This window comes from Helianthus annuus, chromosome 3 (assembly GCF_002127325.2).
Source record: "Helianthus annuus cultivar XRQ/B chromosome 3, HanXRQr2.0-SUNRISE, whole genome shotgun sequence".
NCBI lineage: Eukaryota > Viridiplantae > Streptophyta > Magnoliopsida > Asterales > Asteraceae > Helianthus > Helianthus annuus.
Genome location: NC_035435.2, coordinates 131,987,597 through 132,059,685, shown reverse-complemented (window position 1 = coordinate 132,059,685; position 72,089 = coordinate 131,987,597). Strand labels below are relative to the sequence as shown.

The window sequence follows — 72,089 nt, the reverse complement described above, 5'->3', positions numbered from 1 at the left end:
AGAAGATTTTATATGTGTCTTGCAGCAAAAAATGTTATGAAATATGATATTAAGAGGGGTTGCTATATAGATGAAAATGCGAATCCTCTTGATTTCGTTAAAAATTTTTGTGTAGGAACATACAAGACGGAGAAAAAGGAAATTCCAAAGATAGAAGAATCTGAGAAGCTTGTATCTTTGAATCCTGAACCAGTGTTAAATAAAGAGGTTGCGGCAGATGCACCTGTCTTTAATCACTCATCAGATGAAGAGAGTGATGATGAGAGTGTTCAAGTTGAGAAGAAGCAGGTTGAAAAAATTCCAGCTTTCAAGGTTGAAAAGAAATCTGATGATAAACAGATTCTGGAGATGGGTTCAAAATGTGATAAATCTGAAGCATAAAATGTCAAACTCTTGAAAGAAGTGGAGAGTTTGACATTGGAAAATAAGATTTTAAAAGAAAAAGATTTTGAAAATAAAATAAAAATTTTTGAAAATGAAAAATTAGAAATTGAAAAAGATTTTAAAAGTCAAATAAAGATTTTAGAAAATGAAAAATCTATTTTCAGTAAAAATAATATTAAAAAATAAATTGCAATAAATTCTCATCTTCAGAAAATCATTCGACTCGAAAATGAAGTTGAGAATGCTAAAAATAAAATTGATGAGTTAGAAAAGAAACTGAAAGGTTTTGAGACTTCTTCGGTTATCTTAGATCAAATCTGCCCAAAACCGGTCAATTCAATTCCAATAAGTGACAATGTCACAAATTATGACAAAGTCATAATTGAAGATTGTGATGATAAATCTGATGATGAAAATGAGAAAAATGAGAAAAAGAAAATATTTTTGAAATTAAAAGAAAAGTTTCAAGAAACTGTTGTGCAATCTACTGAAAAAGGTGAATGTTCAACACAGAAACCTTTAAAGAAGAATGCAGAACAAAAACAAAATGCGAAAAATTCAAAAACTTTTCAAAAAGATAATAAAGGTCATCAGTTCGATCATCCAATCATGATAAAAATCACAAAAAATTGAAAATCAAAACTTAATAAAAAAGTTGGTAATAAGTGGTGTAGGTTTGACCACAGTGCTCAAAAGACAAATCCAGCACACAAGAGGAGTGATGACTACCGCAAGGCCAAACAGTGTTATGATTTGAATGTTTAGTATGAAAGTGGTGAATGGTACGATAACAGAGTGTATTTCAAATGTGGCTTTAGAGGACACATTGTTGTTAACTGCCAAAGTCAAAGATTTGAGACAAGAAGATGCTTTGAATGTCAAATCAAATGTCACATTGCCAGAGATTGCCCAATGAGATCAAAGGGAAGATCGAGGGCTGAATCTCAGAAAAAGGCGAAGAAATCAGTCAAAGTCGAAGAAAAGCCCAAAGAACAGAAAGTGAAGCTTTCACAAGGGCAGAAAGACAAACTGAGAAAGAAAAGGAAGAAAGCGAGAGAGTATCTTGAAAGGATTGTGTCCTCGGGTATACCGGTTGGTTCAAATAAAAGTGCTAATGAATCGCTTCACTCGACAACAAAGTCAAGTAAAACGAACTCATCAGACGCAAATCTGAGTCGGGGATAATGGGTACCCCCCAGATGCTCCCTGCCACGTAATAAGCGCGGTTTTGAGACATAAAAAAGCAATGGTTTAGCATTTCTTTTTTATGTCTCAAAACCGCGCTTATTACGTGGCAGGGAGCATCTGGGGGGTACCCATTATCCCCGCTTTTGGTACCGGTACAAAAGGGAAGATAAAGAAAGAAAAATTAACTAACCAAACTGATGAAAAATCAAAGAAAGTTAATTTTTCAGATAAAATCTTTATCAAAGTTTTTGATGGCGATGAATTTGTTTCTTCAGAAACAAAGGAGCTACGTTTTGGCGATGAATCTGGCTCATCTAAGTCAGACAAGCCAAGTCCGGGCAGTGAATCTGATTCGTCAAAATCAGATAAGCCACTAGTTGAGCTAAACAAGAAAAAGTCAGTTCTGCAAAATGATGATGTCAATTTTCCATCATTACAGACTGAAATTTTAAAATAAAAAGAAAAAGTTCAGAAACCGAGTGATGACGACTCGAAATCACCCATGATTGGTCAGGCTTGGGTGAATATTTTCAAATGAAAACCCTGACTTGCCGGAGCTCCCAGGTTGGTAAGTGTGGAGCAGGAATCGGCATATTTCTTGAGAAATTCACGTTTGTGATATTTCGACTTACAGGTGGTATGTTATGTTTGTGTGTTGAATCTACAAGTGGTAGAAGAAGAGGTTTTCACCTACAAATGGTTAATCAAGGACATTAAGTTGTACTTGATTTTCCTACAAGTGGTTAAAAGAAAACAATATGATGATATCCCCTAACCTACAAATGGTTTGAGAAATTTCAACAAAACTAATTTTCCGGAAAAACCATTTTGATTAAAACAAACTTAAGTGTTTTGAAATCATAATGGGAAAATAGTTTGTTGTAAGGGGGAGTTCTGATTATTTATGCCAAGTGGATGGAGATTTGAAGTGATTCGATATCAGTTTGTCACTTTACTTGTATAGTTTGTTTTCAAAATTTCTTTAAAATGGTTTTGAATTTTAGGGGGAGTAAGAAATTTCAGAAAATCCAAAAACATTTGAAAAATTTTGAAAAATACAAAAAACATGATAAAATCTATAAAAGCCAAAAACATTTGAAAAATTCAAAAATGAGTTTTGTTGTGAAAAGAGGAAATGATAGTACATCAGTGGACTATCACAGCACGCTAAAGAATTGGAAAGTCAAAATGTGATAAACGGTCTCACTGAGGATGTGTCAGTAGGTTTTTGCACATTTAGTAGATTGTTTTCGAGATATAAACCTAAAATTTATACTTATTTCGTGGGGAACATCTCTCGGATATATGGGTAACCCCCGAAATCTTGTTTGAAAGATTTTCTATTTCTGACATACTAGGTCTTTGTGCATTGCTTAAATTTTTTAAGCTCACCCTTAGTACAAAAAATGATGAAACATTGAAAAATGCTAATCTTGTGCTGTTGAAGAAAAGATCCCCAAACGGGACACACCTTAAAGTCGAGCCATCATCTCTCTGTCTGAACGGAAGTTCTAACCTGAGCTCTCATGGTCTCGCATTACCCGTTTACAGATATTACTAGTGTACACTCACCTGTAATACTGAATATAGAAGTCTGGATACGTGAGTATATTCTGAGGTGGGAGACGCGAGTAAGTTCAAGTGCTTAAAACATTAATCTCATATCTCGAAACAGTTGAACTTTGTGTGAAAATTTAAGAGGACCAGTATACTGACAATCTAAGTGAATTGTTTAGAACTTAAAATGTTTAAAGCTTAACGGTGCTAGTGATTCGTCTCATAATCTGATATGATCCTCTTACGCAAACTCACAAAAATATTGTATGTACATATTTCTTTACTGCATTTCTTTAAAAGCAAAAATCCAAAAATATTTTCGACAACTGATGTTGAAGAGCCGATTTTCAAAATTCCAGGTGCTAATCAAAACGAACAAGGTTTAGGAGTGTGTGTTTAATTGAAAAAAAATTGTTTTGAGAAGGAAAGTTAGATTAGTTAATCAAGGTCATTAATTTGAACTTGATGTAACTATTACGATTGATGAAAAATGTGTATTTGTGAGAGTGTGTGTAGGAAATGTTGAAAGAGCTAAGTTTCGATTCCTGAAGGTTAGTTCCAGGTTTTCGATTCTAAGCTACAGATACAGAATTCCAGACTGCGATCCCAGCTGATTGAAAGGGGGAGTCTGAAGACAAAGAAGCCAGGTACATAATCCTGTTGCTACGGAAAGCCAGGAGAAGTTCCTGAAGTTGAGAAGAACGATCAAGACTGAAGATTGTCAAGACTCGTACCGAAGACTTTGTCAACATCCAAGGGGAGTCTGTTGGTGCATATGTCTGTCGACTTCTTCTTCTATCGAGTCTTGGATTAGAGTTGAAAGATCAAGGCACGAAATACGAGAAAATGAGAAAACGTGTGTGTTAAAGTCATTCCGCACGAAATGAAGAAGGTCATTTCGTACGAAATGAACATTGTTCATTTCGTACGAAATAGCACATATTCATTTCGTACGAAATCATTTGCCTATAAATAGGTGCTTGGTTATTTCATTTGTATGCTTCTTGTTTCCGACGCCGAGGTGCTGTCGAAGTGTCTCTAGCCTGCAATTGTTGTTATAATCAATAAACGAGACAGTTAATAGTGATTCTAGTGCAATACAAGCTAAACGAAGACTATATCAATGAATTCTGCCTCTAATCTAGTCTAAGAACTCTTATGAACGACTCGTTTGGTCGTGAAAACGATCCTACAACGAAAATGTTAGTTACCGAATGTTTATTTTTGTTCATTGATTACAATGTTGATAATAACTCGAATACAAGACGGCTCCAGATTTATTTTGCCCTTTCCCCAATGTTCCTATCAAAGCATTGGGCATGACTGGGCCATTAGTTCACACCCGTCCTCTCAGGTACGGAGTGAGGGTGCCAAACCTAAATAGCGCTATCAACTAATACCTCGTTACATCTCAGGTAACAAACCAGATGGGACTTAAGGGTGATAGGATGAGTGTATTATCCAACATTCCAGATTTTACCCACAAGACGTATTCCTCTCAGCAATAGCCATTTGATTTACCCAAAAACCTATCCCTCTCAGGGATACCCAATGGCTGTCCCACCCACCGGGATGCATGCTCAAGAGGAATGAACTCACCTTTGATTTGCTCGGTATGTTAAGTTACCCGTCCAAGTTGGTCAACCCAAACCCTACCGTGGTTACCAATCAACATCAGTTTCACAATCAATCAAGTTACTTATTTCAGACAGTTTGCATTTAACACAAAGACCACCGTGTATCACATAGCAAGTACTTAGTTTTCATATAAACCGACATCCCATGTGCAAGTCATATATTTAACATTTAACAACGAATTCGCTATTTACACGAGTCAAGCCAGTTCCTCATTTCTAAATGCTATTGTTAACATGCAATACACGTAGTTGTTTAAACAGAACCATTCATCATTACATGCATCAACACTGTTCAACTATTCTGTCCATTTACACATTTGCAGCATCTCCACGAAGGACCAGTTCTTCGTGGAATGCCATCCTGGCGAAAGACCCTAATGGCGAAAGACTGTTCTTCGCCGAGAATGCATGTGACGAAGGACCCTAGTGTTTCGTTGAAGTCTGGTCAACGAAGGACCATGTTCTTCATCGAGCCGTGTCCTTCGTCAAGATGTCTTTCGTCGCTGCACATAATAGTCAGTTACAATTTTTCCTTAATCTCAGCCGCAACATACGCTAACACTTTGACAGTTTCTCAATCAGATCAAATGACATTTTTACACCATGAATGTGTAATCTACTTATGAATAATCATTAGCCATCCCAACACAACAGGGCTCATCATTCAAATCATACTTAAACAATCGATAACCCTAGCCATACAATGGTCGCACCAAATCAGATTAATTAGTTTAGTATGACCTCAGTTCTACGAACACATGGTCCAATCACAACGCAAACATAACCGCATACAAATCATAACAAGGAATTTATCATGTGAATCACCATACTTATCGATCGAATCATCAGTTTGTTAATCCAAGGATTTCTAATCATTACGTCCATCATAGTTTAATATCACATTCAACCACATGTTCTAGCTTTACGTTCTAAACAATGAAACCCTAGTTTTCATAAAATCATGACGTCAAGCTTCTAGCCACAAACAATAATAGATACTAACCGTGATACCGAAGCAATTAGTTTGAACGAAAAGAAGGGCTTCAAGATCCTAAAACTTACCGTCATGCAGAGAGTAGGGAAAGAGGGCTTAGGGTTTTGTGTTCATGTCCACTGATTATGAGAGGTTAAACAAACAACAAGACTGTTGGGCCGCGAACCATTCTGGGCCGAGGCCCTTTTTGGCGAAAGACTACTTGGCGAAGAACCCTTCTTCGCCAGGAATTGGTTATGACGAAGAACTCTTCTTCGTCGACATGAGCTTGGGCGAAGAACCCCGGTTCTTCGTCGACATGGGTTTTTCGTGAATCAAGTGTTATGCCTAAACATTAAACAGTTAAACAACTCCTAACTTTCATGCAACAACCAAAACATAACTAACACTTTAACCATTCATACACAAGGCACATGATACAATGCAAAACGATTCGCGAAAAGAAGATCGTGAAACAAGATTACAAAATAAGTGATGCGTAGCGGGAAGGCCTTGAAATCTCGGGTTGTCATAGAACTGTTACCAGGAACGCCAAAAGTCGGTACTGAATTGGTACTTAAGATCGTTCGGTTCGGCAAATTTGGTACCAGTACCCAGAACAATTTGCTCATCTCTGACCACGGGTTTCATACTAACAACATCGTTACCATACAACTTTTTTTGTTGATTTTCTTTTGGTTATCTTTTAGTGTTTTTTTCTACATTTTCTTTTTATTCTTGTCGGCAGTTCCGTTCGCAACACGCTCGTAGTGATTTCAAAACACATATAAACACAAGACTAAATAACAAAAGAAATTCACCGCAACGCCGCGAACTTCTTTAAACCTAGTTTAATTTAATTATAGTCATTCTATTGTGTAATATAGTTTCCTTTAAATAAATAAAATTAATTATACAATTAGATTATATTATATATTATTACAGAAATATAAGCTACAGACAACCAATTTTTAACCAAAATTATCTACTTGCCTTACTACAATTTTTGATACATTTTTTTATATAAGCACTCATATTTTAATACAAAGTAACTTTTATAAACCAACCATTGTCTATTTGTACATTTATAACTTTTAAACTTAACTTTAAATTTACCAAAACAATATAACTCTATTATAGATAACACATCTAATATGTCATAGTGGAGGATTCAAATAAGAAGAATTTTTTGTAAGAATAAAAAGAAAGAAATTTCAATCAATAAAAATGTTTCATTTTACTTTATTTAATTTCTGTATCTAATATTAGTGTAAGGGTATATTGAAAAACTTAAATAGATCACTAATTAGTTGTCTTCCTTATTAATAGTAAATTACATTAAATTTGTAACTTATTTTCAAAAAGTGTATTTTTTCAAGTAAGAAAAAATAAATAATCTAAAGTGTGGGATAAATTACGATGTGTGTAGGATGAATTACGAGCTGTGTATGATAAATTGTAGTATGTGTAGGGTAAATTTCAAAACGTGTAGGATAAATTTTGATGTGTGCAGACAAAAATTTTTGTGTGGTGGATGATGATCTTTATGACTAATTAATTAGTTAAATATAATAATAAATGAGATGAGAGAAAACCATTTAATGTTTTATAATTATACCCTTTATTCCTTTCTTTTCAATTTAATTATATTCTAAAATGAACCTCCCACATATGTCATAATGTTTGTATGATTATAGTTAAGTTGTTAATAAAAAATGACTATAACTAACATTCTCGAGCTCGGGAAGCAATCCCGTGTGATAACCTTGTTTAATATACACAATAACAAGACGTCAAGACGTGTATACTCTGAATATGTTCGTATTTTTTCCCATATTAAAACAAAAGAAGCAATTCAATATAATTTTGGTGGATATCATTACATTTAAATTATGGTTATTAAGATAACATTAATGTTGATCTTTTCAAATGGGAGGTACTTGTTTTAACTATACCTTGCAATATTGGGTTGATGAAAAACCAAAACATAGCTTATAGAATGGTTAAAATAGACGGAAGGGACAACTTTTTTTCTCTTGGTGTCTAGCACTCTAACTTGCACGCTATTGTGAAAAGCCACATTGTATTATATTATTCTTGTTTGTAGGTTGACGTGAACAAAGTGAATACACAATTTTACAGGGGTGCACAATACCGATCGGTCAAAAATGAATCTAACAATAAAAAGAGAATTGATCATCAAATAACATAGTTCATTAAGTAACTAAATGTAATATATAACTTTGACATAATCTTCGCAATATTGTTTTTCCGCATGTTTTGGATTCTCTTCTTTTACGACATTTATTGTTTCAATGTAATTTTTTTCTCGAGGTGAATACCAGTATACAATTGTCCTAACACCTGCACTGCAATATGCATGTTTCAGCCACTAATTACTATTAATAATTATCAATAGGGTGGTGATCCATTAGCAAATGCAAAACCTTTAAACGCCTGTGTTTGAGAGGAGAAGGTCTTGGGTTCAAGTCTCACATACGACAAGGATTAAAAGAAATATATGGTTCAAAAAAATTAATATTAATAATTAAAAAAAGAAATTGTCTTAATACTATAATATACCAATATTATAATACCAATTTAACGGTAACAGAAAAGATATACACTGTATTGAATAATAAATTTGTTATTTTATGTTTGTAATAAATATATATAATATAGATAAAGGGGATAGCGTGTGAGTGAAAAAAAATTATGAAAATCGTCTTTTTATGTTGACACCATATTGCAAATATCTCATTTACGTTCAATAATTACTAAAAATGTACTCTATGTTTACAAACCCTTCCAAGCTATGTCCTTTGACCCTAGCTTAGTTAATTTTCAGGATTAAAATTGATCAAGTGGACCCCACATGAGATATTTTGTTCATTTTACCCTAAATAATAAAATAAATAAACATAAATAAAACTCACCTTCCATTCCTCTCTCTAAAAATAAACATATATTTCACATATCATATTTTACCTTCAAATACCGGTACTGCAGCGTACCAAAATTTTTTGGTACCGGTACTGATACCCATATGACGATTTTTGATACCCGTATTTTTTATATTGAAAGGACCGGTATCAAACTCATCCCTACAAATGACATAAGTGGGTTATACTTTATGACTTATGACACTTATATTTCAATAATAAACTGAAAATAATTGGTTTTAGTCGATTTGTGTTTATAAACTCAACAAAAATCACACGAGAATACATGTTTATTATAACACTTGATAAGAAATGTCAAAGGAAACAAACATCAACACATCTTTAGCTCTTTTATAAGTAATCATGATATACTAATTCCATCCGAACATAAATCGCCAGTTGTCATCTGCGCCATTCTGGAACGTTTCATTGTTTTTGGAGAAATACATACCACTCTTAGTAAGCAACCAATAACATCGATTCATGTGAAACAAATTCCGGCCACACATCCTGGCTACTTCTTTGTCAAAAACGTTGAGTTCAATCTTCTTTAAATTAGTTGATTGAAGTTGACTAAACCAACAATGGTATCTATTAGTCTCGAAGAGATTTCTACGAAATTTCCATGTAAACGTGTCTCCCGGTAGGAGTAAACCTGGTGAAGGTATATCACATTGATAGATTACAAATGGAATATCAGAATTAGTAATGTAGACTCTATATGGTTCAAAAAATTTGCTCGAAGGTGGAGTTTTGCTTATCGAAGAAGGGTCAAAACCGTTTACAATGATAGAAAAATGTAACATGAGATAAAGAAAAAAACACCATTTCGATAAGAACTTCATGGTTTTAAAGGATACTCAGATACTTCTCTATCTCAAGTTATGCACATATATATAGAGGATTGTGGCTTGTACCCAAATTAATGAGTGTGAGACGAAAATTACTAATCTTTGTTATAATAGACAATGTTTTGGTGAGAAATATTCATTTAATGTTTGTACGACAATTTTATATTAACATAATTGTTTTTTTTTTTTTCGAAAACAAAGGGCATTGATGCTTTAATTATTAATTTATTATGTGATTCCAATAAAAGCTTTTTTCATTGATTATTTTTATATAACAATTAAGTAATTTATTCTAATAAAAGCGTCTTTAATGATTATTTTATTTAACAATTATGTAATTTTGATTACTTCTTAGTATGTTGGATGTCGTTTGATTATTAACTTCCATTAAATTTTGCATTTTTGAGAAAAAATTATAGATCTTAGATGGCATATCATTTGTAATGAGGAATATGTTATAAAATAAAGAAAATTATGTGAGTCAAAGGATGGAAGTGATAATATTTACCCTGTATATTAATTTACAAAATAGTTTTGTATCCTGATTGTACATTTAATTTTGTGCAAGTCTGCACAGCTTTATGTACAACTGAGTAAAGCACATCTCATTTCATTTGACACGTTTCATATTTCTTTAGACGTTTCATGTTTATAGTTTTCTTCCTCCGCCTTATACATCTTTTAATGCTTCATAAAAAGTAAAAAATAACTTATGTTGTAGGTGGCAATGAACCTTGACATCATAAGTTACAATGTCAAAAGTGTTAGGAATTATTAATTTATATAATATAAACAATGTTTTAATTATAAATACGCATTCAATTTTCCATAATAAAATTACATTGATAAGCATTGAACATCAAAATAATAAAAAAAGTATATTTATGCATCTTCTATTGCTTTATAAAAAGACGAAAATATCGCTGACTTACCGGGGAAATATGGATGGAGTTAACTAGTCGGATAAAAATAGCGAGATTTCAAACCTTTTAGCTCCAGATGTAGAAAAACAAACCTTTGGATGAAAGTCGCAAAACTGGCCAAACCTCATGGACGAAAATGGCCCTTTACTCTAAATTTGTTGAATTCGTATATATATGTTTGTTTACTACAGGGTGGTGATGGAGAAAGCATCAGATTGGATATTTAACCCGTGTGCTGCGACGGACGCTACTACATGAAGTAGTATGGACGCCACATTATCGAATGGCAATGGAAGTTAGTCTCTCATACTTTTTTATACTTTCAATGTATATGGACAAAGATATTAGTGTTGTTGTCTTGCAGAATACCGACTGATTGGACTGGTGAGTCACATGGGTACCTCTGAGTACTATGTAGCGCACGTGTACAAAGAAAACTGGGTTTTTAGTACGCGCAATTGCGCAAAAACGTCCTAAAATGCTATTTTATAGGACCTTTCATTTAATAGGACCAAAACACATATTATGTTACTAGTTTGAATTACCTAGAAACAATTTTGATTAGCCTAGTTTAAATACGAGTGAAATATTTTTCAAAACGCAATATATCTCATGGTCAAGTCCAGTTTCATACGGCCAACTTTGGGTGCAAACCGCAAAGCAAACCGTTTCACTATGAGTTGAAAACTTTGAAACCAACGACAAAAAACAGAAGAGTCAAGAAATAACAAAAGAGTAATAACAAATATGTGGTTCATGTTGTATAATAACAAAAAAGTAAAGTCAAGAAATAAATAGCTATACTAACATGAATACTTACTATGGCTAGCAAAATAGATTGCAAAAGAGATCCGTGGCTCGAAAAATGGAGGGCTTGAACGTTAATAATAACTCCAACTGAACCAATTATCTTCGAATAAAAAACTTACATATATGTAGTAAATCAAGTTTCTAATATTTTGATAGTAAGCATACTGAAGGGGTATTGTCCCAAAAACCTTGCGCATGCACATGGGACGATACCACAACCTCATCACATAAACATCCTTAACAGAACCCTGCGCAGCGGTTCTAAACAAAGATATAGAAGAAAACAAATCTTCACTAACCATGCGCCGGAGAAAGGACAAAACTGACCTTCGCCTAACACTCTTGCGCGGGCTCGCGCAAGATTATAGTTAGACTTTGAAGCAGAATCCTAAATATCCTCGCGCGCCTGGAACCAAGACTTGAACAAAAGTGTTCTTTCTGTTATAACAGAATAGACACGTGGCAAAGGCATGAAAGGTTACGGCTGTAAACCTTCTAGAAAACTTCATCGTGCACAACCATTCGGTTACAATTACAACTGAATAGTGATGTGGCATCATCCTGGACGCCCATCTAAGTCACAAGTCACGATGATGGCACTAACTTGAAGAAAGATCTACATAAACCCACTTTCCACCTGGCATCTCCTCAGCCGTCAATCACACTCACGATCCGTGTGCATGGATGTGACGTTGGTGATTGACGGAAAAAGGGCATAACCGCTTACGGAAAAAGCTTTCCGTTATCATCTCCATCAACAAATTTTCCCGCCCAAATCCAGCAGATACAAAGGGTTGATTAAATGAGTTAAAGAAAGAAATAAAAGCTTCTCAAGTGTTTCTGCAGGCTGCTATTGCAAGAATTAAGGCAGCTACAGATCTAGTCCCTGAAAAATTATGATTTTTAAAGATCTCAACACAAACTCACAAAGCCAAATTTGAGGTATAAGAAGTAGATACAAAGTAGCACTAAGATGATATTAAATCATATTAAATAGCAGACGCAAAATGATGTACTGTTCACAAGGTCCGACGCAAAATGTTATATATAGATAGTTATTACAATAATTTAGATTCATGTTGTTTGGTTCCATTCATATGCTTCTATTTTTTCCACTTAATGATATTCTAAGGCCACTTTACTATTAAATAGTGATAACATGTGTATAATCATTGTTAAAAAAAAATATTTATTGAAACAAAATACCATTAAATGATCACACAAACTACCTTCTAATGTGAACTTGTGTTTTTGTTTTTGAAGAAGAAGACTCTGGAATAAAAAGTTAAAAAGAGCCCAACTTTCAATTCTGTTTGTTGATCATACCTCCAAGAAGAAGAAGACTCTAGATAAAAATCAAAACACTTGTCACGTAAGTAAGTAGATGACCATTATCTTTAAAAGTTCTTTCAATTAAAATATCTATGAATGACAAAGCCCTAATTTAAGACACCTTATTTGAAGAGATGTTTAATCAACCAACACTAATAACCAATTTGAAAGAAACATGAGATCATTTGAATAGAAGAAACAACTCATTTTGCCAAACTAAATGGAAACGATTTACATGAAAAAAAAGACTCTAATTGGCACCCCATTCAGAGCCTTAAAAATTAATAACGAACAGGGAATGTGATTAACACCAATCAGAGTAAATAATTGCTATCCTAAAGCAAATGACCAGTCAAAACAAAAATTAGAAAGAAATAAACCTTTTAAGGAACGATTGAATATCAACGTTCTTCCAGATTGGAACAATCTGTTTTTATGTGTTAGTTGGTGGTTGTTCATCGTCGTCTCCTGCTCAAGAAACTGCAATCAAAAGAAGCACAAGATTGATTGATTGGATTGGATTTTGAATCGACAAACAACAAATTTGAAAGAATTTGTGAGAAAATTTGATTCAGTCTTATTCTAAAATTGGGAGAAATGCGTTAGGGTTTTGAGCAATAAGGTGAAGAGTGAATTTCTTTTGTTTTTGTGGTGGGCCAATCTGGGTAGCGGGAATTGAAATTTTCGGAGAATTTTTAGGGGAGGGAAATGAAATAGTTTGGGTGAAAAAACAATAACTTCTTTTTTTTTTAGTGGCAAATTTCTTTTATTCCATATTGTCTATGTGATTTAAACCCAAGACCTCACTCTCTTAAAGTGTTTAATGATTTTGATTTTGCCAATGGACCACCACCTCATTGGTAAAAAAACAATAACTTCTATTAAATTAAAAAGATATTTAGAGTAAATTACGATCTTGGCTGTAAGACCCGTCTTAAATTAACACCATTTTAATACTAAATACGCATTTTATTTAGAAATACGTACGTATTTTATTTAGAAATACAACCTTGCAAAAACATTGTTAAGTTAACGTTCATACTAGTTTAAAACATTCAACATATAACATCAAGTGTTTACATGTTTCATTTTTAACCAAAACAAGATGTATTAACGCAGAAGCTTTGCTCGGATGTGTGTTCAATTCTTGTTTGTTGCTTGATCGCCATCCGGAAGCTTAGTATCCCCACCTAATATCAAAACCAACATAAAAGTTAGTTTTGATAACTTAAAAAAAACATGTTAAAACAAGTTCCGTCATCATAATAAACAAAATAAAAATAAATTTCCTGTTTTACGTCTCTCGTGCCCCGCGAGAGACTTCACTTAATCCTTCGCGGGTCGCGACAAAGCCCGCGTGTCATGCCCGGATCACCGATTCCTATTGCGTGCCGCGGGGGAAACCAATTTCTAGCAAGACTGTGTCTGGTCCTGCATTTTCTGCCCAGTTCAATTTTTCAACAAAAATCAAACTTCAAATGGCCATAACTTTTTATCTACTAGTCCGTTTTAGGTGATTTTTTTTCCTACGTGTCTGTAATTAAAATACGGATCCGTTTATCATATTTACTTGCATCAAAATCCAACTTATAGACTAAAAGCCTATAACTCCCTTTTTCAATTATTCAACCCGTTTATTTTATTGCTAAACATTTTTTTTACCCATTCCCGGGCTATCAATCATTAGCGTTTTTCGCTCCCATTACGGGGTTCGCGTACACATTTACGTTCTCTGATTTACTTGCATCTTTCTAAGCATTTAACCCACAATCTACTTCTTAGTCTATTTTGACCCGTTTAGGGGACTTTTGAGCATTTAAACATTAAACTCGCTCTTTTCACTTCGCACCTTTTATTTCCATACTAAACAACTAATTTTATTTCACCACAACAATTTTTGTGGTGGATTTAACATAAAGAACCCAAAATCCCAATTTATACCCTTCGGTTAGTCATTTTACGCATAAGACCTGTTTTTAGACATTCGAGCCACTAATGTCATTACCTATAATTTTTATATGTATCTAAGGACTTCATAATCATAATACAAGTTCCTAAACAACCTCTAAGGTTCGTTTGCCCGATTTACCCATCAAGGGCTTTTTGGTCAATTTTATGTCCTTCATTTTACGGCGAAGGACCTTCACTATCTATTTCTATTTGACATAAATTGCACTTTTAACTATAAATTCATTTAGCCGTACCTGGCTCGGGTCAACGTATAGACCCGATTTATACCTTGCTTTTATTTGCCGCTACTTTATAGCGACACACTTATCCACTTCCGGTTCACTCCTGTGAACATACGACTTGACAACCATCGTTAGTCAATATTGTCAAATGGTGTTATCACCACCATTTGAACCGTTTGGCCTATATGTCCAAACATTCGCATTTATAACAAACTATTATCACAATCGTAAGACGGTTAGATTAGTCATCATTAATTATGACTATTCCATCTTACGGATTTACATCAAATTTTACCATTTGATTTCATTTTGGTCAATTTGACTTTTAAAGGTCAAACTGCCTATTAGCATAAGTGATTATACTATGAAACTCGACAATTCATTTAAGCACTTTGTTAAGTATCCGATAGGCATTATTCTTACGCCATCGTTTTAACTACTTTTCAAGTCTAGGTTCATGCTATTATTATCACCAATTTAACTTTGCCTTGATTATCAAAGTCGATTATTCATTTGTTAAGCAAGAACTAAAGGTTTTCGTCTACATGTAAAACCCGTTTCATCATAGCATTAGACATTCATCCGAACATCTAATATAATCAAGTTCTACATATTAACTAGTAGACATCATGATTCCAAACACCTATTTACATGAACAAAATCACCAATTTCATCATAACATACAAAACCCATTTCAAGTCATGTATGAGCATTCACTCAAACTTATAAATTGCTCAAGTATTCTGCTACAACTATCAAATATGATGATTCTAAGCACATGCGTATCATCATCTTTACTTATTTAGTCAAAACCCACTTAGTTCATACTTGATTATTTGACTAATCACTAGTTTATGGCACAATTCTACAAGTTTGCATCTAGGGTTTGTTCCTAGACATAAACTCACATCAATTTCACTAAAACATTAAATTTTCATACAAGAATTTAATTCATGCATGATTATCAAAATTTCAAAATATCACCAAATTATAAATTTCAACATACCTTACGATCCCCTTGACTTGGTGATCGTTTACATATATTTAAATCCGAATTTGGTCTTCGATTGATCCTTCAATTTGAAGATTTGGTTGAGTTAGGGTTTCACCCTTTTTTTGTCTCCTGATGATTGATCCAGAACACACACACTGCGTGTGTGTTTTGTTTTAAATTTTCTTTTAATAATCAAACTTCCAAGTTTTTCTCCCTTTGCCCCCTCAAGTTTTGTTAATTAATAAGTAGGCTATAACCTACTTATTTTCAACAATATCTTGTCTTGTTAACTAGGTTAAACATTCCTAGTTAACTTAGTGAGTTCGGGGAGGTTATAACCCGTTTTATTTAAGTCCCGTTAACTCCGGCTTCTTATAACCTTTAAAGCTTTTATTCATATATATTTTTTTAGGTTTGGTTTATTTATTTTGATCTAATATTTACCAGGTTTACCTTTACCACTAACGGTATTTTACCTGTTTGTTTTTGGTTAATTTAATATAATTAACAAACCCGTTTTTTGGGGTGTTACATTGGCCCCTGTGTTTATATCACTTTTACCCTTTTAACCTAAAAAAGATTTTTTTAACATCTGAGCCCCCAGAGTCTTTTTTTCTAACCCTTTTGGCCCCTAACATCTTTTTTTCTAACCCTTTTGTCCCCTAACATTTAATGGATGAGGTTAGTGTTAGGGGCCAAAATGGTTAGAAAAAAAGACGTTGGGGCTCAGATGTTAAAAAATTCTTTTTTGGGCTAAAAGGGTAAAAAGTGATACAATCATAGGGGCCAAAATCGTAATTTACTCAGATATTTATTTAGATGTTAATTAATAAATGTAAAAAATAAACAAATTAATATGAAAAATATATAAATATAGCATTAAAAAATATAGAACCTAATATGAAATCCAAGCTTGAAATTTTTAGTGACACACAAAAACTGCCAATAAAAACTAAATTTAGTGGCATAAAAGTTAACTGACACTAAAAGTTTGTGTTAAGCAAATATGGCACACGTAAAGTTCCACTAAAACCTATATTAATGGTACAAAAACTAAATGCCACTAAAGGCGTGTCAAGTGCCACTAAAGGTGTCACAACCCCCGACCCCTACCCTGGGAGCGGGAGCCGTGAACCAGTCAGATGGTATTGGTGTTTATCAATTTAGCAGTGGAATTTTTCATAGGACCGTAGTTAGGAAATATTTTTATGAGAGTTAAACACCAAAATCTTTAAAATAGAATACTGGGATAAAACCAAATTTTCATTTTTGTACAGTTATAGGGAATAACCCAAATTATTGAAAACAATTCTCCTTTTTAATTAGGTAACTTTTATAGCGACTTTTCTAAGTCTCCGGTGCTCTCCAGCTGTGCTTTATTGGCTTCATATTAAGTTACCTGAAACACGTGTTTAAAAGATTTTACCAGCAAGAAATGCTAGCGAGTGAATACCAGTTTAATCAAAACAGGTTTTATCATTGTACAGCATTGAGAGCGATCTCACAATTACATTTGTTCATATTTCTACTTTAATTACCACCCACGGTACTGTCAACCCGACTTGTGATCATGTCACTACTCACAGTGTAGTAACAAATTTTGTATACAAAACCCCAACATACCGACGATAATTGTAGAATACAAATACTCAATCACTGTTAAATATAAATTAAAACAATTGAGGTTTTGTAAAAGAAATTTACAAAAAGAGGATTAACTCACATTGCTATCTTAAGTAATTTCATGTGGCTTCCTGGTTATAATATATAAATTTTAAATAATAGACACGCGTTAGTATAATAACCCAAATTTACATTAGTTATACCCTCCCCGAGACAGAACTCCAATGACTACATCGGGCAGAGCCTCGACAGCCGTTACGGAGCACTAGATCAATCGGGCAGTGTATCTAATACGTAACCGGGGGTTATGATACTTACAACGAGGCAGAGCTCCGCTAATTAGGGTGTATAATACCCGGGGATTAGTTTAGTGTAGGTCCCTCGCGGAGGATGAGGTTCAACCTTAACCTTGTTATAGTAAGACACTAGCGAGTGCGGAATCCAAGCTAGTATGCAAACCGAGTTGAGACAAGTATAAACACAAAACACACAAGATTCACCGATTAACACCACTTGTATTAATGCGAATGAAGGTTCCGGTTACAAGCACAATGTTTACAAATCAGTTTTGTAAACTCTCTCTAAGTGTGTGTGTGTTCTTGACAGAATCCTCTCTCTATCTCTCGAGTCTATCTTTCTGTCTGTGTGTTTCCAAGTCTCACTGTCTATTTGTGAACACACTGCATGGGTATATATATACCCAGCACTGGTTGTCTTGTCCGAAGGATCCGATAGATGATCGAAGGATCATCTATCGATGTCAAAGCCATCGAAGGATTCACACATACTTCGAAGGATTGCATATCCTTCGAAGTCCAACAGTATCCTTCGTAGCATATCTTTCGAGGTCATCGAAGGATGGAAGCTATCCTTCGATTGTCCACCTTCGACACAGAACATTAACAACCATAATACAACTGTTTGTCCAAGTCAAACCAGGAGGACGGTTGACTTGGTCAAACTTACATGACTAACAAGGACATCGTTTACATCGTGATCGAATACAGACAAAGTACAGACACAAGTGCACCAACAAACTCCCCCTTGGCTGTAGCTTTGTCTCAATCTTGTCTCGATCTTGATCATCCTTGATCTTCGTGTCTTCAAGACTCTGATGTCCTTTTAAGTCTTCGATGTCGGAGGATCTTCAAAGTCTTCACGTCTTGAAAGCAGAGAGTGTATCAACAAACTACCCGTATCGTGTAGGAAGTGTGTTGACAAACTCCCCCTTAACATAAGCTCCCCCTTGAGTTATGCTCGTGAGACACTTGATCTTTATGAAGTGAGATCCTTGTGGTGTTGATGATGGCCAACGGCAACTCGATCATCTTCATCTTTTGAGCGCCTTCACGTCGTGTCTTCATTCCAAAGCTTGCCATTGACCATGTTCTCCTAGACTTTAGAATCTGCACATGCAAGAAATCTAAGCGCGTAATGAGAACAACTGCTTGGAATAGTTAGTATAAACAAATGACACACGAATGACCATATCACAATCAAACACCGTCCGACAGTTAGAAAGTTTAATAAATTTCTCAATTTTAGATTTAACTTTCAAAACTTGCAAATTTCGACCGTTTATGAAGATTTAGTCAATTCGGTTTTCGTTCAGGTTTCAGGTAACGAAGACTCGAGCTCCAACATCGTACGATCGAAAATAAAGCAGAAATAAAATCTTTTTGGTATTTTTGAATAAATTAAAAGACAACAATTTTAACATCCTTTGAGTGTTATCAAGCGACATCCCGCTAATGTCGTGCTGATATGCACCAAACGACGAAACTTGTTTAAAAGAAAAGCAATAAAAGTTAAGCAGTAAATAAATATATACAGACATTCTTTTTGTGAGTTTCGAGGGTAAGAGAATCATATCAGTGTACGGTCATGCCAAAACACTCTTGTTGTTCAGTTAGTTAACATTAAGATAAGCATCCTATAACAATTATCGGTATTGTTGTCCACTTAAGCTCAACTTATCAGATGTAATCATGGCGAGGGGATACGTTAAGGTATGATTTATACTTACTGACCGGTGTTCATCCACATCACGACACATTCCCGTAACAAGGTATGCACGAGAATTCATCTTACCGGTGAGTATACCGATTATCATCTGTTTGACCGTATAAGCTGTGAGATACTCACTTATTTTGATTTGAAAACAAGCCCTATGTGATATAATCACTTATTGATGAGGAACTTGATTTTCATATGCATGAGGACACAGGAGCAAGTCCGTGAACAGGTCAGTACTTCCGTACAGCAGAGAGACGAACTTGACTCCCGGATAAATGTGATATTTTATCACTTATTTGTATGGACATGTGATTGTTTATCACTTATTGAGGTCGAATGCAGTATGTAATATGTACACGTATGTATAGTATCATGGAAGATCTAGACTTGCGTCCCTGTTATTTTTTTTCGGTAAAAGATACAACCATGATACCCAGATGATAAGCAGCATAAAGACCGAATATCTCAGAACCTCGGCAATCTATCAAACGAAATTTCGGTACTAAGACCATATGCCAATGAATGGTTCCCACCTGGTCTTTAGTCGATTTAAGTTTATATCACCCTGCACACTTTAAAATGATTGTGAGCCTACCGATACATCTTATATAGAGCTGCTTATCGTTTTTCATTTAAGGTTTAAAGAGGTTTGAATAGACCACTGATGTACTATCATTTTCTCTTTTGCTCGCCAGGAAACTCATTTTTGTTTTTCTATTGTTTTTGTGTTTTTGAAATTTTTCGATGTTTTTGGATTTTCCGATTTTTGGATTTACTCCCCCTAAAATCAATAAACTAAGACAAATTTAAAACACAAAGGTATTTACAAAAATGATTTTCCGATGTTGGTTTACTCTTGCTTGACCTTAATGTCGTTTACCAATAATAAAAAGTCAAATCTTGATTTGTCAAAAGCTTTGGTAAAAAGGTCGGCACGTTGGTCATCGGTGTGGACCTTAACAACATCGATTAGCCTTTTCTCAAAGCAATCACGTATGAAGTGATATTTGATTTCGATGTGTTTGGTCTTTGAGTGCTGCACAGGATTTCTAGTGATCTGTAAAGCAGCAGAATTATCAACGTAAATAGGAGTAGTTAGGAATTCAAAACCGTAGTCCCGCAATTGTTGTTGGATCCAAAGAACTTGGGAGCAACAACTTGAGGCAGCAATATATTCAGCTTCGCATGTTGATGTAGCGACGCACGTCTGCTTCTTGCACTGCCATGTGACTAGGCGATTTCCTAAAAACTGACATCCAGCCGTTGTGGATTTGCCGTCGATTTTGCATCCGCCATGATCAGAATCACTGAATGCGACTAAGTCAAAGTTATTATCCCTAGGGTACCATAGACCGGTGTCAGGGTAACCCTTCAAATAACGAAAAATCCTTTTTACAGCTGCAAGATGTGAGGCCTTCGGGTTGACTTGATATCTGGCTAGCAGGCACGTTGGGTACATTATGTCTGGCCTTGATGCTGTGAGGTACATAAGAGATCCGATCATTGCGCGGTAGTATGAGGGGCTAACAGCTTCACCCTTCAAGTCTGGAGTAATTCCGTGATTTTGTGGCAGTGGGGTACCAATGGGCGTTGCATCAGACATCTGGAACCGGCTCAAGATGTCACCAACATATTTAGTCTGATGGATGAATATCCCAGACTCAGTTTGTTGTACTTGTAGGCCCAAGAAAAAGGTCATTTCCCCCATAGCACTCATCTCGAATTTATCCTGCATAATGCGCTCGAAATTCCTACACAAGACATCATTAGTAGAACCAAAAATAATATCATCAACATATACCTGTACCAGAAGAAGATCTCCATCTTGTTCTTTGATGAAAAGAGTACAATCGATAAGACCTCTTCGAAAACCGTTCTCCAGCAGATAGGTAGATAAGGTTGCTTACCAAGCTCGTGGCGCTTGATGAAGACCATAGAGAGCTTTGTTGAGCAACCAAACCCGATCGGGATGGATAGGATCTTCAAAACCTGGAGGCTGTTCGACGTACACCTCTTCTTCAACCACACCATGTAAGAATGCACTTTTGACGTCCATCTGGTAAACCTTGAATCCTTTGAATGAGGCATACGCCAGAAAGATCCGAATAGCTTCCAGACGTGCAACAGGTGCATAGACTTCATTGTAGTCGATTCCTTCTATCTGACGAAAACCTTGAACGACTAAACGTGCTTTGTTTCAAATAACCACTCCGCGGTCGTCTTTCTTGCATTTGAAAACCCATCGAGTGCCAATTTTCTTGTAATTCTCAGGTCTTTCAACAAGCTTCCAAACACCAAGCTTTTGAAATTGCTGCAATTCTTCCTGCATGGCTTTAACCCAAGCACTGTCTTTCAACGCTTCTTTCCACGATTTTGGTTCTTCTTGTGACACGTAACACGCGAAGGACCAGTCATTTTGTTGACCAGATTCTCTTATGGCTGAATACAAACCAGCATTCTGGTTGTTTCTCAGCTGATTACGCGTCTGCACACCGCGATGGACATCTCCTATAATATTCTGCTGGGGGTGGGTATCATGAATCCTCATTTCAGGATTTTCTGGCACACGTGCATTGATACCCAAATTGGTAAGATTAAGATCAACAACCAACTCCACACCAGGAATGTGGGTAGAAGTGGATGCATTCCCTTCAGCAGTGTCTACATTCTGCATATGAGGTGTATCACCAGAGGCACCTTGAACAGGAGCAACTGGAGCCGAAGATCCTTCAGCTGCATCATGGTATTCATCATCTTCAGAAGATTCATTATAATCAGCAGCATCTTCATAAACCTCATTTTGAACCATATTGTTGACAGACGAAGAAGCTTGAGGGTCAACAACAATAGGTCAAACCAAAGGCGAGACAGCAGCATTGTCACTTTCCAACAACATCCTAGCCGCTGCTGATTCTTCGTCAAAGGTTGGCAGATTGAAGGAGTCAAATAGACCATCATAATCGAACATCCACGGATCACCGGGAGCCCTAACAGGACTCGTGTACCTTTGAACCCTCACTTCACTCCAAAGTTCAATCTTTTTGGTAGCTAGATTCCAAACACGAAAATTTGGAGTAGCATATCCAAGGAAGAAACCCTCGATAGCTTTAGCTCCAAACTTTCCATCCGGCTCAATCATAGTACATGGAGCACCAAATGGTTCTAGGTAAGAAAGATCCGGTTTCCTTTTCTGAAGGAGTTCGAAGCAAGTTTTGCCATGTCTCTTTACTGTAAGAACTCTGTTCAACGTGTAGCATGCAGCCGATACAGCCTCTCCCCAGAATTGAATAGGGAGTTCCGACTCTACTAACATTGTTCTTGCAGTTTCTATAATCGTCTGATTCTTCCTCTCCGCGACACCATTTTGTTGTGGAGTATAACGAGAACTGTACTCATGAAGAATGCCTTTAGAAGTACAGAACTCATCCATAACTTGATTCTTGAATTCGGTTCCATTGTCGCTTCGGATCCTCTTCACTTTCAACGAATAGAGATTCTCCAACATTGTAAGAAGATCCTTGAGGATGCCTGGAGTTTGACTCTTGTGTGCCATGAAGGATACCCAAGAAAATCTAGAATAATCATCAGTAATAACTAGACAATAAGCATCTCCGAATGTTGTCTTGTGCTTCATAGGTCCAAAAAGATCCATATGAAGACGTTCGAGAGGCATGCTGACAGTGTTGATTTTCTTCAAAGGGTGAGACTTCTTTGTTTGCTTCCCTTTTTGGCACGAGACACAGATATCTTGTAAATGAAAACTTCTCACAGGCACACCATTCACAAGATTATTTTTCACCAAATGGTTCATCTTTCTCAAGTGAATGTGTCCCATTCTTCTGTGCCAAGATATAGACTCCTTTTCCGTGGCTTTTGAGACAAAGCAAGTGACTTGTGCAGATGTTGTAATCGCTTGGCTCATGTCGAGAATATAAAGATCATTAACTCTCGCAGCCGATAAGAGAATCCATTCTTGTGGAATTTTGAATCCAGGTTTCAGCACATAGGAGCCGGCATCATCAAAATACACAGAGAATTTTTTATCGCAGATTTGCGACACACTTAGAAGATTATGATCAATTTGCTTAACATAATTGATCTTATCGAAGCACACCATACCATTTGAGATACTTCCCTCTCCAGTGATGAATCCTCCTTTGTCTCCCGCAAAAGCAACATACCCTCCTCTAATGTTTCTCACGTCGTATAGGAGCCGTAAGTCGCCAGTCATGTGCCTGGATGCTCCACTATCAATAATCCAGTGGCTGTTAATAGTTCCTCCTAGAACATCCTGCACATGTCATTTAAAAACATCAGTTGAGAATGGGGACCCAAGCCTTAGTGGTCTTGGGTCGTCCCTTAGCATCACGAAACGTGATATCAATCTCTTGATGGTTTTCAAGAACAACTGCTCCCCCTGAATTGTCACCCGCCTTAGGTAACCAAGTTCGTTTTTGCCTACCAGTTTTTGAAGATTCTTGTTTTACAGGTTGTGACACACTTGGTTCCTTTTGAACTGTTTTAACTTCAGATTGTAAAGCTTTTTCAACAATTTTCATGTTCTTACGTCGTTGTTTAGTTTCTTGTTCTTTTACAGTTCGTTTATCATGTTTAGGTGAAACTGACCGACGTTGAGGATGAACTGTTTCAGGTGGAGCTTTGTCAACAAATTTATTCTTTGGAGCATTTGGGCAGTTTTTGATGATGTGCCCTATTTCTCCACATTTAAAACATGTTCTCCTTTCAACAAATTTAGGAGAACTTGATTGACCACAAGATGTCGAACTCGTGGACCCCGAGGTACTAGCCTTTTCATCACACCCATTTGTGCGTTGAGTGTAATTGTTATCACTGTTACGTTTCAAGATTGTGACTTGTTTTACAAAATCAGTGTTAGATTTGTTCTCAAAAGTTTCAATCTTATCAGTACCCTTGGATGACACGAACTTGACATCTTTTGCTTTCTTTTGAAATCGAGCTCCTTTTGTTTCAGACTTCATCTGAGAGACTTTATGCTTTTGAGCTCGTTTGACTGGTTGTTTACCATTAGAAGCACTAGGTTGTTGAGTGGTTGAGGATTTTTGATTACCAAATTGTTTTCTAATCTCAGCCTTAGGAATTGGATCACATTGTGTTACAACAATTCTAGGAAGTGTTTTTCCCAAAAATTTGTTTGTGTTGTCTTCAAAGACTTTATCAATCAGAGATTGATTTACATTTTTAATTGGGAAAACGTGATCTGAGTAGATTTTATTATCTCCAACCAATGTATACAACACATTACTGCTTTTAACAGTAGACACACATGTCTTATCAACTTTGACAGGATCAATCACTTGTTTCTTAACAGAGGAGACATCAGGAGTATCAGGATCACAAAGGATGTGATTCTCTCGTGGAATAACTACTCCTTTCATCTTGTTAAGTGATTTATCCTGATCACTTACAGCCACTTCTGATTCATCATCCGATGTCTCATAGTCCTCGATAATTGGAGGACTTTGCTTCATGGATGATGAAGTTTCTTGTTGCTTAGAGGATGTGCTTGAAGAATTGTCCGGTTTGAACCCTAAGCCAGCAACAAATTCCTCAACATCAAGAGGCACACTGGGTTCATACCGAGGCATTTCCTCCTCATCAGGCATCTTGGTATAATTGTTCATCAAAGGGGGCGGACATTTCTTATACCCTATGCCTTTATGATTTCCCTTCGGTTGTTGAACATCGATGATGTGATCAAGCACAAATTGGGAGTTAGAATAACTCTCCAATTTTTGTTTGATCGCATCATTCTCGCATTGGGCAATGGCTAATTGCTTCTTAGTTTCTTCCACAATGTTAATGTATTCATTTATACTTACTTGCTTGTGATAAACTACTTTGTTCACTTCGGACACATTTTTCTTTAATGTTTCAATTACTGATTTAAAATCATTTTCGTTCCAAGTTAAAGCCATGTTCGCCTCTTTGCATTTTGACAGTTCAATAACCAAATTCTGATTATGACTATGAAGCTTTTCTGATTCAAGCTTCATATCAGCACATGATTTACAAACACTAGGAACAGGAGGTTCAGAATTTACCTGACTAGAAGAGGCTGAAACGTTTGCCATAAAGGCAGTTTGAAAAGAAAAAGCTCCATCTTCAGAAAATAACTTCTCCATTTCCTTTGATGCAGTAGCCGCCTTCCTAATCAGAATTGATTTCTGACATTTAAGCTCATCAGCTTCATTCAGTAGATCCTGAATATCAGCACCTCCTTCCTCCTTCACATCAGGCTCAGACTGATTATCCCCAGAAATAGAGCCTTCTTCATCAGAACTACCCGAATAACCAGAACTGTCATCACTTTCAGAGGACTCTTCTTTATGAACATGCTTGATGATCTTTGCATAACAAGCTGTTCCACCTCCTTGATCACCTTCACCAAACTGCACAGACCAGTCACATCCCTCATCAGCTTGAACAGCCAAAGCCCGATTGGGATTTGAAGTTCCAGACTGGCCCTGATTGTTATTAACTGCCACAATCCTCCTCTCACGGTTTTCTTGATGGGCATTCACATTTGTAGAACTCGTCTGGTTTCTGAAAGGGTTGTGATTGCCTTGTTTTGTTGGTCGAGTGCACTCACGTTTGAAGTGCCCTTTATTACCACAATTGAAGCATGTAACGGCGTTGATATCAAACCCATACTTCGTATCTTTCTTTCCTTCCAACGAAGTTCTTCCAGTTCGAGCCATGAAATCTTTTGCCCTTCTAACTGCACTAGCAAAAGCCCATTTGATGTCCATCAACTCCATTTCTTCCTTGTCGATCTGTTGATAATCTTCATTGGTCATGTTGATGTTTCCAAGCTGACCTGCTACCAAACCACAGTAAGCACTGACCATTGTATTGATAATTTCCATATGTTCCTTAGCAACTTCAATGCTGAGATGTGAAAGGTTTGAATTATCGACTCGGATTGTGTTAGGGTTTTGAGGTTGAGGATTGTTTGTATAATGAGCCTGCTGTTGTTGTTGTGGTGGTTGTACTTGTGGCTGTGTTGGGACGGGAATGTAAGACCTTGGATCAAAAGCCGGAGCAGCAGTTGATTGAGGAAACGGAAGAGAAGTTGTGTTGGACACAAATGCAGTTTGCAGTTTAGGTTGCTGAGCTGCAGCGGATCTTGCCAAAACATCGAAGCCTGGAAGGTACATTTCTGTATTCTGAGGAGCGGGAGCTCGCTTTGCCTTCCTGATTTCTTCATCATTTTTATGTTCCAGCTTCTGAATGAACTCATAGATGTTAACCGTGTCTAGAGTTCCAGTATGCTTCAACAACTCAATAAAAGAACTCCACTTTGGAGGTAAGGCGTCAGCAAACCTATTCACCATGTCTTGTTGAGTAGAGACAACCCCATAAGCACACATTTCACTAATCAGATGATAGAAACATGTTGTCATATCATTTAGAGTTTGGTTTTCCAAAAATTGAAACGATTCAAACTCTTTCTTCAACAAATCATGACGAGACTTTCGAGTAGCTGCATTGCCTTCTCCTCTAGCAACTAAGGCATCCCACAATGTTTTCGTGGTCTTGCAGTAGGAGAACTGATGATAGATATCTTTGTTGAGTGCTTGTGTAAGTGTAGCAAAGGCCTTTTTCTCCAATTCATAAGCCTTCTTGTCATTTTCCAGCATGTTAGCATAACCTTCTGAAGTGGACGCCGCAACCTCAAGATTAGCATTGAATGCATTAATGAAACACGTCCAAAGATCGGTGCTTTGCCCTTGAACATACGTGTGAAAGCGGTTTTTCCATGATGGAAAGTCGTTCATATGATTCAACTTTGGTGGACGATTGTTGCTGCCCGTTTCGCTTTCACTAATCAAAAGATTTTGAATGCTTTGACTTTGATTGGATACCAAAGCCCATTGACTTGGACTGATTGATGGCGGTGGAAACATGCTTTTTGCCCAAGCTGCAGCAGAGGTTAGCTCTTGACTAGATTGTGAGTCAATACTCCAGTCCCAAGGACTTGTACAACTCATTTTGATGAAATACAAATAGAAGTCCTACACAAACACAAACTGTTAAAGTTCAAACAGACACGAATTGAAAGATACTGACTTGTTCGAAAGATCAAGACTTGTTCGAAGGATCAACAGTGTTCGAGAGATCACTGTTGAGTTTCGAACAAAAACTTCGAAAGATTCACAATTTGAAAGATCCTTATCTTTCGAACACTAATCTCGAAGGATTCACAATGAAAGATCCTTATCTTTCGAACAACAATTTCGAAAGATTCACAATTTAATGATCCTTATCTTTCGTATAACTATCCTTCGAACTAGATTCCCTGTGTCGAAGGTTAAGTTACCAACTGCGAAGGATGGGTCGAAAGATAATTATCTATCGAGCCTTCCTTGATCGAAAGATGATCGTTCGATATCGAAAGATATCCTTCGATCGCTTCTGACACAACTGACGAAAAGGTGACAGGTTGGTGAGAAAGGTGATTGGTTGGTGAACCAACTTTCGGCAGAAAGGATGTTCTGACCCCAACTTTTCACCAACTTTGATTTTCAAACAAAATATGCCCAAAATGGCAAACCTTATCCAAAAAGTCCAGTCACTGGAACACACCGGAATTTGGCCGGAAATCGCCAAATTTCGTAAAAACAAGTTGTAAGTTACCCAACCCGCTTTTAAACACTCCCGGTTGGTTTAGAACACGTTTTTATGCCAAGAAAACCAAGAAAATCACTAAAAACGGGAGCTAAACCAAGTGTCCAAACACACCAAGACTTGAACAAAAACCCGGTTTTTAACAAGGTAAAGAGCCACGGCTCTAATACCACTTGTAGGTCCCTCGCGGAGGATGAGGTTCAACCTTAACCTTGTTATAGTAACACACTAGCGAGTGCGGAATCCAAGCTAGTATGCAAACCGAGTTGAGACAAGTATAAACACAAAACACACAAGATTCACCGATTAACACCACTTGTATTAATGCGAATGAAGGTTCCGGTTACAAGCACAATGTTTACAAATCAGTTTTGTAAACTCTCTCTAAGTGTGTGTGTGTTCTTGACAGAATCCTCTCTCTATCTCTCGAGTCTATCTTTCTGTCTGTGTGTTTCCAAGTCTCACTGTCTATTTGTGAACACACTGCATGGGTATATATATACCCAGCACTGGTTGTCTTGTCCGAAGGATCCGATAGATGATCGAAGGATCATCTATCGATGTCAAAGCCATCGAAGGATTCACACATACTTCGAAGGATTGCATATCCTTCGAAGTCCAACAGTATCCTTCGTAGCATATCTTTCGAGGTCATCGAAGGATGGAAGCTATCCTTCGATTGTCCACCTTCGACACAGAACATTAACAACCATAATACAACTGTTTGTCCAAGTCAAACCAGGAGGACGGTTGACTTGGTCAAACTTACATGACTAACAAGGACATCGTTTACATCGTGATCGAATACAGACAAAGTACAGACACAAGTGCACCAACATTTAGCTATCAGAGATTGAGAGAGAATAAAAATTTCTGAACGAATTCGACTGAAATGCCGAAGCCCTCCATTTATAGGGTTGTTCAGCTGGTTCCTCGCGCCCCGCGACGGAGACACAAGGGGCCGTCACGCCCCGCCAGGGTCAAAAAGGCGGCGTGAGGTTGCTGAGTCATCCCGGTTGTCGACGCGTGTCCTGCCACGTGGCGGCTCTGCGTTCTGCCACCAATCCCTTCGCTCGCGACCCGCGATGGAGGAGGTGTAGTTTGTCGCGCCCCGCGACAGGCTTATAACATTTTTTTTATTTTATTTTTATTAATTTAAATGTATTTCGGGCCTATTTCTCGTATACGGGGTGTATCTTGGAGCGTTTAGGGTCGTTTTCGAAGGTTGTTATATTCCGGGTATAACTCCTGAACTATTTAATAAAATATATAATGCACTCGCATTAGGTATAGTAACCCAATTCAACTTTATCCCTACGTCACGAGACAGAACCCCAACGTACTTAGTCGGGCAGAGCCTTGATATGCGTTGGTGGGTCCTAAATCAATCGGACAGGGTATTGACTTAGTGATCAGGGGTTAAAACACTTAAAACGGGACAGGGCTTTATTATTATTATGGATGAAAATAATAAAATAAAAACAATAATAATAGAAGAATAGACAAAGAAAGTTGGCGAGAGAGAAGCCAGAGCAAGAAATGAATAATTGAAAAGGTGTAGTGGCCACTTCTATTTTTAGTACACTGAACTTAACTTAGGGAGCACTCAAAAGATTCTTTCTTTAATTTGGCCAGCCACGTAAACTACAAATTTCATTTGTAACTTAAAATTTATTATTATTTTATTTCTTTCTTTCTTTGACCTTCATGCACATCACACGTTCACTTTATAAATTTTAAATTCATATATTTTGATTTATTTTATGATATTTATTATTATAATTAATTTAACTGCTTCACTTATTTAGCGTGTATAATTTCTAAAATATAACGTTTTCTAAAACAATGAATATGTCATTTAGAACGAGAATATTTGTATCTACATTTTGAAACAAGATTTATTAAAAACGGTGTAGGTTCAAATATAATGTATTTTTATAACTTAATTATTAAACGGTTCCTAGACCCGTCTAGGTACTTCATATTTCTAACCGGCAACTTACCCGTAGTCTATCCGTTTAATAAGTTTTTATATATTTTATTTTAATATAGAAAATATAAAAGTCATGCATATACAAGCCAATTAATTATTATAATATTCCAACCAGTTATATATAAAATAGTTTTTAAAACTATCTGGGTCGAATAGTTATAATAATAATAAAAATAAAACTAGTTACTAGTGGTTAATACATTTAAACAACCAATAATTCTTATATGATAAAAATGGAAATGTTACATCCTCCACACCTTGTTTTAAATCTCGTCCTCGAGATTTTGGCTACGGTATCTTCTCGGGGTTACATCACAGCTTTTAGTTAGTTATCAAGGTGTCTGGGATAGAATCAAAAGATGAATATAAAGATATCATAGAATAATTGGAATTCAATGGTATCAAAACTTAGTTTCAGGAGGAATTGATGTTAATTGAATAAGATGAAATGATACAATTATCAAGGTGCCTAAGTTTCATAATTCAAAAGAGACATTTGATAGGCATAAAATTCGAAATGCAATGACTTTTAGAAACAATAGAATTTGATGTCAGAAGAGAACTTACTTTGATTGTCAGTTGAGAAAGGTTTTGAATCAATAACCTCAAAATAGAGGTATGAAAAATGATTTGTTAACTACCAAACTAGAAATCAGTGACACTTGAATGGTAGAGATACAACGAAAATACAATAGGATTTAGGGTATTATTATCTTGATACATAGCTATATCAAGACTACTTAAATGATGAGTCGTATGAATTGATATGATCAGGGTTTATTATTAGCACAGGCTACAAATTTATATAGACACCGCAAGGTGTTGTAATGATTGAAAGAATTCAATGATTACGGTGACCGAATGAATTCACCATTTTCGAGGTTAACTGAAAGTTTCAAATGAAGTGAATCTGGATATTCAAAAGATAGGATGTTCGAATGAAATAATAAATGAATATTGTAGGTTTAACTCAAAGATGAAAGAAATGTTGGAGGTACATTGGAATAAGAATTTAGGCACCTTTATCTTAACACAAAATTGTATTAAGACTGGTTTAGGATAATGAATCAATAAATAGATAAATTCATACCTCAGTTGTGCAAATGAAATGAGTTTAAGTTTCAAAGGGAAACGCCACTTTGAGGTGTCGTGTTTTAACGAATGATACATCGAAGTTGAAGCATTTAAACAAGTTTATTATGATTCTAACAATGAGATTACCTTGAATATGATGATTTCAATTCATCATATGGGATTTTGAATTGAATGTATGTGACAACCCAAACCTTCAAGGTAGGTAACGTTCCATCTTTTGATCTTTACTTCTCGTAATCTTTCGTTAAAATGTTCCATTCATGTAACCTTGTTAAATTATTAAATAACGTTTGGACATTTGGGCCGCATCGCCACACCCGAGCCCAATACATCATTTATTTTGATTTAATCTTGGCAGCCCACCTGTTTTAGCTTAATCTTAGCCCAATACACTATGTAGTTGTATTATTTTTGGCCCACTCCAAATGTTTTGGTATTATACTAGGAATCCACTTGGGTTGGATGATTGGATACTAGGTTTGACCGGCCCACTTCAAATGTTTTGGTACTATATTAGGAATACATGACTTTCTTTTGTGTTACAACTCATTATATCAACAAACAAACCCTACTATCCCTTCAAAAATTACGTGCGGCCGTAGCAGAAACCCCCCCCCCCCATTCGAATCATCGTTCCAATTCAGGTTAGTAAATTCGTATTGGTATTAGCTCTCAACTATTTGATCTTGTCATGTATGGATGTGATTATCAATTTTGTATGCATGTGCTTTAAGACAATATTGATTAACTGATCTTATTCAAAGTAATCTGTTTAATATTGATTATCAATATTGTATGCATGTGACTTGTTATCATAAATTAATCTCGTGACATCCTTGGCCAAAGATATACTTGAATCGATAAAGCAAAGACAGTTTATTAAATGTCTTGATGTTTCGTCAACAATATTGAACTATAGTTAGTCTTTCTATTGGACCTCATGATTTTTAAATGAATTTAATTTGGATAATGGCCAACATCACATTAATGCTCTTAAATGTAATTGGACCAATTGTAATTATTAAGTTGATGTTTACATGGCTGACAATGTTTCCTACTCATGCAAAAGATTTACACTCAAAGCATTTTAAGTGGACCTAATTTGTAATACTTGAGGGCTATAGTTGGTAATGGATCTTGATTGGGCCTTTAGAAACAATCATCTTTTCATTTAATTGTATGTCAGACACATGTGATCGGATCCTTCTAATATTGAATGAATGAAAAATGCTTTTGATTGCTCATGATTGGACCGATTATAAGATGATAATGCATGATGGGTATGGTTAATTTATTATGATGATCGAATAGAACTGTGAATACTACATGATGTTTAGGGTGTCTATGGCATATAAGGATAAACATGGTCCTAGAGTTAGACTGATCAAACAATGGGTAACGTGCATATCAACAGGCCGAAGTGGGTATTGTATAGTTGTGGGCTAGGCTTCGATGGACCATCCACACATACATAAATAGTTATTAGTGAACATGCCACTTTGGGCCTCATGTGTAAACGAGTTGTAGCTGGGCCGCACACCTAAAGTGTGGACCGGAAACATGTGGGCCGACATGGTGGACCAGGTGTTGGGTCGGGTAAAACGAGTGAGTAACAATTGGGCTACATGTTAACTGACTTGGGTTCTATTCTTTTGTGGTTGGCGAACTAGTTACTTGTGATAAAATAAAACATGAGTGTACGGCCCTAACTTGCAATGTGAATATGTGTTGGTATGAATACTTGCTACAACTTGTGTGATAGTACGAACAATACTTGCTATGACTTGTATGATGTGCACGTAAGATTGTGATTTACTTGAATGTGAAACTGATTATCACTAGTGGTCCTAATAGGATTTGATTGACCAACTGTAAACAAGAAATTAATCTAACCAAGCAAACCAAGGTGAGTTCACTGCTCTTTTCCAAGCATGCATCCCGGGAGGGATATCGGGTAACGTTCCAGGGAGGAATGCTAGTTATTGGGATGTTTGTTATTATTACTCAGTTTCTATCACATAAGACCCATTACATCTACCGACAATTGCCGAGGAGGCAACGAGGTTATTAGTTGATAGCGCTATTAGGTTTGGCACCCTCACACCGTACCAGGGTGGTCGGGCGTGAACTAATTTCCTTAAAGCATGACCAATGTTTTGATAGAGACATTGGGGTTGGGCAAACACATCTTGTAGCCATTTCGGTAATCGAGTTAATAACAACATCAAATCAACTTGGTAAACTGTTTTGTATATACATCTGGTAAACTAAACTCGGTAACAAAACTTTAAATTCACCAGCGTAGTCTGACACACTTGTTTGCATGCTTGTAGGTCGTTAGTTGTTTGCATTGGAACTTGCTGTCTGGAGTAGCTGGAGTCTCATGGGTCGATTGGAGGGATTTGTGTTCTGATTTTGATTTGTTGATACCTTATATTGGTTTTAAACTATTTAACTTCGTTTGGTTTTGCTTCCGCTGAATACTTTGGTTTTCTTTTGAACTTTGATGGTGATTTATTATTAATCAAGAACTTTATTTTAGAAACATGTATGGGTTCTATGTAATTAGTGGCTCATTGCTGGTACGTCACATGCCTATCAGGGACACTCCCTAAGTGGTATTTTGGGGGTGTGACAATGTATATTATGAACAAGTTCAAACAATTGATCTTGGTTTGGACATATTCCAACAATGGACATATGTATTGACAAGAAGTGGTTTAAATAAAAATCCGGTAAGTATCTTTTTTGTAAAGAAAAAGGAGTTTTCCAAGAAATCGGTTGACTTGATATCAAAAGTCAGCATTTTCGCAATTATAGGGATTATCAAATTGAGTATAACCAAAATATTTATTCGAACTTTTGAATAAATGATCTTTTGAAGTGAAATTACATGCGTAGTAAGCAATGCATGCGTGACATAGGAATTTGTCAAGCGATTTATGAAAGAAAATAAAGATCTTTTATTATAAAACTGTGATTGGAATCAAAGTCGACTAAGACTGTAGTACAGACAAAATGTAAGGGTGCTTATTTCAAAAGTTGTTGTTGCTTCCAGCGTTGAAAGTGTTTATGCGTTTTCCTTAGCTTCATATGGGTGTCTATCCTCGTGGTCGGGTGTCTTAGATAGTTTCGGGCAGTAGGGACGGATGTGACCTGGTTCTCCGCATTTGTAACATACATTAGTTTTCCTTCTACATTCATCCTCTGTATGTCCAGTCTTCTTGCAGAAGTTACAGTGGAGTGTCTTCTTAGAATGGCGTTTTCTTAAGTGCTTTTTGTTGTTGCAGGTAGGCTGTACGATTGCCGATTCCATTCCTTTGTCCTTACATGATTTGTCGGTATGGAATTCCTTATAAGAGTAACTATAAGTTGTGGGTTTCTTTCGTTTGGAAGATGGATTTTTGATGCAAACATCATGACTCCATGGATACTAGGGTTAGGTTTGAAGTGATGAGGATGCCTACAGTGGGTAGTAGGGTTCTCGTTTATGGGCACCGAAGTTTTAATAGCTTCAATGATCGAAGGTATGGCATTCGATATTCCTTGAGCTATTATATTCTCCACAATATTTTTATCCAAAGAGTTTTCATTACCAGCCTGAATTTCTTGATTACATGTCATTTCCTTTGACATCTGAATTACAAACATGTTCAGATATAATTATCACAGAACTGAGCATTTATACAGGCACCTTCAGCACAATTATAGTCATAGCCATCAGTATTATGCATTGATAGATATATATATATACATATATATTATATTTTAACATTTTCTTTTACTATATATCTTATCAAAATATAAAGATAATGTATATATTATATTATGTGTTGTTTCTTTCTTTGGTGTATTAGCTTTTCTCTAAATTGTCTTAATTCAACTATATTTCCAGAGCTCATGAGCTCATGACTGGATAGGTATTCAGAAAATAATGGTAAGAGCTTTATATGAAATTCTGAGATTCTTCGTCATTGAAGCACTATTTTTTTTCAAGAGGTGGTGCTAGTACAGATATTCTTTAAGGTATCTTTTAAAGTAAAGTTGGGTATCAAAATAGGTTTTGAGTAAACATGTAGGTTTGTTTCTTCTGTTATATATAAGCTTGTCCTTCTACACAAGATATTCTTATATTGTAGATATTATCAAGAAAATTGTGTCTTGCATATACATACGTATAAAGTTTTTAAATTTTTTGTAATATAATACCAAGTTATAGGAATTCAATTACATAACTAGTTGTACTAATTATTTTGTTTATTCTTATAACTTTGTTTATTCCTTTATATTAACAAAATAAATTTCTATCAGGTTTATTAAAAATAATATTTGGAATAAAAAGAAAATTAATCAAAAGGAATAATACAGATATGATTCTTCTGAATTCTTTTAGAACAATTAAATCTTTAAATGAATGGTTGACTTATTTTGGTTATAACATATCTAGAACTTGATTCAAATTCTTAATTTATTATATCTATTTATTAAAGAATCAAAATAGATAATACAAAATAATTTAAGTATCGTTCTCATCTCAGAATACATATACATATGACTTAAATATAATTTAAAAAATGAATTAAACTTTATCAAATGATAAAAAATGTTTCTCCCTCTAGATATTATTAATGACATAGTAAGTACAAACTTTTATTTTATGGATAAAATATCATTAGTACAAATTATATATATATATATACATATATCTATATATATATATATATAGATATATGTATGTATGTATATATATATATATATCTGACTTACATATAATTTAAAAAAATAGGTTTGAGCTATTTCCTGTTGATATCTAGGTATTATGTATTAAAATCATTTACACAGTACCAAGTTGTTGTATGTATTTTTGTTTCATAAATATATTTTTTGTAAAATATTTTATATCTTCCATTGTATACGTATATGTGTTTAAATTTTAGAATCGTCGAACTGTAATAATTCTTGTTCATTATTTGTATAAATTAAATTAAGAATTATGTTTTATAAAATTCTTTTAACATAACTTTATTCAAGAGCCAAATATTTTATTCTTCCAAAAATATTATTATTATTTTAATTTAGAATAATATTTAATTTAGTGTAGTATATTAATAATAATGATGATAAATAATATATATTAAAGACTTTTCTTAAAGAGCGTTTGTGTATTAAGAATTTCTCTCGCATGTTAATTATCGACTATTCATATAATTTCTGAATATTACATAACTTATCAAATTTTGATCAATAATCTACATATTTAAATTTTAATAATAAGATAAAGAGTCATAAAGTGATTTTCAAAGTATTTTAATTATTGTATGTAAACAATGCTAAAACATTATATTTTAACAAAATTAGCATAATTATATGTTTTATCAAAACTTCTGACAAATACATATTTTTAAATTGAGTAAATCTTTTGGATATAAATCATAAAATATCCTGCTTTCACTGAATAATATTTTATATTATAATATTTCAATGATATCCTACCTAAGGGTGTTATTTTATATCTTTGATGAAGATATTAATATCAATATCGTATTATTATTATAATTTATTTTGAATTATATTCACATAAATATGTGGATACAGAATTTAATATTATTTTATGAATATATCCCTTTTTATTTTTTCATAGCCTAACATAATGTAAGATACAAATAGGAGTAACATATTCCGAGAATTTAAATGATATAAAATAATTTAGGTATCATACATATTATTTAAATATTTATATTATGATATTCAAAGCATCATATCTGAATTGCATTTATTTTATATTAATATTAACATTCTAGTATTATTATAAAATTTATATTGCATTATGTTCTCAGGGAGGGGATGGTTCAAATAAAAACCACTTTTATTGTGAAAACTCGAAAACTAACTAAAAAAAGCCTAAAAAACACACCAAATTTTTTTTTCTATTTTTTTATAAAAATCACAGGTTTTTATATATATAAAAAAACTTTTTTTTTCAAAAAAAATTGTAGTACACATACATATGTGTAGTATTACACTTGTGCACTGCAAAAACAAATATTTTTTTTGAATTTTTTAATATAAAAAAACCTGCGAAAATTGGTATGCAAAAAACAATTTGGTATGTTTTTTTTTTGGCTTTTTTAATTAGTTTTCGAGTTTTCACAATAACTAGTGGTTTTCATTTGAACCTTCACCTACTAGTTATTATGAAAACTCGAAAACTAATTAAAAAAGCCAAAAAAAACATACCAATTTTTTTTTGCATACCAATTTTCGCCACTTTTAGTATATAAAAAAATTTTCAAAAAAAAAAATTGTAGTGCACATGTGTAATACTACAGATGTGTAGTACACATACACATGTGTAGTATTTATTACACATGTGTAATACAAAAAAAAAATTGAATTTTTTTATATAAAAAAAAACTGCGATTTTTTATAAAAAATTGAAAAAAAAAATTTGGTGTGTTTTTTAGGCTTTTTTTAGTTAGTTTTCGAGTTTTCACAATAAAATTGGTTTTCATTTGAACCATCCCCTATGTTCCCATACATACATCATATGGATATGATAGATATATAAGGTATCACAAAATTTACTAAGACATGATATTATATATATATATATATATATATATATATATATATATAATACAACATAACTGTAAGATACAGATATGGGTAACACATATTGGGAATTCAAAATTCGTTAAATGACATAAAATCATAATAAACACATTAAGATTTTAGGTTCACAAGATAACACATAAGATATTTATTTCCTAACACAACATAAATGCTTAAGGTTTAGGTATTAAAAGAACAACTAAATGGCTTAAACAAGTGGTTTAGCTCTGATACCACCTTCTGTCACAACCCTCGACCCCTACCCTGGGAGCGGGAGCCTTGAGCCAGTCAGATGGTATCGGTGTTTATCAATTTGGCAGCAGAAATTTTCATCAGGACCGTAGTTAGCGAATATTTTTATCAGAGTTAAACACCAAAATATTTAAAATAGAATACTGGGATAAAACCAAATTTTCATTTTTGTACAGTTATAGGGAATAACCCTAATTATTGAAAACAATTCTCATTTTTAATTATGTAACTTTTATGGCCACTTTTCTAAGCCTTCAGTGCTCTCCAGCTGGCTTTATTGGCTTCACACTAAGTTACCTGAAACACGTGTTAAAAGATTTTATCAGCAAGAAATACAAGAAATACCGGCGAGTGAATCCTAGTTTAATCAAAACAAGTTTTATCATTGTACAGCATTGAGGGTGATCTCGCAATTACATTTATTTATATTTCTACTTTAATTACCACCCACGGTACTGTCAACCCGACTTGTGGTCATGTTACTACTCACAGTGTAGTAACTAATTTTGTATACAAAACCCCAACATACCGACGATAATTATAGAATACAAATACTCAATCACTGTTAAATATAAATTAAAACAATTGAGATTTTGTAAAAGAAATTTACAAAAAGAGGATTAACTCATATTGCTATCTTAGGTAATTTCCTGTGGTTTCCTAGTTACGATCAATAAATTTTAAACAATGCACACGCGTTAGTATAATAACCCAAATTTACAATAGTTATACCCTCCCCGAGACAGAACTCCAACGACTACGTCGGGCAGAGCCTCAACAGCCGTTACGGAGCACTAGATCAATCGGGCAGCGTATCTAATACGTTACTAGGGGTTATGATACTTACAACGAGGCAGATCTCCGCTAATTAGGGGGTATAATACCCGGGGATTACTTTAGCTATCATAGATTGAGAGCGAATAAGAATTTCTGAACGAATTCGACTGAAATGCCGAAGCCCTCCATTTATAGGGTCGTTCGGCCAGTTTCTCGCGCCCCGCGACGGAGACCCAAGAGGGCGTCGTGCCCCGCCAGGGTCAAAAAGGCGGCGTGAGGTTGCTGAGTCATCCCGGTTGTCGACGCGTGTCCTGCCACGTGGCGGCTCCGCGTTCTGCCACCATTCCCTTCGCTCGCGGCTCGCGATGGAGGAGGTATAGTCTGTCGCCCCCCGCGACAGACTTAAAATATTGTTTTTATTTTATTTTTATTAATTTAAATGTATTTCGGGCCTATTTCTCGTATACGGGGTGTATCTTGGAGCGTTTAGGGTCGTTTTTGAGGGTTGTTAAATTCTGGGTAACTCCTGAACTGTTTAATAAAATATATAATGCACTCGCATTAAGTAGAGTTACCCAATTCGACTTTATCCCTACGTCACGAGATAGAACCCCAACGTATTTAGTCGGGCAGAGCCTTGACATGCATTGGTGGGTCCTAAATCAATCGGACAGGGTATTGACTTAGTGATCAGGGGTTAAAACACTTAAAACGGGACAGGGCTTTATTATTATTATTGATGAAAATATTAAAATAAAAACAATTTCGGGCCTATTTCTCGTATACGAGGTGTATCTTGGAGCGTTTAGGGTCGTTTTCGAGGGTTGTTAAATTCTGGGTATAACTCCTGAACTGTTTAATAAAATATATAATGCACTCGCATTAAGTAGAGTAACCCAATTCGACTTTATCCCTACGTCACGAGACAGAACCCCAACGTACTTAGTCGGGCAGAGCCTTGACATGCGTTGGTGGGTCCTAAATCAATCGGACAGGGTATTGACTTAGTGATCAGGGGTTAAAACATTTAAAACGGGGCAGGGCTTTATTATTATTATTGATGAAAATATTAAAATAAAAACAATAATTATGAAGAATAGACAAAGAAAGTTGGCGAGAGAGAAGCCAGAGCAAGAAATGAACAATTGAAAAGGTGTAGTGGCCACTTCTATTTATAGTACATTGAACTTAACTTAGGGAGCACTCAAAAGATTCTTTCTTTAATTTGGCCAGCCACAGCCACGTAACCTACAAATTTCATTTGTAACTTAAAATTTATTATTATTTATTATTTTATTTATTTCTTTCTTTGACTTTCATGCACATCACACGTTCACTTTATAAATTTTAAATTCAAATATTTTGATTTATTTTATGACTAGGTTAGTTACCCGTGTGATACACGGGTCGAACTAATATATTTTGTAAATAGATATTTTTGATAAAACTATATGGAACCTTCAATAAAAATACACAAAAATGTTATTAGAACTAATACACTCGTTATATGCATACTTTCAATACATAAGTCACAACTGCGGTGCAAAGAGACAGCTTAATGGTTCATCTTATACCACTGAGACGACACAAGACGAAACTTTATAAAAAAAACTTACATATTAAAGTAATGAGAAAGTGAATTTACTATTATAACCCACGTACATGTGCAAGTTAATGTCGAAATTGATATACATTTTGTCGAGGAAAAAGTTCACATCTGTGACATTCGAATTGCAAATGTTCAACACATTTTAAATTTTAGACATGACCCGCCGAATTCATTTGTTGTTTTTGCATTAAAGTTTCTTATAAATCATCCATTTTAAATTTTTCGTCTAATACGCAATTTAAACCATCAACCACTGAAACAATAATTTGCAAAATTTAATATGCTAAACTCACAATATATGTGAACCTTAACTAGCAATTAACTTTTGGTTTGTGTGCTCTTTATATAAAAACTCAAAAACTTTGCATATGTATTACTTTAGCTAGAATCAATAATAATCTCATATAGATATCCAGAATTATTCCCATCCATATTTGAACCTAAAAAGATGAAAGAATACTGATTTATTGCAAGAATAACAAATATAAGGTGAAGTTGTGAAAACTACTTTCTTTTCCTTTATTTTTTGGACAAGGAACTCGGAAAGTACAATAGAAAAAAATCAGAAAAACGCACAGACCCGAAGATCTGATTACAATAATTCGACTACATCAAAGACAAACTCACTTTTCCCATGACATAGTGGGAACCTTAGTCCATTTCGACACCCAAATTAAAATGTCTTCCTTGATTAGCTCCCATTATTCTTAAGACGAATGTTACTTTTCCTTCAAAAATCTTCAAGTCCCTTGCTAGATATGCGCCAAATTGTTGCCAACACTATAGTATGAACTATTTTTATCCGGTTTTCTTGCTCCAGGGCTAGCAGCGAATGCATCCACCATGTGCTCCATATTATTGCAATGGGAAGGAATAGGAACCCTCACCCAAGCAAATATGTTCCACCAAATGCTTCTGGCAATCGAGCAATTAATAAATATATGTGTTGAAAACTCTTCACCAATGCCACAAAGTCGCGCAATTCAGATCCGGGACGGCATGATTTAGATGGCATGCTACCCGAAAAAGCTCTCCATGCCAAGTAGTTGGCTTTGGGAATTGCCCACTAGTTCCAAAGGAACTTTGGTTCTTCGTTTGCGTTCGAGCTCGCGGCACCTAACTCCATTCTTACAGCTTTCACTAAGTAACCTGTTTCATAGAAATCCTAAAATTTAACCAACCAAACTCAAAACGTTATAGTTTTGATACCAAAAAAAACAGTCAACCGTGTAAATAATTTAATACGCAAGCAACTAAGTTGCACGTAAAAAGTAGATTTCAACCAATAAGGCCACTTCAAGCATCAAAATAATCATATTTGCAAAAACATGCAAATTATTGTATTTTTTATAAGATATATAATTTTATACTTGTTTTTTTTAATCCGCCTTAGGCTTACGCCTCGGTTCGCCTCATGAGGCGAGGGGAAAACGCCTCGAGGCTCAATTCGGTTCTTTTAAACCTTGGTTGACATAACTATACACAACTAAATAGGGATGTTCAAACAACCGGGTTAGGAGTAGTACGATTTGGTCGAATCTGATGTCAACTGCTCGAGAAGTGCCTTTTTTACAGATTCATGAATCAAAAGTAGCTTTAAAAACTATCTTGCCGTAAAATGTATTATCGTAGTTGATGTTCTAATTCGGATTTTTCAGTCTCACTTGATAAGTTAAAAAAACGCACATCCAAACACCCCATTTAGCACATGATTATTTGATTGTGATTCCAATTCTTCAAGTCCCAATAATAACATTGCTAATGTCTAATGCACATCCAACCCCCTAAATCCGTAGTTTTTTTCTGGATAAATGTATGTTTATACAATGGTCTATTACTTTTAAGAACCTAATGGCCAGCAAGAACAGTAATAGCTTAAAACATTGTTTGGAAGCATTTATTGGCAGAAAATTACAAAATGAGTATATGTATTATGTTAAGTAAGCATGTAGATACTGTACAGCTGAACTTGAGCTTGCAGAATTGATCATATTATAATATATGTATATTAGATGACAAGATTTTCTATAGGTGGAAATATTATTAGGTTGGGCATAATGATTAAGGATTTAAGTGGTCAAAGTTTGTAAATTTAATAACAATTCTCGGATCCTTTAGAATCGTAGCAATAACTGCAGATGGTAGGAACATTGGTGAACTAAGTAAATATTGTTTTTTTAACCTTTAGTTTTGTGCCAATTATAATGTGTATGATTTTGATCCTAACATAATCTTGAAATGCTGTTAAAATAGAAATTAATTTGAGGCTACTTTGGTGGCTATTTGTAGTGTATAGTGTAATAGATAATCATTTACCTCTAAAAGAACCTCCAAACCCTAGCGAACATCAAAACCCATTGGGAAAACACATAATCAAGAACTAAATTCAACAAAATCAATCCAAACAATAATTGTATACACACGAATAACATATAACAGAAGAGGAGTATACCTTGAGATGGAAAATGTGAGAAGTAATTAAGCCATGGAGGAACTAGAGTGTTGAATTAGGGCAAAACTGCAGAGACCACAAACTTTAGATTAAACACATGTAATGCCTTACATTTAATCTCGAATACAATTAACATGAGTATAAGCACTTACCCCAAATTTGGCAAAACGATGAACAAATCTGCGTTTCGATCGGTCACGAGACGAACAATGGAATCTTTGGAGAACAGATCTGCGACTGTAGTCTGTAATATCTATTATCTGTGTTTGACGGCGACTGAAGGTAGGAGAGGCGGCTGAAGGTAGGAGAAGGTTTGGCGTTCGGGAGGATTTTTTTTTTGAACGGATTCGAGAGGATTTTGTATATCTTCTCTGAATCTTCTCTCAATCAGAAATAAAACCTAGTTAGAATGAGGCAAGATGACACGTGTTAAAAAAATCCTATGTGGCAGCATTGGGTTTAATTTTAAGAGAAAAACTTAAAAGGGTGGGCTAAAACAATGCCAAGTGTACAATCATTTTTATTTATAAGTATAGAGATATTTATTATTATAATTAATTCAACTGCTTCACTTATTTAGCGTGTATAACTTCTAAAATATAACGTTTTATAAAACAATGAATATGTCATTTAGAACGAGAATATTTGTATCTACATTTTGAAACAAGTTTTATTAAAAACGGTGTAGGTTCAAATATAATGTATTTTTATAACTTAATTATTAAACGGTTCCTAGACCCGTCTAGGTGCTTCATATTTCTAACAGTCAACTTACCCGTAGTCTACCCGTTTAATAAGTTTTTATATATTTTATTTTAATATAGAAAATAAAAAAGTCACGCATATACAAGCCAATTAATTATTATAATATTCCAATCAATTATATATAAACTAGTTTTTAAAACTATTTGGGTCGAATAGTTATAATAATAATAATAAAAATTAAACTAGTTACTAGTGATTAATAAACTTAAACAACCAATAATTCTTATATGATAAAAATGGAAATGTTACAAAAGGCGTGTCAAGTGCCACTAAAACCTATATTAATAGCACAAAACCTATATAAGACCCTAGTGTCATGTGTCATATTAAGTTATGTTATAATATGTGACAACCCGGACTTTCAAGGTTTGTGCCAGTTCGTTCGTGATCTTAATTTCTCATTATTCCTTTCCAACGTTTCCCTCTCATGTTAAACTTGGTAGACGATTGGGCCGATTATGCTTTTGGGCCGTCTATATCGAATTTATGTTTCAAACCGCACACACGTTACATTTGGGTCGCATGTGGACATCTTGGCACACGCATACACTTAGGATATCTTTGTGGATATCTTTGTTAGTCATGGATCGGAAACGCTATTATTAAATCACTAAACATATCTCATGCAAATTAATATTTATAAACTTACTAATTATTCAGCACATGGGCCGGCATAAGCTTAATTATTTGTTCAGCACATGGGCCGACATTAGGCTCCAATCAATAGCTAGCTGCATGTGATTTTTAACTAGTAGCATGTGATTTTGATTTATTTCATTAAGTGGGCTGCACATGCGGTGGTTGTTTGTTGGACCAAAACCAAACCGAGCCCACCTCCCATCCCCTTTAATTACGTAAATAATACATAAGGCTTCACAACTCTTTGCAAACCCCTACTTCTCTTTTTCAAGACCACGCACAGCAAAAGAAACCCCACATCTCTTTGGGTCGACGGCAGACGATACCCCCTCCCCCTTCGAGTTAGCAGCCTCTTTTCCGGATCAAAACGCGTGGTTAGTGATTTGCGTTTGTGCCAAACCTTTACTCGCTAGCTTTGTTAATACATAATCGTATTTGTGTGTTGGATTAATCGTAGGAATTATGTGTGATCTTGTTTGTATGTGTGCTTAATTTACAAGGAGAGTGGATGTGAAGTGTGATATATGTGTAGTAAATAGGCTCGGGTGTGGCGTACGTTGTCGGTTGAATTGTATCTTGATTAGGGTTGCATGTATATTAGATTCGGATAGTGAGAATATGATATGCATCTATGTATTAGTTGTAATTGTTACCAGCTTGTTATGATAATCAGATTGGGGAATTAATTGCATGAATGTTGTTTTTAGATGTACCAGTTAGGAATACATGTTAATTAATAAAATCATGTGATCATGTACGTATGAAGTATCAACCTGATTGGGTCATGAGCATGTACAGGAGTATTAGGATATTGATGATGAGAAATTGTTAATAATTGGACCACTTATTTTAGACAAAAGTCAATGAAAATGATGTATGGCCTTAAAGACTTATTATTAATTAAAGCTATATGGTTGTGAAACGGTTGTCATGATTGTGGTGTAAATTGGGTATTGATTGTTATTGAATATTATATGTTGTTTGATGAACTACTATTCTGTTTTGAAAACTTTTGGGTAGAATAACATGGGGTCGAGGGTTAACAGTGGGATGTGCCCAACTACAAGTTGCACATCCATCTAACCACATATTCTTGGTGCTGGGCCACGCATGGGTTGCACACCCAGATTGTGAATGTATACTTCAGTAGGGTCGCACAAGTCCCTTGGACTTCACTTTGTTTGGGCCGGTGTCTAGCTGGGCCGTACTAGTGTTGGCTAAACATAATAGGTATGCTTAATTCATAAATGGACATGAGTATAGTAGTGTTTGGGCCGAACACTGTTATGGGATAGATCAAACATGGACTAATGAATAAACTTGGATGCAAGCAGAATGTTTAATATGTGTTATTGATTGTTATTACACTGTGTGCAACATGTTGATTACGTGACTTATGGACATGTGAAACTGATTATAATGATAATTGTACTAGGACTTGATTGCTCAACTGTTAAACAAAGTAACTAGTCTTACCGAGCAAAACCAAGGTGAGTTCATCTCTCTTGAGCATGCGTCCCGGCGGTTGGGACAGTCAGTGGGTATTCCTGGGAGGGATAAGTCTTTTGGGTAAAAACGGGAATGTTGGATAATATACTCTTCCTATCACCTTTAAAGTCCCTCCGTGTTGTTTGGTTACCTGGAAGGTAACATGGTATTAGTTAGTAGCGCTACTTAGGTTTGGCAACCTCACCCCGTTCCTGGGAGGACGGGTGTTGAACTAATGACCAAGTCATGACCAATGCTTTGATAGGAGCATTGGAGAAAGGGCAAAATAATCAGAAGCCGTCTTGTATTGGGGTATTATCAACATTGTTTTCATCATTACTTCTGGAATTAACTTCAATGGATTAACTACATACTTGGTAAACAACGTTTTCGTAAAACTATGAACTCACCAGCGTTGTCTGATACACTTGGTGCATGCTCGCAGGTCGTTAGATTATATGGATTTGGAACTTGCTGTCTGAAGTAGCTGGAGTGGTCATGGGTCGTGCTGATTGGATACGAATGCTGAGTTTATTGATTACATACATTTAATTTGAAACAATTAAACTATGATTTTTTTTATTTTATTTGCTTCCGTTGAACATGTTGGTTTTCATTCAAACTTAGTGACGGTGATTTTCAGTAATAAATGATGATTTTATTTAACACTCGTGATTGGTTCAGTATGATTAGTGGCTCGTTATTGGTTTGTCACGCGCCTAACAGGGACACTCCCGACGTGGTAATTTTGGGGTGTGACAGTTTGGTATCAGAGCCACTGTTATAGTGAACTTGGTTTTAAAACGCTTTCATAAAACCAGACTATAACCGAACAGTTCTGAAATCGACCATGACACTCAGCTTCAGATTGCAAGGTTCGTTTTTTATTTACCTTATGCATTACGTGCCTAGCGTACACCTACTTATGACATTGCATATGGCTACACACTCAGCACTATAGTATGATTGATTACATGTAATTATTTGTCTACCTTATGATGCATTGTTAGTATGGCATAACCTCTAGACTTTTGTGATCTTTACTATCTTAACAACGTTCGTTTTGCTACTCGAATCTAAGGAACCTTTTGACACAAGCTAAGAGGAACTGAGATAAACATGCAAATTACATTATCATTATGGGTGCACACATAATAATAATGTGGGGTGCATGTGAGTCCCAGTGAGGCTTAGCAAGTGTGAAAGGGATTCTGACTCATTAATCGACATAACTGGGGATTCAACAATCTGTTGGGGTTATGGCGATGATTGACTTCTATTCAATCTTGATCCTTATTCTTTCCACCATTCTTGTGGATGCATGTGAATCTTTGTGTAACCTGTGATATTTTTTTTTATTTGCTTATAACTTCCGTAGCGCTAGTAGAAGTTCTCATAAACCACTCAACGACTAACTGGAACAGTTAAACCCATGCGGTAGTTGATAGGCGCAACTATTAGACCGAAGATGTTCTCGAACACAATGAGCTATCATCACGGGAATCCCTCATTATTTTTCTTTTACTCATGTAAGAAACTTGGTGAAACTAAGATTCTCATCAGAACCTGTTATCTCGATCTAAACCCTACAAGACTCTTAGTGTAAGCTCTTCGACATCAGCATATCAACGTAGTATGAAGAATCCCTCGTACACTAATACTTTACCCCTTGCACTTAACCATAAAATTCCCTTTGGCCCCATTATACTGCCTTGTGACTTATCGTTAGTCTAACCTGGTTTTCATCCTAACATATCTAACTCTGCAAACGGATTTCCATAAGAACAGTTCCATCATTTCAATATTGAATCTGAAAATGATGATGTATTGTTATCATCACCATACCATTTTGAACGCCTTTACATGCCTTTGTAATGAAACCTCTTGGCGACATATGTGATGTCCCCAGTACACCCGTCTTAGTTCAAACCTTCAAACTTGGTTGCATACATGTTCGACTAATTGCATACTCAATTACTTACATGGATCTTAGTGAATCTATTCTTATTCGCATACAAGCAGCTCGACGACTGTAGAGAACGCTCTGATTTAACCGAGATGCTACAGACTTAGCCAACTATCACCTTCATAGATAATTCTTCTTGCGCCAACACCCTCAAAGTAACGCTTCCATCGACTGGTACATCACTTTATTTCCATTTATACTTCTTGTTTGCGACCAGCTACATCCTCATCATCGGATTTGCTACTTTACTCGTGATTCTAAAACAATTAGATGGAACAGATTTATGATAACCGCGTTTTGGTATATTCTTCGCGTCTTATCTTGTTGTGCTAAAATGAATACCATAGTTCTTGCATAGCCCTGTTATACGCTAATCCTTGCTTGGCTAAATCACTCTCTACGAACGTCACTCGAGGAATGAGTCATACTTAAGATCATCAAGTGCAAGAACATAAAAATAAAATTATTACTTACGTAAGGTATGCCAAGGTCAAAATTCCCTCTTGTGTGAAAGCACCATACTCATGTATAGCTTCATCGACCTCTTTGTTCCATGCTTATCTCTCTTTGACCGAAGGCTGGTCATCTACTACAATCAACTGCGACCAAAATATCACGATCAATATCAACTGAAAATCTCTTTTCCCTCTGAACGAACGAGTCAAGATGATACCAGTCTGAAATAGGGATTAATGCCTAACTTGAGTTTTCATTCAATCGATTGATTGAATTGCTTGAATCACCTGTTCCAAGAAATTATATTTTCTTTCTCGAATTCTTACATACAATGGCATCACCTTTGATCTTCGATAGGGGTGACTGCACCAGTTCTGATCGCCGGTAGCGATACCATATATAAACATATATCTCTTACACTCACTTTATCACATTCACATATTTTGCTTCGAGAAAATCTTGGTAGTGCACCCGACACACGTGATTTGAGGGTTGAGCATTTTAGCCTGTAACAAACTACCTTAACACATTTCCAGTTCGGTTTATCTCGTCGACCCTTCGTTTATGATGTACGACATTCGCCTCAATCCTGGTAAGCTCTAGATATACATTAGATACACTTGCTTCGTGAAGTGTTGGCTACTTAATATACAACATCCATGATAACTAAACACTGCCTTTTTGCAAGTCCCCAAATTCGAAGGCGTATAGCTCACCCAAGTTATATTTAGTGCAACAACCCCCCCCCCCCCGGTCGCACATGTTAAATGCATCAGGCAATGCCATACAGATGTATGACACACTCGTATTTCAACTTTTGTGAGCATCTCTTGAGCTTAGCATAACTTGTCACAACATTCTTCATTATCAAGCTCCTATTAACTCAACTTGTGTTTCTACTTAAGAGCAAGACATTTTTAGTTTAACACAATTAACACAAACTCTATTACCTCAAACACTCATTCATGCATAACACTCACATAACGGTAATTCGGGGAATTACGGAATTACACATGGGTTGTACTCGAACGTTGATGAACAATTAGAACACTATTCCTGAGCAAATAAAGAAATATAACTTATGTGAATTTATATGTTATCTGACTTTATATGCTATATGACTTATATATTATTTAGTGAACTTTCGTGAAACCGTATTTAACTACGTGTTTAGTGAATTATCGACAAACTCATAATTGGAGCCTAGAGTATAATATAGCCTAAATTTCGAGGACGAAATTTCTGTAACATGGGGAGGATGTGACACCCGAGCAAAATCCGCAATAATCCTAATTTCCTCACTTCACTCCTCAGTTCCTACTTGTCAAATTTCGGGACGAAATTTCTTTCAAGTTGGGGATGATGTGACAACCCGGACTTTCAAGGTTTGTGCCAGTTCGTTCGTGATCTTAATTTCTCATTATTCCTTTCCAACGTTTCCCTCTCATGTTAAACTTGGTAGACGATTGGGCCGATTATGCTTTTGGGCCGTCTATATCGAATTTATGTTTCAAACCGCACACACGTTACATTTGGGTCGCATGTGGACATCTTGGCACACGCATACACTTAGGATATCTTTGTGGATATCTTTGTTAGTCATGGATCGGAAACGCTATTATTAAATCACTAAACATATCTCATGCAAATTAATATTTATAAACTTACTAATTATTCAGCACATGGGCCGGCATAAGCTTAATTATTTGTTCAGCACATGGGCCGACATTAGGCTCCAATCAATAGCTAGCTGCATGTGATTTTTAACTAGTAGCATGTGATTTTGATTTATTTCATTAAGTGGGCTGCACATGCGGTGGTTGTTTGTTGGACCAAAACCAAACCGAGCCCACCTCCCATCCCCTTTAATTACGTAAATAATACATAAGGCTTCACAACTCTTTGCAAACCCCTACTTCTCTTTTTCAAGACCACGCACAGCAAAAGAAACCCCACATCTCTTTGGGTCGACGGCAGACGATACCCCCTCCCCCTTCGAGTTAGCAGCCTCTTTTCCGGATCAAAACGCGTGGTTAGTGATTTGCGTTTGTGCCAAACCTTTACTCGCTAGCTTTGTTAATACATAATCGTATTTGTGTGTTGGATTAATCGTAGGAATTATGTGTGATCTTGTTTGTATGTGTGCTTAATTTACAAGGAGAGTGGATGTGAAGTGTGATATATGTGTAGTAAATAGGCACGGGTGTGGCGTACGTTGTCGGTTGAATTGTATCTTGATTAGGGTTGCATGTATATTAGATTCGGATAGTGAGAATATGATATGCATCTATGTATTAGTTGTAATTGTTACCAGCTTGTTATGATAATCAGATTGGGGAATTAATTGCATGAATGTTGTTTTTAGATGTACCAGTTAGGAATACATGTTAATTAATAAAATCATGTGATCATGTACGTATGAAGTATCAACCTGATTGGGTCATGAGCATGTACAGGAGTATTAGGATATTGATGATGAGAAATTGTTAATAATTGGACCACTTATTTTAGACAAAAGTCAATGAAAATGATGTATGGCCTTAAAGACTTATTATTAATTAAGCTATATGGTTGTGAAACGGTTGTCATGATTGTGGTGTAAATTGGGTATTGATTGTTATTGAATATTATATGTTGTTTGATGAACTACTATTCTGTTTTGAAAACTTTTGGGTAGAATAACATGGGGTCGAGGGTTAACAGTGGGATGTGCCCAACTACAAGTTGCACATCCATCTAACCACATATTCTTGGTGCTGGGCCACGCATGGGTTGCACACCCAGATTGTGAATGTATACTTCAGTAGGGTCGCACAAGTCCCTTGGACTTCACTTTGTTTGGGCCGGTGTCTAGCTGGGCCGTACTAGTGTTGGCTAAACATAATAGGTATGCTTAATTCATAAATGGACATGAGTATAGTAGTGTTTGGGCCGAACACTGTTATGGGATAGATCAAACATGGACTAATGAATAAACTTGGATGCAAGCAGAATGTTTAATATGTGTTATTGATTGTTATTACACTGTGTGCAACATGTTGATTACGTGACTTATGGACATGTGAAACTGATTATAATGATAATTGTACTAGGACTTGATTGCTCAACTGTTAAACAAAGTAACTAGTCTTACCGAGCAAAACCAAGGTGAGTTCATCTCTCTTGAGCATGCGTCCCGGTGGTTGGGACAGTCAGTGGGTATTCCTGGGAGGGATAAGTCTTTTGGGTAAAAACGGGAATGTTGGATAATATACTCTTCCTATCACCTTTAAAGTCCCTCCGTGTTGTTTGGTTACCTGGAAGGTAACATGGTATTAGTTAGTAGCGCTACTTAGGTTTGGCAACCTCACCCCGTTCCTGGGAGGACGGGTGTTGAACTAATGACCAAGTCATGACCAATGCTTTGATAGGAGCATTGGAGAAAGGGCAAAATAATCAGAAGCCGTCTTGTATTGGGGTATTATCAACATTGTTTTCATCATTACTTCTGGAATTAACTTCAATGGATTAACTACATACTTGGTAAACAACGTTTTCGTAAAACTATGAACTCACCAGCGTTGTCTGATACACTTGGTGCATGCTCGCAGGTCGTTAGATTATATGGATTTGGAACTTGCTGTCTGAAGTAGCTGGAGTGGTCATGGGTCGTGCTGATTGGATACGAATGCTGAGTTTATTGATTACATACATTTAATTTGAAACAATTAAACTATGATTTTTTTTATTTTATTTGCTTCCGCTGAACATGTTGGTTTTCATTCAAACTTAGTGACGGTGATTTTCAGTAATAAATGATGATTTTATTTAACACTCGTGATTGGTTCAGTATGATTAGTGGCTCGTTATTGGTTTGTCACGCGCCTAACAGGGACACTCCCGACGTGGTAATTTTGGGGTGTGACATAATAGAACTCTAGTGTTTGGATCTGAGTTTCTTTTAATTGTGCTTGTTTGATAATAATGAAGATGAAACAGAGTTAAATGCAGCGGAACTAAATGAAACAAACTTTCAACACACAATCAATGAGAGAATAAGTTTTAGCAAACATGTTTATATTGAAATCGAATGATTGTATTTGTTACAATAATCAATTCACAATGCATGCATGCACATAATCTCCCCCTCAGCCTGAGCTCACAGTGATTGTTCGTACAGAATGACTTAGTGATGAAGAGAGCTTATAGAACAGTACAGGGTACTGTTCTATTTATAGTACAGAACAAACCACTGAGCATCTTTTGGCTGACGTCACCATGAAAGTGACATCTAACCTCCTAACAACCTCTAACCACTGACTATTACAACCACTGATGACTAAACAACTGAATACAAACATAATACAAAGAATAAAGTAAACTACTGCTTCTTCATTCCACTGTTATAGCTCCAGCAGTGCTTTGTGTTTTCAGCAGTACTTGAACCATATCAGTAGATTGAGCATTAGTGCTTTGTCTTCAACAATCTTTAGGGATCAGCAATTGTTGTGAAAAGCAGTACTTATAGGTCATCAGACGTTAGGGCCACTTTCAAGGGGAAAGACTAAGTGCAAACAACTGCTTATTCTGAATCCACTGATCTGATCCAATTTTGGCTTTATCAACTGTTCCTTTGTAGGGTTCAATCCCAACAATCTCTCCCTAGAACAGATGATGCCAAAACTCTTCACAACAACTGCTGATCCCTAAAGACTGTTGAAGACAAAGCACTGATGCTCAATCTACTAATATGGTTCAAGTACTGCTGAAGACACAAAGCACTGCTGAAGCTATAACAATGGAATGAAGAAGCAGTAGTTTACTTTATTCTTTGTATTATGTTTGTAATCAGTTGTTTAGTCATCAGTGGTTATAATAGTCAGTGGTTAAAGGTTGTTAGGAGGTTAGATGTCACTTTCATGGTGACGTCAGCCAAAAGATGCTCAGTGGTTTGTTCTGTACTATAAATAGAACAGTACGTTGAGGGGGAGATTATGTGCATGCATGAATTGTGAATTGATTATTGTAACAAATACAATCATTCGATTTCAATATAAACATGTTTGCTAAAACTTATTCTCTCATTGATTGTGTGTTGAAAGTTTGTTTCATTTAATTCCACTGCATTTAACTCTGTTTCATCTTCATTATTATCAAACAAGCATAATCAAAAGAAACTCAGATCCTAACATCTAGCGAATAAGCGTCCTATAAAACTAATGTTTTATGACTCAAATATCAGGTGTCATATTACAGTGTATTGGAATAACATCACAATGATTAAGCGTCCTATAAAGGTTAAATTTATAAGTCCCAAGTGTCAAGTGTCTTTTTAAGTTATATTATAATAAAACTCACGTGAATAAGCGTCCTATAAAACTAATGTTTTATGACTCAAATATCTAGTGTCATATTACGGTGTATTATAATAACACCACAATGATTAAGCATCATATAAAGTTTAAAGTTATAAGACCCAAGTGTCAAGTGTACTATTAAGTTAAGTTCTAACATGACTTCGACTAGAAAGGGTCCTATAACACTGAACATTTATGACTTAACTACAACGTGTCCTATTAAGTTATGTTATAATAGGACCCCAGATGATCAAGTGTCCTAATACAGTACCACATAATGGAACACTAACAATTAAATGTCTTATAAAGTACTTTATTAGGATCTACATTTTAAGTGTCCTATTAAATTATATGATAATAGGACCCAAAAATCATTCATCCTATTAAATAAATTTCTAGGACACCGGTTTAGTAGAGTATTTTATAAAAGGACCCCAAAAGTTCATTAGTCCTATTATATAGTTTTTTAGGACCCTCTTTTACAAGCGTCGCACAAAAAGGTCCTAAAAAGCCATTTTTGTTGTAGTGTTGTTTCCTATCCGTGTTATTCATCCCCGAAAATAGCTGAGGGTTCCGATTATCCACTGGAGGCGGTGGTTGCTCCCCTCCGGTACTTGTAAACTTGGCAACATTCACCTTCAACCTGTTGTCTCCCATTTTCGTGTTGTGCATATTCTCCTCAAACTCCTTAATATCCTTCACGTTATTGAAGCTGAGAAATCCGAACCTGTTCCCTCTTGAGTCTCTCATTCTTGCTACGTAGATCCACACAATCTCCCCCGTATCCTTGAATAACTCCTCCAGATCTCTTGAACTACAACGCTCCTGTAAGTTTCCGACGAAAAACTTGGTCACATTCTCTCCTCCTCTCCCTATGCTCCCCATTCGACTGTTTCCAATTCTTAACTATGCTTTCTAAACTCTTTACCTCTTTGATTTACTTATCAATATTTTTATTTTATTGCTATTAAATATTTTATATTTGGATTTGGATGTTGATTATTGGTATTTTGAATTTGTTTTTAGCGTCTTCACGCTAAAGCTGCGGAGATGTCTTGTGTTGATATGTCCTTGAAGATGACCGTAGATAATTTGGATGGAGTTGATATCGCTATTTCTTTTGGACCTGAGAAGCATGGTGGTGGGTTTAGATATATTTCTTATGAATGACAGAAGAAGTTCACTAAGCCGAATGGTATCATCGCACCTCAGAAATGCACCTTTGTTTACTGTCTGGATCAAGCCAAAATGATTTTGAAGTAAGTCTCTAAGTAGTTTCCTTTGTTCATAAAGTCCAAACAGTTTTTGATGAAGTTGTGTGGTTGTGTACAATGGTAGTTCGTATGTTTCTAATGGTCTTTGTTTCAAGACAATAGTATATGTGTGTTTTGTTAATGGTCTTAGTAGATCCAACTATTGTGAATATCTTTTGTAAATGTTGGTTGTTAAGTTGGATATATATTAGTTTGGTAATATGTAAACTTTAGATATTAATCATGTGGCCTTTTGTATTAGTTAATATTACTTTACCTTTGGTTTATATTTAATGTTTTTACTTTTACTTTTACTATATCTGGTCATATTTTTTTAATTAAAAATTAAAAATTTATTTTTATATAAGTTTACTATAAATTTTTAATAATATTTGCTTTTCGATTTTTTTATATCAGTTTTTCCAAATGTGAAAAATACAAAATGAAAAACTATTATTTTATAAATTAATTTATAACCGGTATGATTCAATCAAGCAAGTTATTTAAATTGCTATTAATAATTAATAGGCGATTAAGACACTACTTTCCATTTTTTTTCCTTATACATTGGCTCATTTTGAAATTCAAAATCATAAATGTAGTTATTACACATATTTGACTATACATTTTAATTCTATATTCGTTTCACCAATCTATATCTATATCTATATATCTAATAAAGCAAACCATTGGGGGACACATGTCACCCATTGGTTGATGCCAAATAAGAAGCCACATAAGCATACATGTGGCAAAGCTCATATGCCACGATTGGAAAAGGCTTCTTTTGTACGCTTTCTCTCTCATTCTCTCTCATCTCCCATCATTCATTGTTCCTCAATCAAACACACTCACAATCGGTTATCCTCAGGATCTCAATCAATTTTGTGCGAAAATCTTCAACCGATCTTCAAGACCCAATAATCTACCATTGACGGTAATGTTTGATTTCGCTGATCTTTTTTTGTTTGGTTCTGTTTGAATGCTATTTTGTACTTTGATTTCTTAATTATTTACTGTTATTTGATGATCTGTAGAGTTATTTACATGATTTGAAGATCAATTAAGTTATTGTTTTTTTCTTAGGGTTTTGATAACCGATTTGATGTTGTTTGTTTATATGATTTTGATTTTCACCTTCGGATGAACTCATTGAATGCCGGCTGTTACTCATCAATCTTAATCTCGGATTTGATGTTGTTTTGTTTTAGACTAGGTTCGTTAGGGTTTTTGATAGGCGATTTGATGATCGATGAACTTATGTTTCATTTTTTGGGATTTTGATATACTATTAACTTAATTGTTTCTTGGATTTGATCATCAATCTTAATCTCGGATTTGATGTTTTTCGTTTTTCTTGGATTTTGAACTTAATTTCTATATAAAGTTCTTTGAAGAATGGAAATCAAGTTTATTGGTAATCAAGTCCTGTTGTGGAAGATTACAATCTTCAAGATTCTGTTTGGTATGTGACTAGCCTTAAATTATGTTGGATTATGCAAAAAAATGCAAGACATGGTGGTTGGAAAAGTTGGGTTGTTCTTCTCTCAGTTTGCAAATAATCTCTATAATTCAATTTTATACATTGTAATCAATTTCTAGGTTTTCTTGCTTGATTGATGTTAGTTTTGTTCAATTTCAATTTCACCATGTTTTTTTCTGGTTTAAATTGTCAGATTGTCTACCTACTCCAATTTCAGTAAATTCAACATGATAAGGGATGGCATGTATGATAAGGCAAGTTGCCCATATTCAATTCTATTAACTTAATTGTTTCTTCTTTTAAAAGCTACAGCTAAACCTCTTCACAAGATCCTCACTATGTGAAGCAATTCTTGAGTGGTAGGAAAAATGATATTCTTCTGAATATATGATGATGTTATTTCAAAATACATAGGTTGCATTTTAATTTTGTTATTCTTCTGAATATATGGCTGTGACCCTGTCTCCCGCCCTCTGTCGAACCCTAGCAGTTAAGCTTCCATCTTTATGTGAAGTATCAATCTATTAATGAAGAATCATTCTTGATTTTCCAGGCCTTAGTCATACTTGGACTGTGATGTTTCTTATCATCCAAATCAGCACCCGTTTTCATCAATGTTGGATTTTCAACTATGCTCATTGTTTTATCATCGGCAACACTGAAATTGGAAGTTGGGCGAACGGTTCAATAAGCTAAGCTCTAAGAAACCATTTGAAACAAGAAGAGAAGAAAACCGATTACTATTCTTCTCTTCTCGATCTTTAATTTCACGAAGTGCGTACTCTCTCTTTGTCTTTTATCAAGTAAGTTAACAATACTTGATCACCGTACAATCTAAAGATAACATCATTTGCCTGGATTGAGCATTCATGGATCAAAGTCTTGCCAATGAACTATATACTGTGGTCTATGTGCATTCTATGAAACATGGTTTCAAGGAACTTTTAATGCGCTTCAATTTTGCCATCGAAACCTTGTGAATCGTTCTACGACGATCAAAATAGGCAGGTGACTGGGTTAGTTAACGGGTCAAAACGAGTTGGGTTGGTTCTGCCAACCCTTAAACCCACCTTCTAATACATTTTTTTTTAATTTGTAATATGCTAAGGACAATCCTTATGCCAAAAATTTAGAAGACCTGTGTCATGCAGGTTAATAGCTTCTAGTGACACTGATATTGAGTTTTCTTTAATAAATTGAAGTTTTCATTTGAAGGTATGTATATATATGTATATATGATCCTCTTTTGGTGAAACTATTGTTTGCGGAAGAGTAAGGACTGGCCATCATTAGACTTCAGATTTCACCAAGAAAAAACTTTTTCTCCTCCCTCTCAAGCATCATCATCATCTGTGTTTGGTGTTTTTCTGTGAGTTGCAATCGTTAACATAATTTAAGGCATCATCATCTTCATCTGTGTGTTTGACGAATCAGGTATAATTTTGTAATAAGTTGTGTTCATATATCAGAAACAAAGGATGAAGATGTGTTGTCTATAGGAACTCAAATAATAGAGAACACCTGATGCTTTTTTAAATAAGAACTATGTATTGTATGCATTATTTTAATGGATCAAGGGATTATTTACTGATACTGTTTATGATAAAAAAATTTAAAAAGGTATAGAACCCATTTGAAATTGTCATTCAAATTTGTAGTGTTTTTCTTCAAATGGTTAATAATTATAAATAGACCCTAGGTTAGACACTAAAATCTATTTTTTAGTAGTTAATGTGTTGAACAAAATGTTGTTAATTGCTACAAATTGAATAGTAAAAATTATTTGTTTTGGATTCTCTTCTTTTACGACATTTAGTGTTTCAATGTAATTTTTTTCTCGAGGTGAATACCAGTATACAATTGTCCTAACACCTGCAATATGCATGTTTAAGCCACTAATTACTATTAATAATTATCAATGGGGTGGTGATTCATTAACAAATGCAAAACCTTTAAACGCCTGTGTTTGAGAGGGGAAGGTTTTGGATTCAAGTCTCACAGACGATAGGGATTAAAAGAAATATATCGTTAAAAAAAATTAATATTAATAATTAAAAAAAGAAATTGTCTTAATACTATAATATACCAATATTATAATATCAATTTAACGGTAACAGAAAAGATGTACACTGTATTGAATAATAAATTTGTTATTTTATGTTTGTAATAAATATATATAATATATAATATAGATAAAGGGGAGAGCTTGCGAGTGAAAAAAAATTACAAAAATCGTCTTATTACAAATATCTCATTTACATTCAATAATTACTAATTACTGAAAATGAACTCTATGTTTACAAACTCTTCCAAGTTATGTCCATTGATCCTAACTTAGTTAATTTTCAGGGTTAAAACTGATCAAGTGGACCTCACATGAGGTATTTTGTTCATTTTACCCTAAATAATAAAATAAATAAACATAAACAAAACTCACCTGCCATTCCTCTCTTTAAAAATAAACATATATTTCACATATCAAATTTTACCTTCAAATACCGGTACTGCATCGTACCAAAAATTTTCGGTACCGGTACTGATACCCAGACCTCACATGAGGTATTTTGTTCATTTTACCCTAAATAATAAAATAAATAAACATAAACAAAACTCACCTGCCATTCCTCTCTTTAAAAATAAACATATATTTCACATATCAAATTTTACCTTCAAATACCGGTACTGCATCGTACCAAAAATTTTCGGTACCGGTACTGATACCCATATTTGACGATTTTTGATACCCGTATTTTTTATATTGAAAGGACCGGTATCAAACTCATCCCTACAAATGACATAATTGGGTTGTACTTAATGAGTTATGACACTTATATTTCAATAATAAACTGAACACCATAATTGGTTTTAGTCGATTGCTGAACATAATTGGTTTTAGTCGATTTGTGTTTATAAACTCAACAAAAATCACACAAGACTACATGTTTATTATAACACTTGATAAGAAATGTCAAAGGAAACAAAATCAATACAACTTTAGCTCTTTTATAAGTAATAATGATATACTAATTCCATCCGTACATAAATCGCCAGTTGTCATCTGCGCCATTCTGGAACGTTTCATTGTGTTTAGAGAAATACATACCACTCTGAGTAAGCAACCAATAACATCGATTCATATGAAACAAATTCCGGCCACACATCATGGCTACTTCTTTGTCGAAAACGTTGAGTTCAATCTTCTTTAAAGTAGTTTATTGAAGTTGACTAAACCAACAATGGTATCTATTAGTCTCGAAGAGATTTCTACGAAATTTCCATGTAAACGTGTTTCCCGGTAGGAGTAAACCTGGTGAAGGTATATCACATTGATAGATTACAAATGGAATATCAAAATTAGTAATGTAGACTCTATATGGTTCAAAAAATTTGCTCGAAGGTAGAGTTTTGCTTATCGAAGAAGGGTCGAAACCGTTTACAATGATAGAAAATGTAACATGAGATAAAGAAAAAAACACCATTTCGATAACAACTTCATGGTTTTAAAGGATACTCAGATACTTCTCTGTCTCAAGTTATGCACATATATATAGAGAGGATTGTGGCTTGCACCCAAATTAATGAGTGTGTGACGAAAATTACTAATTTGTTATAATAGACAATGTTTTGGTGATAAATATGCCTTTAATGTTTGTATGACAATTTTATATTAACTTAATTGTTTTTTTCGAAAACAAAGGGCATCGATGCTTTAATTAATAATTTATTCTGTGATTCCAATAAATTCTTTTTTCATTCATTATTTTTATATAATAATTATGTAATTTATTCTAATAAAAGCGTTTTTAATGATTATTTTGTTTAACAATTATGTAATTTTAATGATTTTTTAGTATGTTGGATGCCGTTTGATTATTAACTTCCATTAAATTAGGCATTTTTGAGAAAAACTATAAATCTTAGATGTCCTATCATTTGTAATTTGTAATGAGGAATATGTTAAAAAATAAAGCAAATTATGTGAGTATGGAAGTGATGATATTTACCCTATATATTAATTTACAAAATAGTTTTGTATCCTGATTGTACATTTAATTTTGTGCAAGTTTGCACACCTTTATGTACAACTGAGTAAAGCACGTCTCATTTCATTTGCCACGTTTCATATTTCTTTAGACGTTTCATATTTATAGTTTTCTTCTCCGCCTTATACATCTTTTATTGCTTTATAAAAAGTAAAAAGAATAAATTATGTTGTAGGTGGCAATGAACCTTGACATCATAAGTTACAAATGTCAAAAGTGTTAGGAATTATTAATTTATATAATATAAACAATATCTGAATTATAAATACACATTTAATTTTCCATAATAAAATTACACTGATAAGCATCGAATATCAAAATAATAAAAAAGTATGTTTATGCATCTTCTATTGCTTTATAAAAAAAGGAGAAAAAAATACTAATATTGTAAGAGGCAATGAAGCTTGACCTCATAAGTTACAAAGGTCAAAAGTGCTAGGAAATTATTAATTTATATAATATTAACAACATTTAATGATAAACTAGTGAGATTCCCTCGTGCTTTGCGGCAGTAATTCGGTCGGTATCAGTTCGACTCGTTATGACACTGGCACTCAATATTCTAATTAAAAGAGAAACCCATACATTGATCGGCCACAATTAAAAACGAATATCGATACCAGTACTAGATGTTGTTTAGTTGATATCGGTTTAGTTTGTTTGCATTCTATAAATTGACACCTAACATATAACAACGCTTTCAATACCGACATTTATTTTATTGTTTTCTATTTCGACAAACTGACATTATCATTATGGTACATTATTATGGTTATTGGTTTCGTTTTTTTTTTTCATTTATACAACTCTTCATGCGACGATAAATGAATATCTGTACAACCATGGTGACTCTGAACCGACTAATACCGTTTGAACAACATCAATTCTGGTACCGGTGTTCGTTTTTTATCATTTCGAGTCGATATAAATCAACAAGTCGTTACATTTCGTCAAGAAATCGGTCGAAATCATGGACCGAGGGACCATGCAACTGAGACGCAGTCGAATTCCCATAGTCAAGATTTGATGGGAAGGAAAACGTGGCGCCGAGTTCACTTGGGAACTCTAGAGTGATATGAAGGCCAAATATCCTCACTTGTTCGTTGAGTCTTCCTCTTGAATAAATTACGGGAAGAAATTTCCTAAGGAAGGGGAGATTGTAACGCTTCGCATTTCTATACTTTAGAAACTTGTACTCACATTTCTATTTATGGAAACTTGTACTTGTAATGTATTCGTATGTCATTTCTAAACTTGTAATCCAAGACTTCGATCATAATGGAAATTCATTTTTATACTTATACTTGTTATACTCATATTTATACGCAAACAATCTTTAGCTACACATTTACATACAACCTAGACTTATCATACGCTTGAACCATCATTTATACGTTGCCCGGTACTTGCACGATACTTACAAACACGTTCCATACTCGAAAACATGTTAAAACATAAACTTTGAACATAAAATGTTAAAAACGTAGAAGTTCAGGGGCTAAAATGCTAAAAACCAAACTTGGTCAGGAGAAAGAGTCCCTCGTGGGGGGTGGGGAACTAACCCTTTTCCTATCGCGGGTGGCGAGGGGAGTCAATCCACATATTGTTGTTTCTTGGTTGCAGGTTGGTTACCTTTTTTCCACCTCTTTTCTTCCCCAATCACCTTCTAACTCAATTAAAATCACCTTCTAACTCAATTAAAACTCAAACCCTGCTTCACAGCTATATAGTCAAGCCTCCTACCCCTCCATTTCACTTTTCCAAACCCTCAACCACTCTCAAACCACTCTCACATTAGCTGAAATCACAAGTTTGGGCAATTCTACATAGGTTCAAAAGTGAGCTTCCATCTCACTTTTCTTCATGTTTCTTCATCTTTTCTTCTTCTTGAAAGCTTGGGAAACCTCTTTCTTCTTCTTGAAAGCTTGGGAAACCTCTAGGAATATTTTCACAAGTTTACTATGCTAAACTAAGTTGGAACATCACCATTTTGAGGTCCAAACTTTCTGTTTTAAAGTTATACGTTACAAACTTTTCATAAACTTAACTTTCTTGAAAGAATCTTGCACTTATCTTGCTCCTAACCAACCCTAAAGTTATAGGACTTGAATAGGGTTGATTCCCACGAGTTTAGAGGTCCAAGAACCTCCTAAACTTTCTGTTTTAACAAGGTTCCAAGCAACCTACAAGTGTTGAGATTATCCAAACTCACCACCTTCAACATGGTGAGACTGGTGATTTGATAAATGTGTGAACCATGGAAGCCTTGGCTTTCCAAACTATGTTCCACTACTTCACTTGTATGATTTGTTACCCTATCTTCATACCACTAAATCTTAAACAATTTCCAACAAAGGGAGAAGGCTACATCACGTCACCAAACACTTTCTATGTTTGGGATGCACGCATCTAGCTTGCTCACTTGGTTGTTTTAAGATTTTGTTGTTATTGTATTTTTATTTTAGTCTATATTTGTGACCAACTGAAATCATCAACATAGTTGATGATTTTGTACTTTGGTGAAATATATAATGAGGTTATTAAATGGATGTTTATCATCCTACCTCCATGCATGACCATACTTGACTAACCTAACATTTGGACTACTAACAAACTATATATATATATATATATATATATATATATATATATATAGAGAGAGAGAGAGAGAGAGAGAGAGTATAATGTACAAAACGGCTTAACGTACATAACGTACGCGACAAAATTACGCTAGTTCATTTGAAAATCACGCAAGTTATGAAGTTAAAACCCTAATCACGCTTTGTACATAATCACGCATAAGTGTGCATAATCACGCATGGCAAAATTGTTCAAAATATAATCACGCACGTTGTAAATTTAATCACGCATGTCGTAATTTCGTTGTGTACGTAATGTACGTTAAGCAGTTTTGTACGTTAACCTTTCTCTCTCTCTCTCTCTCTCTCTCTCTCTCTCTCATTATATATATATATATATATAGGGTAAGGTTCATGTGAGAACCACCTTTATTGCGAGAAAACCGCAAAGAACCAATGTGAACACAACCTAAAATAGCTAAAAAAACCTAAACCCCACCCCCCACCCCCACCCCCCCAATATAAATGCTAAAAACTAAACCTCCCCAAAAAACCTAAAAAAAACCTAACCCCCCTCCCCCACCCCAAAAATAACCTAAACCCCCTCCCCCCCCCCTCCAAGCTAAAATGCTAAAAACTAAACCCACAAAAAACCTAAAAAATAAAAAAACACACAAAATTTATTTTTAATATTTTTTACATTAAAATCGCTACTTTTAGTAGCAAAAAAAAAAAAAAAAAATTGGCTACTAAAAGTATCAATTTTTTATAAAAAAATATTTTTTTTTTGTGTTTTTAGCTATTTTTAGGTGTTTTTGGGTGCTTTCACATTGGTTCTCGCAATAAAGGGTGGTTCCTAACGGATCCTTCTCCTATATATATATATATATATATATAGAGAGAGAGAGAGAGAGACAGAAGAGAGGTCAGTTAACGTACAATAGGGCATATCGTACGATACGTACGCGATCATCCCAGCCGTACCATCCGGTGCGAATTCAATCTTCCACATGCGATTTTGTCCATCTACACACCCCATGCCATTTTTCACATTACCATGCTAGCCATGTTTTCACATGCGATATTCAATCTTCTACATGCGATTTTATCCATCTACACACCCCATGCCATTTTTCACATTACCCCATGCTAGCCATTTTTTCACATGCGATATTTAATCTTCCACATGCGATTTTGTGCATCTACACACCCCATGCCATTTTTCACATTACCCCATGCTAGCCATTTTTTCACATGCGATTTCATTACATTTTCAAGCCATGCGATTTCATTTGCCTTTTTATAACATGCGAAGATTGAATTCGCACCGGATCGTACGGCTGGGATGATCGTGTATGTATCGTACGATAAGCTCTATTGTACGTTACACTTTTTCTATATATATATATATATGTATGTATATGTATACTTATCTATAAATTTAACGGAACCTAAGACGCTAACCAATCCATGGTTTTGATGTCAAGAGGAATATAGTTAAAATAACTTGATGTAAACTCCTCATAATTTGGACTTCCAATAAGCCAACTTAAGCCTATGAAGAACACTATACCATGGTGTCCAAATTTGGGTATTTCGTCAAGATAAGTTTTATGTATTTTTGCTACTAAATAATCATCTTGCATTTTGCATTCCAAATCCAAACTCCGTCGAGCTCATACGCCTCATTCATCCTTGTAGGATAACTCAGCGGTCTCACTCAACTCTCAAATGCATTAACTCAAGTTCGTGGACTTACTACACAAACCGTGACTATCCTCGATAACATTTATTGTTTTACACACTTTGGGTGTGACATGTACACAAATATATACAAATCCAATACTCACTCACGATTAAACATATTTATGCAAATACTCTATTGGTTATAAATATTATACTTGTTACATTCTCATTACTACATGTCATGCTTAAACTTGTGTTCTATATGCTCATTAACTTTACAAACCTACCTTGACAACTATAGCGCTCTAGGATTAACTCACCGCCTGTATTCTTGTGGTATTGTTAAGTAAACTATTTTACGGCCTTGTCGTTTCAGCGACAAGGATACGCACGATTGCGGTATACTTTGGTTTGACCTATAGTTAACACATACTAGTATGTTAAATAACGATATATACAAATTGCCATGTTGGATATGAGACGACTTTCTAGACACTATTATGCTATGTATTCAAACTTGTATACTCGCCAACTTTTCTTGATTTTATTTTAATACATGTTGCAGGAAACTAGTTGATGACGAACGAAGAACATTATTTATGGTGGACTAGAAACACGCCTAAACTTGAATTTATGTTTTGTTTCATGTTGTTACGTTATTCTCTATGTTGTATCTTCCTTTCCAAAACGATGTATGTTTCCCTTTTAGTATGAATGAAATTTGAATTTGTTAATTATCGTGTCACACCTTGACCTGCAGCGGAATGGTACGAGGCATGATGAGTGCCCATAGCTCTTGGCACTAATCATTGTTACGATATTTAAAATATGTCCATTTAAATTGTCATATATCATATAATAATCAAAATTTTCCATACATTGTTCAAAAACAAACATATCATAAGATTTCCATTTAATTTCCTAAGGCCCAAACAAGAATACACAATCAATTAACCACACAAAACAACTAAATATAAGACTCATGACAATAGCGTGCACCAGTCTCAAGCCCCAAAGAGCGAGTCTAATATTGTTGGTGATACTAGGCTACAACCCATGGCCGTGGGGAACCTAGTCAGCCGTGGAACCACAAGACACAATAGCATGCAATAAACTTGACATCAGATAGCATATAGAATAATAGAATACACATGAGACGTTCACATAACAACACTTGATCATAGCATGTTAAGTAAATCAAAAAGTATAATATGATACACCACAAAATTTGAAAAGTTAAAAGGGTGGAAATGGAAGAGATTACTCACGGGTTGTGAAGAAACGATCCACGAGAATTACCGCATGAGTACACAAGGTAAAGCAATTGACCAAATCACCCAAAATAGATATAACAAATGTTATAAATAAACGGAACGATAAAATGGGTCTAGTGATCCAGGTTCTTGATTTGAGACTTTCTAATGTTGTTTAATTTGGTATTAATTTGGTGTTGGGAATTTATAAGACTAACTCGTAAAGAATTTATATACACACTACTTGAAAATCGTTAAGCGTTTAGTCATTTCAGAAGGAATGGATAGATTGAATTTTAAATAAATAAACTTTAGGTATTTATCTATCTCACTTAACACAAGACAACAACAGAGAAGAAAATCTAATTGGTGTATGAATATATATATATATATATATATATATATATATATATATATATATATATATATATATATATATATATATAAGGTGAAGATAAAAATAAATAAATAAATAAAATTTATAAGTTTTATATATAAAGGAATTGGGTAGTATTTTCCCTTGTTTAAGAACCTTGAAAATTAAACATATACTTTAGTTTATGACCGGGTCATATTAATAAACTAAATTTATAGATTTATAGCGATTATTAAATAAACAAAAATGCAAGTTCGCAAGTTCTTGGCTGCAAATTTCGTTTAACATTTTACCAACATTAGTCACTTTTTTTTTCTCTAAAAGAAACTATTTTCATAAAAACTAGATGATAGGAAAGGGTTTATGTATTTCTTTCTTTTGAATACAGAAGGCATGCAGCTACAGCTACAATTTTTATAGAAACTAGATGGTAGAATAGGATTAGTAAACTTCTTTCTTTATGCAAATGCAATTTTCATAGAAACTAGATGTTTAACCGAGAGTTTAAAATATATTTGTAACCAATGCTCAGTTTAATCTCAAATCATATGAGTATTTAGAACCCAAATCGATGAACATCAACGACTAATTCGACTATGATATTATGAAACCACAACACTTAAGATTGTTATGCAGAACTTAAAACAATTGCACAAGAATTACCAACTAGTTGAAACGAATGAACGACGATGAGGCGTTGCCGAAGGTTCAAAGTTTTCCGGTGGGGTTCCAATGGTGCACGGTGTAATCGTCGTAGAATTTGCAGGAGACCGATCAAATTAGACCAGTTAAACTAATGAACGAATGAAGGACGACTTGTAGAATCTGCAGGTGGGTAAACGAGAGGAAGGGTTCCTGTTGGTATCATCGTCATCGGAAACCCAGGACCAGTCGGAACGGATCGAGTTGTGACCGCATACACAATCATTCTCAAACAAACCACAATAATCACAATACTTCATTATGAACAAACTAACCAAACAATCTGCGAATCGATAGTAAACTAACCGAACAAACAAACTGATCGAACTTGACTTCTTATAAATACAATCTTGCTAATGTAGAATAACGTACAGGAACAAGGGATTTGGAACCGAATTTATATGCAGCAACAGGTACGTCTTGAAGAGTCACAACGTTTGACAAAGAGAGGTGACGTTTCCCTCATAACCGCTCGTGCAGTTATACAAGACGTACTGGTTCGTTATCTTCGGCCCAATCTGCTTGTTTTCCAACATTACATAAACCTAACGGACTCACTAATTCGTTCGACCCACTAGACATGGCCTCCGGCCCAAATACTAGACATAAACATAAAACAATAAACTGTTTGACCCATTAACGAAACTAAAACAAATAATAAAGCTACCGGCCCGAAACCGAATCTCGGATGGACTTGATTATCATTAATCTTCATTCACCGCCCTAAGCAAGAACATCCGAGTCTCCAGCCTTGATTACTCCTTGCGGTTGTTGGTGACCTCTATCTTGACCACCACTTCATCGTCACTTGATTCTTCGAGCCAACCGCCGTTGTTGCTTGAGTTTCCAGCCATGACGTTTGCCTTTTTCCCACGCTCTTTCCTCATGTAGTCGAAGTACCATTCAACTAGTTCCAAGTAGTAGATGTAGGCAACCTTGACTTCATATGCATCATCCGGTTCATAACCATATTTGGCCGCGATCACATCCCATAAGTTCTTTTCCATTACTTCCTTGAATCTTCCGTTATGCTTTACAATTCGATGTAATAAGATGAGACTAAGATCTCGGCCATCAATCAACTCGGGTGGCATTGCCTTTTCACATACGATTCCAAGAAAATCCGTAATAAACCAAATCAAGATCTCTTCGAATGGAGCATCGAAAAACCTTTGGTGATTCTTTAATTCTTCGTGCAAAGTTATGAGATCTCCCAGTTCTACACAACTTTCCATAATCATGTTCCTTTCGATAACGTCTTCCTCGAGTTGTGAAAGAATTAACGCTCGTTCCCGGAGCGTTTCTTTTGATTCACGCGGATTATCCTTTTCACCTTCGATGTAAATTAAAAGCGCCTTCTTTGCTTTCTTGGAATACACGATTTCCTTATTTCTTGCCCTCGAACTTTCACCGTACACCTTTGTGACAACCCGAACTTTCAAGTTTAGCGTTGTCTAACCTCGTAACTTTTAATCTGGTATTATTCCTGTTACACTACGTTTTTATCACACGTTACGGTGAACGCTTGCTATTTGTTAATTGTTAAACCTTAACGTAAACGAGAATTATTGTTTGTATGTTGGGCCTTAGATTACATTTGGGCCGCACTTGTTACACTCCCCTTCGGCCCACGCACACACACAAGTTACTCTAGGCCAAGTTACACGAGCCGAAGCCCAAACCAAGCATAATTGCACCGAAGTCATGCTTGGGCCGGGTAAAGCCCACGTGGGCTCGGCAGCCCTTGTTCCAAGTTATTATGACTCTATAAATTATATTGGGCACCAATTAGAGACCCGAACTTATGTATGCATCATATTCATGATTGGGCTTGGTAAAGCCCAAGTAGATTAGTAGATTGGGGCCGGCCAATACATCAGTGCATATACACACCTTAGGTAGCGTAATATGTTAATATCAATCTACCAAAAACCCTAGGCTCCTCCTGAGTTGCGCGATCGCAGTGGCAGAACCCCCCCTCATTCGAGTTAGCATCTCATTCGATTAGAGTCTTGGTTAGTAGTTCTTGTCTATTGTTATTTATACCTGCATGATAATGTTATATGTATTATTGAATTAGGTATGATGATTAACTATGTGGTTATAATATGTGATATTGATTATTACAGTTGTATGGTTTCTAATGTAAAGTGCAAACGATGTGTTTTAATGATGAGTATGCTATGTGAAATTGGATGTCGATATCATGATGTTGTTGTTCGCGGCTGGTAACGTGGGGGAAGGGGGGTGGATCATCTAGGAGATAAGGAATCATTGGGTTGACTAGAATAGGGATTGTTAGTTTCTTGATTACTAATTTGGTGATGTATAATATGTGATTCACAATAAATCTTGATGTTTAGAGGTCCAATAGAATTAATGTTAAATGATTGATAAGGCATGATAACTTGAATGAAAAAAAATGGCGGTTCATGTGATTATCAAACAAAGTGGAAGTCCATAAATGTTGTCAGTAACCTAGGAGATATGAAGGCCTTGCATGTGGGTGCAATTGAAGTAAGGTTGCATGGTAATCTATGTAAGCTTAGAATGGCATGGGTAAAAGATTAGTCTGACATGAAAATTAATTCATGGTGTTGACTTGAAATATATTCATGTGAAACTGATATGGATGTCAGATCATGTGCACCTAACTATTGAATCAATGCTATTATTGTTATTGTTGAACAAAGTTGCTTGGGCATTTAATTATATAACTTAGTATATTTTTTTTTTGAATGGCTAAACTTGCAGATTATGGGGATTGAACCCATGACCTCCTACTATTCTACACCTTATCTAACTCACCAACACCATTGGGCGTGTCCAAATCTTGGTCAAGTTACTGTACATACTAAATTAAGTATTAATATATATGAAGTGGTAGATGTTAAAGGCCCTAATATGCTTGTCTATTACTGTTAGGAATGGACGCCTGTTGACATGTGCAATCATGGTGTGTTCCTTATAATTGACGTGTTTCTTGTAATGCCCATTGTTGAGAATTGTGTAATGAGGTGGCCGACATTAGTGGGTAATTGGAAATAGATATGGGTAGGTAAATGGGCATATTGTACAATGGTGGTTACTCGACTAGAATGGGTTGCACATGCAACTGTTGTGTTGTTGGGCTATGTGATTAATCATGTTGTGGGCTGTTACTAGTTTAATTTGTAAATTAGAATTGACATTTGAACAATGTTATAAATAGATTTGGTAATTTAGTATAACCGCAATAAGTGGGCGCGAGCCGTTGGGCCACATGCTTGTAAACGAACCACACGATTAACTGGGCTTCATGTTTTATGGACTGTACATGGTCAATGAGTTATTATATAACATATTTAGAATGTCAATATTTGTATACGTGTACACTGTTTGAGGATTGAACGTGGAATATTACGTGCTGTGATTGTATGCAAACTGATTGTCGTGTGTAACTATCATAGGGCTTGGTTGATCACTTTGTTAAACGGGTAATTAATTCTACCGAGCAAAACAAAGGTGAGTTCACTGCACTTTTCTAAGCATGCGTCCCGGTGGTTTGGGACATCTGGTAAACGTTTCTGAAGGGAATACTGGGTAAACTGTTTAATTGGGATGTTGGTTATTGAACACAGTATAAATCATGTAAGACCCCGTACATCTACCGTGTTGCTGAAGAAGCAACGAGGTATTTAGTTGATAGCGCTATTAGGTTTGGCACCCTCACACCGGGCTGAAAGGACGGGCGTGAACTAATTACCTGGACTTCATGACCAATGCCTAGTTAGAGGCATTGGGGTTGGGCATTCTCATCGTGTACATATAAGACCCCTTACATCTATTCAAGGTTGTTGATACCTTGACCTCATGACCAATGCCTAAATGGAGGCATTGGGGTTGGGCATTCACATCTAGTCGCCACATACGGTAATCGAGTAATAACAACATCAAAACAAAACGTTGAATTGTCTTAAACACACATCTGGTAACTAAGCATGTTAACAAAACTTTGAACTCACCAGCGTTGTCTGATACACTTGTTGCATGCTCGCAGGTCATTAGGTATCTTGGATTTGGGAACTTGCTGTCTGGAGTAGATGGAGTGGTCATGGGTCGACTTGAAGGTTTCATGTGATTGATTATTGATAGTATACATTGGTTTTTGAAACAGTTTAACATTGGTTTACTATTTGCTTCCGCTGAACATGTTGGTTTTTGTTTAAACGCGTTGATGGTGATTTTCATTAATATTCGAGGATTTGATTTATAAACTTGTATTGGTTCAATGTAATTAGTGGCTCGTTGTTGGTACATCACACGCCTAACAGGGACTTTCCCTAGGTGGTAATTTGGGGGTGTGACAGTTTGGTATCAGAGCCACTGGTTATAGTGAACTTGGTTTTAAAACGTTTTTATAAAACCAGACTATAACCGAATAGTACCGAAATCGACCATGACACTCAGCTCCAGATAGCAAGGTTCGTCTCTCGTTTACCCATTGTACTGCATAACTAGTGAACGTTTACATATGATACTGCATGTGATTGCACGTTTAGCACAACAGTATGAATTCGTTACTTGCACGTGATATGTTATTGGTAGTGTGGTGTTTCCTTAGACATTCATGACTCGTAATTTGTGATGTTCCTTGCTTACTACTTGAGTTTGAGGAACCATTTGACATGAGTTAAGAGGAGCTGAGATGAGCGTGCAAATCACAATATTATTGTGGGTGCACACATAATAATAATGTGGGGTGCATGTGAGTCTCAGTGAGACTTAACAAGTGAAAAAGGGGTTCCGTTCCGTTATTTGGTTGATGTGAAACGCAACAGTCTATAGGAGCCATAGCAGTGATTGTCTCCTACTCAAACATGACCTTTTCACTTCTCTCTAAAACCTTTCGAATCTCGACGCTATCGAGCATTACCTGAACACCCATCTGAACGCCTAGCAAACTAGATAGAATGTAAGGTGCTTGTACGGACATCCCTGAGTTGGATGTCGCAGCGTCGAATGTTTGGTCGATACCCTTCTCACTCCTCTTCTTTGGTTGGAACTCAGTATATTGGCGCCTTAGATCCCGAAGTGCGATCACTTCTGTAACACTCTAGCAACATACCGTGTATTACCCCAGTCGACCTGCAAGAACAATGGACAAGAGGATAAGCGTGGTATCTCACTGACCTCAGTATTA

The 72,089-nt window shown here is 35.3% G+C and overlaps 2 long non-coding RNA genes across 2 annotated transcripts; both read left to right on the top strand.

Moving 5' to 3' along the window:
- Window positions 1–44,533: 44,533 nt before the first annotated feature.
- Window positions 44,534–46,364, top strand: LOC118490681. Its single transcript, XR_004889866.1, has 3 exons — window positions 44,534–44,660; window positions 45,722–45,776; window positions 46,220–46,364. It is a non-coding gene; the product is annotated as an uncharacterized LOC118490681 (long non-coding RNA).
- A 3,737-nt stretch (window positions 46,365–50,101) lies between these two features.
- LOC118490680 lies at window positions 50,102–52,142 on the top strand. Its single transcript, XR_004889865.1, has 3 exons — window positions 50,102–50,228; window positions 51,289–51,343; window positions 51,787–52,142. It is a non-coding gene; the product is annotated as an uncharacterized LOC118490680 (long non-coding RNA).
- The last annotated feature ends 19,947 nt before the right edge of the window (window positions 52,143–72,089 follow it).